The sequence below is a fragment of the Mesoplodon bidens genome (assembly GCF_964165515.1).
Source record: "Mesoplodon bidens genome assembly, chromosome: 15".
In the NCBI taxonomy this organism is placed as follows: Eukaryota; Metazoa; Chordata; class Mammalia; order Artiodactyla; family Ziphiidae; genus Mesoplodon; species Mesoplodon bidens.
This window is the reverse complement of record NC_138171.1, coordinates 4,880,488-4,951,147: the sequence shown is the minus strand read 5'-3', so window position 1 is coordinate 4,951,147 and position 70,660 is coordinate 4,880,488. Positions and strand designations below refer to the sequence as shown.

The following is a 70,660-nucleotide window of genomic DNA, read 5'->3' as shown; positions in this document are numbered from 1 at the left end:
GCGGGGCTGTGTGCCCAGTGCCCAGTGTGTGCTTGTGTTTGTTGTGAAATGGGAGATGCAGACACCCCACCCCCACCTGGTGGTTGTGTGCCCACCTCGGCCGTGTGCCACCTGTCACACTGAGTGTCCTCTGGGTGCTGGGCGCTGGGTGAAGCTGCTTTGCACAGCTTTTTTCCCCGTGAGCTCACAACAGCTGTCCTCATTTCACAGATGAGGAAACGGAGGCTCAGAGTGGTCCCAGCAGTCACCCAACATCTCACAGCCAGCTAGTGTTCCCAGAGTGTCTCCTTCCCACCACCGCTGCCCCTTGCCCCATGCCAGTGCAGGGGTGTTTGCCTGGAGGTCATGGACCCCGCACACGTCTCCCCGCCTGGCGGTGCCCCTGTCTGCAGGATGCAGGCAGTTCCTATGCCCCACAGGCCACAGACATCACCAGGGCTGGGCTGGGTTCGAGGGACGTGTTTGCTGGAAGTACAGGAAACAGTAATCAAGAGCTGTCCACACGCTTTTCCTCTGCTTTACGCGTTTCCTCTGACAAAGATCAGCAAGGCAAGGTGGGCGCCAGGGCGCAGCCATGACACCATTCTCAGAGGGACGGGCCTGAGACCATCTCCATGACCCACGGAACCAGGAGGCTGGAGAGGCAGACAGCCCCACAGAAGAGACGCCATGGCTGTACCATGAAGGACTCCAGGCTCAGACACGGGCAACGCGAAAGTGGCCGAGGCAACGTATGAACCCACGTCCATTGTTTTTTACCAGCTTTACCGGGATGTAATTCACAAACCACACAGTTCGCCCACGTGCAGTGTACAATTCCATGGCTTATGGTGTGTCTACAGAGTCATGCGACCGTTACCACAACCTAAATTTTAGAACATGACCCCCAAAGCCCGTATCCATTGGCATTCACCCCCTTCCCACGCCCCCTCCAGCCCTAAGCAAACACAAATCAATTTTCTGTCTCTATAGACTGACTGTTCTGCCCATTTTATATAAATGGAATCATAGAATATGTGGTCTTTTGTGCCTGGCTTCTTTCATTTAGCATCGTTTTCAAGGTTCACCTACGTCATAACATGGACCAAAACTTCATTTCCAGTTGTGGCTGAATAATATTATAGATACACCACATTTTATTTATCACTTCATCAACTGAAGGGTGTTTGGGTTGTTTCCACATTTTGGCTCTTGTGAATAATGCTGCTATGAACATTTGTGTGCGAGTTTTGGTGTGGACACGTGTTTTCATTTCTCTTGGGACCATGCCTAGGTGTGGACTCACTGGATCGTATGGCAATTCTATGTTTAACTTTTTGAGGAACTGCCAAACTATTTTCCAAAGCAGATGCACTGTCTTACCCTCCCACCAGCAACATATGGGGGTTCCGATTTCTCTGCAGCCTCGTCAACACTTGTTATTGTCTGTCTTTTTGATTCTAGCCATCCTAGAGGGTGTGATGTGGTATCTCACTGTGGTTTAGGTTTGCATTTATTTAGCACTTTTAGCATACTGCTTCCTCCTCTACCAAACGAAAGAAGTCTTCCTTTCCCTCCTGCTGCAAATCCCCTCTCCCTGCATCAGCTTCACAAGACACCCTACTAAGCAGAACTCGCGAGGTTTCAGTGGAATCTCCAAGCAGGTCAGACTGAGTCTCCTTCTTCGCTGGTAATAGTCAGTCGACAGGTCTGGACTGCGTGTGCCTGGTCCTGCCTCGGGTAGCGGGGGTGGCAGGTAAGAGCAGGTGCTGTGGTCTCTGATGACGCAGGGTGTGCGGGGAGAGACACAAACATTCTGTGGGGTCATGTCTTTTGAGGTGGGCCCTGAAGAACAAGAAGACTTTTATAGGAAGGGGGTGAGGAATACAAGACTCAGCACTTTTTCCTTTCATCTTTTAATAACTATTTATTGATCACCGATTGTGTGCTGGGCATCGTACACAGAAGCTAAAGGCACAGAGGTGGGACCATGCATGCTCTCTGCCCCTCCCCTTAGGAAGTTGGGACCTGGGGAAGGCAAGCGTATTTTCCATCTTGATGCAATCCTTCCAGCTATGTGAGCAGTCCCTAAGTTGCAGGCTAGCTTGTGTCTGCAACAATTGCATGCAAATCACAGTGATGAGAACAGCTGACATTTGTGACCAACAGGACACACTTAAGCAGCCACCAGCACCTTTGTAACCATTAAACACAATGGCCCATGCAGTGGGCTTCTAATTGCTCCTGCACTAATATGGAAAGTTCCCTTTGGACCCAGCTAGGTCTGCCCAAGCGTCACCAAGCTCTGTAGTATGTTAAGATCCTGATGATTTCCATCTCGGTAATATAAGCTCCCCAGCCGTTGAGAGAAGAGTTCCATGTACAGAAGTCCCTCCCCCAGTTTTAGATTTTTATTTGATGGTGTTTCCAGGTTCCTTACGACAAACTGTCTTGGATGCAGCAGTTATTTTGTTCAAGGTCTCAATTCTTCACTCCAGTTTAGGGCCGGGGCATAGAACTCTGGGGTGCAATTCCTGCCCTTCGGTGGGGAGCTCAGGGCTCTGGACAAAGCACGTCCCCCATCCGAGGTCGCCCTTTGGTTTCCTGGCGAGGGCCCGAGCTTCACATAAAGTCTGACTGTAATAACTGCACAAATATCTCCAGTCATCTGCTTACTGTCTTTCAGGCCTTAGCTCATGATTTATATGTTTTCCGGATATTCAACATACCCTATTGCTGTCAGGACTTTTCAATGAAAAGTGGGTTTGTTTACTTTGTGTTAGGGATGTGAGAAACCCTTTCTTTTTTTCCTTTTCACTTAAATTACAACGGCTGTGTTTTAGAAAATGGTGCCTTGAACAAGTCAGCAAGGGAAAGGGCCCTGACCGTGACCATCAGGAAATGTGAAAATAAAGGCCATCTTGGGGGGCTCTGCAGCCACGCAGCTGGTCCAAAGGCCTCGGGAGGAGAGAAGCGTGGGCTCAGCTTGCTAATTATATTTCAAGATCTACCGTACCTTCGACAAGCTGGCTGTGTAAGTTGAGACAATGCCTGGGGGTCCCCAAGCTGAGGGATGCTTTCCCTCTGCCCCTGGTTGCTGGGGTGTTGACTGAGCAGTTCTTTCTCCTCGAGCCCTGCTTGCAGTGTCCACTCTGGGCTTCAGACAAGTTTCCCCAAGTTCAGGCTTCTACCACGGCTGGGGTTCACAGCCATAGTAGCCGAGGGGCCCATCTACCTGCCCAGGCTCCAGGGTAGCACTGGGGGAGAAGCAGAAGCAGAGGAAATGAGGGAGAGATGCCCTGAAAGGTATAAGTTTCCAGGGCAAGGACTGGGGTGCCTCCCAGAGGTCAGCAGCCTCCCAGGGCAGAAGCAGCTTTGGAAATCACCGGGCCCAACCCCCAGCTCCCAGATGAGCTCACACTCCCTGGTCTCCGCTCGGAGAGCAGACAGGAGGGAACACGAGGCTGTGCAGCCTCCTTGGCGCCCAGAGCCTGGCTCCGTCCTGAGCATCCGAAGCACACGTGGTCGGCCCTGAGCCCTCTCAGCCTCTCGGCCAGGGCCCTTCCTGCAGCCCCCGGAGCTCTGGCTCTGCTACACCTCAGCTGAGGGGCTGGCTGGGTAATGATGCTCACAGCTCCCTGCCTGGGCCTCCCTCTGAGGGTCAGACATGTAGCAGGTGGCCGGGGGCCATCCTGTGTGATGAGCCAGAGCCGGCTTGGCACCCTGCCCCTCACTTACTAAACTGAATCTGCTGTTCAGTCATCCAGTGATGATTTTCAGTCAATGTTTATTGACTCCTGTCACTCACTTGGGCTGTGCTGGACCCCCGATGTGCAGCGGGGAGCAAAGCTCAGCCCCGCCCCATCAAGGCTCCCAGTCTGGTGGAAGAAACAAAGGAAGCAAAAGAACCACGCACATAAACATATAATTACAAATGTGCAATGTGCCACGAAGGAGAAGAAAAGAACGTGATGAGAGATAATAACAAAGGCTACACGTTTTAGACAAGGTGGTGGAAGACGGCCACATGTTTTCCGAGCTCTAAGGGATAAGTAACAACGACAACAATAATAATAATGCTAATGGTAATCGGTAATTTTTTGAGTGATTAATGGGTAGTGTGGTAAGCATTCTATTGTATTGTCTTTGTATGTATTGACTCATTTAACCATGGCAGTAATTGTATGAATAAGTACTATTGTGATCTCCATTTTGCAGATGAGCAAAATGAGGCATGGAAAGGACCAGAGACTTGCCCCTGGTCTCAGGCTTGGTACACATGGCTGGGATCAGAGTGGAAGTAGGGTTAGCATTTTCTCAAGCAGAGGCCATGCCTGAGTCGGTGCTTTTCAGCTGGGAAATGAAGGCACAGAGATGCCACCTCTTCCCTGAGGGCAGAGACCAAGCCTCAGGCCCCTCAGAGCCTGACCTACAGGACCCTCCAAAGGAGCCTCAGCTCCAATCCTGTTCACGCCCATATTACTGCCCAGGGTGAGGTTGGGGCAGGAGAAGCCTCGCTTTCCAGGCCAGTCCCTGGTGAGGCCCATGCATTCCTGACTTGGTGGCAGAGGTGGGGTTCTCTGCCTGGCTCCCCTATGCCAGAACAGCCGGTGGCACAGGACCTGGTGCAGTGGGCAGGCTCCGTACTGAAGCTGAGACATTTTCAGGGGACCCTAGGACAGCTGTGCTCCCAAAACAACTGGGATGGCAGTGCGTGGGTCCCTGGGGTTGGGAACGATGAGATAGATCAGGGCTGCTGCCCGCGAGCAAGTGTGGACGCCTCAAATCCCAGAGCCCAGGCCTGCATCCCCGGAGAGAAATCGTGCTCCCGGGCGGGCGAGCTGGGAGGGGGTGGCTGGACGGGCGGGGACCAGTGTGCGCTTGGCAGCCGAGATTAGATAAGAGCCTGGGAGGAGCGAGGATGGGTGGGAGCCCGCCGTCCGCTTCCCTCAGCGGGAAGTCCGCTGGGTTCGGGTGTCTGATTTGGGGGCGAATTCCTCCCCCCCAGCCCCCCACTCAGAGGATTAAACAGATTGGAGGAAGTGGGGTAATAGCGTCTTGGTGACAGCCCAGTTTGCTTCCTTTCGGAGGGGATCTCACGCCTCCTCCGCCCGAGCTGCCTCTTTCCCAGAGCTCCTTGTCTCTGTGCCTCCCTTTCCAGGCAAAGGCTGGTCGAAGGTCATCCCATTTTCCCCCAGGCAGCCTGGCAAACTGCCGTGGCCAGCGAAGGCTCTACAAGACAGTGAACGGAGACATGAGTCCACAGGCTACCCAGGGACACACAGGCCCCGGGTCACCCCCGTCCCAGCTCTGCCCAGGGAGGCCTGGTTGTGGCCCCCATGCTGGTCTTGGGGACCAGAACTTAACTCTCGGTTCTGCTGGTGTTCCTGGTTCTCACCGCCACTTTGTTTCTGTTTCTCCATTGGGACAATGGGCCGAGCAGTAAGCAGTGCCTCTCCACTTCACCCCGTAGTGCGAGGGCCTGCTTTCCAGGCCCACGAGGGCCCTCTAAGAACCTCCTCTTGGACTCAGAGTCAGGTTGAGTTTGAGTTTGGCAGGGCTTGGAGTGCAGTTAGGGTTAGGGTTAGGAATAGAGTTTGCATTAGAGTTCGGCTGGGTTGAGTTGCGGTTCACGTTCTGCTGGGTTGGGTTCAAGCCTGGGTTTAGAGTTAGGAGTAAAGCTGAGTTGCGTCGGGTTGGGTTACGTTGGGTTTAGGGCTGGGGTAGGGTTGGGGCTGAGGCTGAGTTGGCTGGTTGGACTCACAGTGAGGTTTCCACTGGGCTCGAGATCACAGTCAGCGTTCGTTCGGGGCTCAGGCTGCGTTAGGGTCCGTTTGGGGAACAAAATATCTATCCTTCTGGCCTTTCCCCCTTCTTCTCTGACTCCTTCCTAGGAATGACTGGGCGTGACTGGGACACTGCGTGACATTCGAGCCAAGGCCAGAGGACGTTGTCACCTAGCAGAGCACGAAAGCGAGTGAGGTTTCAGAACGTAGTTATAGGGTGTGTCCTCTTAACGCGCCTCCCACGGACGCAGCCCAGAGAGCGAGGAAGGGATGACCCAACAAACGAGGAACCGCTTCCCCAGACCCAGTTCTGGGAGCCAAGGTGCTGGTTTGGCTTGTCTGGAGGACCGGGGCCAGCAGAGTTGCACCTCACTGTCTTACAAAAGGGAGAAGCATTCATTCTATCCCGAAATCAGTGTTTGTTTGGGCAGCTCCCACCTAAGTCCTTGACCTCTCTCTCCCAGACCATGCTCCCACGTGATTCATCACCGAGCCCCGTCCATTCTCCCTCCCTGTAGCTCTTGAATGCATTCATCCATCTCCACCCCTACCGTTACCGCGTACATGTGGCCACCGTCCCCTCTCAACTACCCAACAGGAGTCCTAGCTCCCAGGTTTGCACTCTCCCATCTCAGCCTTGCAAGGCTTCTGGGACATGGCTGGGAACCCACCTCTCCCTGCTGAGCTCTCTGCAGGCAGGCGTGGTCCAGCCTCTACTGACCTCGCCACCCCCTCTCACCTACCTCTCAACTCCACATCCTACTCCTCAGCCATCTTGATCTCCCTGCTCCCCAGAACACGTTTGAAGCCTCTTTACCAGCTTCATCCCTGCTCCTGCTCAACCTGGCCCACCTGCCCCCAGAGCCTTGCTGGGAGGGTGTCAGTGGCACCGTTGGGTCCATTCATGGCAATTCCACCTGGATCTTTAGGCAAAGGCGCCTGCCAACAGAGCTGGGCTCTGCAGGGAGCTTCCCAGAGGCCCTGGCTGGTGGGGGAGCAGCTCAGAGCACTTGTGTGATGGGCAGAATCCACGTCCTAATTCCTGGAAACTGTGGAAAGGGATGTTGCAGACGTGATTAAGTTATGGACCTTGAGATGGGGAGAGTTTCCGGGACGATCAGCTTACGTCCAACCTAATCACAATGGGTCTTAAACACAGGGGACATTTCCGGGCTGGAGGCAGACAGAAATGTGACAACAGAAGCAGGGTCAGGGATGCACATGGGTGGCTTTGAAGCTGGGGAAAGGGGGCCATGAACTGAGGAATATGGGAGGCGGCTAGAATCTGGAAAGACAAGGAAATGGATTGTCCGCTGAAGCCTCCGGAAGGAACCAGCTCTGCCCACACCTTGACTTTCGCCCCGTGAGGCCCACCTTGGTCTTCCGACCTCCAGGACCATGAGACCGCAGATTCGTGTTGCTTAAGCGACCAAGTTCGTGGTAGTTTTTCTACAGCAGCAACAGGAAACTCACACCACTGGCTTTGGAGCTAACAGAACTGGGTCCGTATCTTGGCTGCAGCGCGGAGTATCTGCATGCCCCTAGCCGAGGAGCTCGCTCTCACCTTGATTTCCTCATTTGTAAAACATGTATCTACCTCATCAGGTGGTTCATCCACTCAAGTCCTATTTCTTGAGCATCAACTACGTGCAGGCACTTCTGTGTCCCCTGTCTGACATAGAGGACGAGCTCAGCCCACGGCACCACCCGGACCCTGGTCCCGGCCCACGGCGGGCCCTGGCAGGAATCTGCTCCTTTGGTCTTGCTGTGGAGTTGGGGGCTGAGCAGAGGGTGTTCTGTGGACTCTGACCCCGGACGAGGGACACAGATGGATGCACGTGGGCACGTGGACGCTCCATTTGTTGGGCGTGGATGGACCCACGTGCTCCAGGACTCTTGAAGGCAGCCTCCTTGTCATCAGGGGATGGGGAGGGCTGAGCTGGGTCAGTGGCAGAGGTGAACAGTGGGATCCCGAGAAGAGCAGGAAGCCCACGTGGAGGGGCGGGCTCTTTGTGACCTTGAAGGTTTGGCAACTTCTCCCTCCCCTCTCCTCTCCTTCTTTCTTTTCTCTTTTTCTCCTTTCCTTCCTCTCTCTTCCCTTCTCCTTCTGCTTCTCTCTCACTGTCTTTCTTCCACGAGTAGCAATTATGCTTAGTGAGTGTGTGTGTCTGTGTGTGTGTTGTTTTATTTAATAAATCTAGTATCTAAACCTGGCCCGCTCCTGGGTGGTCCCAGCAGCCATCCCCTCCAAGCCCCAGAGTATACACGAGCGAGAACAATCTGACAACACAAACATGCTTTGAGGAGCCATCTCCCAGGGGCAGATTTGGGGCTCTGAACCCCCTTGCCGGGCGCCTCTCCTCCTGGTTGGGGTCCCCTTCCCGCCTCCCTCCCTCGTCCTGGGGAGACCAGCTGGGTGGTGCTTGGGGCAGAGGCCCCGGGCTTCTGAGGACCCTGCAGGAAGCCTCTGTCACGCCTCCTGGTTTCATGAGGTGGTCTTGGACGGCTGACTAGACCCACCAGATTGGAGCCCAAGAAAATGAAGAATGGGGCCCCGCGAGGGTCTGACCCGGTGTAGAGTTTCATTCTGTTGGCTCAGATGCACCATGGTGAACACTTTCTGAAACTCTGGGGGCCCCTGCCATAGCCTGGAACTAAGCACAATGCTCCCAGCTGCCACGGAAATCACAGCCCCGGCCGCCAGCCTCCAGCCTCCCCATCTAGGCTCTCCCTCCACCTCCTCCAAAAGCCCACCCATCACCGTCTGAACTCCACCCCACACGAGGGACTCATTGTCTCCTGCAGACCTGCTCACGCCCCCCTGTTCTCAGGGAGCATCACCACCATCCCCTCTCCCGGTCACCCAACTTCAAATCCACGCACCAGCCTATCCTCTCTCCCTTGCTCCACAGCTGACCCTGGCCACGCCACCTCCTCCGAGGACTCTGCTGGCCGCGCCAGGGAAGGTGTGCCCGTGCGTGGCATTGGCTCTGTTGCGGTCCCTCCGTCAGCCCCCAGCCAGTGGGCAGCACTGGGATGCGGACCTTGTCGAGTTCACGGCTGCATCCGTCCCTGGGCTGAGCACTGGGTCGGTGCCTGATGACATCAGGATAGATCAGCAAGGCAACAAGTGCGTTCCTCTGACTTGATCACAGCACTCCAGTCTCTTGAAGAATTTCGTAAATTCCCTCTCAAAAATAAGCCTCGCTGCCACTACACACGGTTGAATTGTGTCCCCTACAAAGAGATGCCTACCCAGAGCTTCAGAATATGACCTCATTGGGCATAAGGGTTTTGGCAGGTGTAATTAAGGTAAAACCTGGAGATGAGATCATCCTAAATTAGGGAGGACCCTAACTCTAATGACAGGTGTCCTTATAAGAGACAAAAGAGGATGAGACACAGACATGGAGGGGAAGGTCATGTGCAGACGGAGGCGTCTACAAGCCAGGGATTGCGGGAAGCCCTCAGCAGCTGGGAGAGTCCTGGGGCAGATCCTTCTCCCCAATCTTCAGAGGGAACAGGGCTGCCAACACACCTTGACTTTGGACTCCTGGCCTCCAGAACCAAGAGAGCATACATTTCTCTTGCTTGAATCCTCCCAGCTTGGGGTAGTCTATGGCAGCCCTAGCAGACCAAGGCACCCTCCTTACTGGATCTAATAACCCACCCCAAGGAGCTCCATCAGCCCACCATAGATCCCAATCTCTCATCTCCCTTGAAACCCGGTCTCTAGCTGGGGATGTGGCCTGTTCCTGTCTCCCCAGTGCCCCCCACTTGTGAATCCAGCCCATCTCCTGGGCCCCCAGCCACCACCTCTCTGCCCCCTATTCTCTAGAGAGCAGACTTCCTTGCTCTGCTGCTGGAGAAGATGGACATTGTTGCCTCTGATGGCCTGGCATCTATTCCCCCCTCTTCTGGTAATGGCGCATTGGCTTTCCTTTAGGGGTGGGAGGCTATCCTTCCCCTATTTTCAACCCATGAGGTCTTCGTGGGGTCCATGACCCAGGGCGACTTAATCAGAGCAGTCCACTCTCTGTCCACCATGGCTCGCTTAGAGATGGACACATGACTGGTGGGTCAAGGAGATGCCCTCATGGGCTTTGGGTGGGACTGTAGGGAAGCCAGCCTCTCCTATGGGATGGCTGAGGTGGGAAGCTGTAAACTGGGATCCACCATGAGCCACTGTGTGGGGAGAAACTGCCTAAGAAAGAAGCCAACAGGGAGGAAACCAGAGCTCAGAGTAGAGCAGGATACTTACAGCACCTTTAATGTGCCTGGGTCTCACCATGTCTGCAATCCACCCTATCCCTCCAGATAGGCACTTTCATGAGACAGTGAAGCCCCACGGTTTTCCTTGAGCCACACTGAACTGAGTTTCTGCTCTTGTCAACCAAAAGAGCATTGTTGACCCAAGAAGACAAACTGTACCTCCTCCCAGAGATGAACAAAAACGAGGGGCACAGGGAGAGTGTTTTCTTCTCACACAGCCCTGATCATCTTCGGGTCCCTCTGGCCAGAGGCCACTTCCGTGGCTCCTGAGTCCCCACTGACCCTCGCCGCCCCCTGTAACTAAAACGAGCCGCACTGATCTGGGAGCGTCTCCCTGTTTTCAGTCCCGCCTGCAAATCACTGCTATGCTTTTCTTCCTACAAACCCAGGCCTCCTGTCCCCCTCACCTCCACCCCACTTAGTTCCCAGCTCTGTAACTCCCTTGCTGCTCTGGGGGTAATTGTGAGGACGCACAAGCTTATGTCTGAGTTGTTTCCCTGCTGTCGTCTCTGCTCCAGACCTTGGGCTGCGGAGACGGGGATGGTGCGACACCCGGGGTGCCCGTCTGCTCGCTGGGTGCTTGTGAGATGCACGAGTCAACGACCGGTCCCAGCTCCGGGGGCCCAAACCCACCCAGAGCACCTGTGATGTGCCAGGCCTCATTCTAAGCACATCCCACGGACTTTGACGCTGGGAAGTGGTGTTAATCGTCTCCATGTCTTGTAGATGAGGACACGGGGGATGGGGCTGTGGAGTGATGCATCTGTGGCCGCATGCACCCGGTATGTGATGGGTGGGGGATGGAGGTCCCTGGTTCCAAAGCCCAGTCTTACCAGGAAGGAGGGGGTGAGGGAGGGAGGGAAGGTGGGAGGGAAGGGGCTGTGGGTGTGTGCACGCGGGTGTGTGTGCTGTGAGTTGTATAAGTGAGGGTGCATGAGTGTGTGGGTCTGTGTGCAAGGGTGTGTGTGAATGTGGCTGTGAGTCGGAGTGAGGTGGGGATGTTTGTGCTAGTGTGTACAGGTGGGTGTGAGTGTGTGTATCCGAGAGAGAGAGTGTGTGTGTGTGTGTGTGTGTGTGTGTGTGTGTGTGTGGCGTCCCCGCTGCTATCCGCCGGCTGCCCATTACCATGTGCGTTTTGATGCTGGGCCTCATCAATGTGCGCAGCGCGTCTCTGGCCGAGCTGACTCACGCCAGCAGCTCGCCACGCCTGCCGGGTGAGTCACTCACTCCCCAGCAGAGCTGCAGGGGTGCGGGCCGTTCGGCACCCCAATCTCCACCCACCTCCTGTTCTCAGCCTGAGCCGCGTCAGTCCGCCCACACGGCGCCTCTGGCCCTCATTGTCTTGAAAATGCCACTTCGTGAGCTGGGATGGGAGGGTGACGCCCCCAGAGACTGAGGACGCTCTTCCCAGCCAGACACAGAGGGCACAGGGCAGGCAGATGCGCTGTCCAAACTGCCCGCTCAGCAGCCCCTCGGGTGCCTCTCACGTGCAGGCAGGGGGCACCGCCGAGGTCATAGCAGCCCCTGCCCATCAGGAGAGATGGACAGCACACAGACAGACAGATAAATAAGAAGGAGCAGACCGCACAGCGAGAGGGCTGCTCGGTGCTCCTTCATCGGTGTTAGGACCACCTGAGACGTCATCCACGTTTATTTGTGTCCTGAGCACACACCCCTCAGTCAGGGCTGGACCCTGTGCCTGCCCCAGCCTTGCCCACCCAGAAGGGGAGGAGGTGGGGGTGGAGGACGGCCAGGCAGCCCCCGAGGGATGCCCCCCACTGGGCTCTCCACTCACCCCGTTCCTGGCGGTGCCCACCCAGCACTGGGCGCTGCCTGGGAGAGCTCAGTCTACGAACCACATCCAAACACCCAGATTTGCAGAGAGCAATGCCATCAGCTTGACTTTCCCCAATGAGCTTGACTTTGGGGACTGGAGAAGTCACGTGTAGCACTTTTCAAACCATTTATAGATCAGTTTGTCACCACTGATGACAGAAAGCATGGTATAGTGGCGGGAGATTTCAAGATTTGGGTTTTGGCTATTTCTTATTGCATTGTGGTCCTGGCGGGGCTGTAGGCTGAAGCCACACACAGCCTTGGGCCTTCCTGCCACGCATACTTCCCTTTGCCTGGCACCACCCTTGACTGGGATCCTTAGCAATTTTCTCCTCTGCAGCCAGTCCTAGGCCTCCCAAGTGCCCAGCTCGGGGATGGCTCAAGTTTGGGGTTAGAGACAGGTTTCTTGGGTGAACTGGCAAGATGGTGGAGGTCAAATCTGTTGAAGTTGGTTCCATGTCTGTTTGTGTCTCAAACTTTTCCTTCCGACACTCTCTCCGGTTCTCTCCTCTCCTTCTGTGTCTTTGCCTTTGCTTTCTCCTCTCCCCACCTTCTTTCTCGTCCTCTTCTTCCTCTATTTCACTCTCTCTCCTCCTTCTTACAGCTTCCCTGTTCCTCTCTGAGTAGAATCCAAGGAACTTTAGGACAGGACAAGAGTGGGATCAGCAGGGTTCCTTGCCTTGATGACCCACCTCATACTGAGAATTGGGTTCCTTGTTGTATCTGCTGAAGTCCTTTTCTAGAAGAGTCTGTGGGATACACACACCTGACGGCATAGTGGTGCCCTCCAAAGTCACAAGACTAATTCGATTCCCAGTTCCCCCGTAGTTGGGTGCTAACTATGTGCCAGGGGCTCACTTTCATGGAAGGAAGCCAGGCACAGTCCCAGCTGGCCTGAGTGCGAGGCAGAGGGTGGCAAAGCCAGCAGAAGAGCCGAGGAGAGGAGCGCAGGTCCAGGCAGGGAACCGATATGGCGCTGGGTGGAAGTGGCAATGGGGTGGCCCTGGGTGCGTCTCCATGTGGTCTTGGTCAAGCCCCTTCCCCTCTTGGATCCTGTTTCCTGACCAATTAAAGGGAGACCCATTCCCTTGCACGGGGATGACATGAGACATTTATTGAGTGCCCGGCACACGAGAGGGTTCTGTCCTCATGCGAGGGCTAGATGGAGGTGTCCTCCACCGTGATTCCCACTGGGCAGAAGAAGAAACAAACATGTTCTTTCCGCATGTTTCCCGCCTCTCTCTTGAGGGCTTCGGAGGCCAAGCTGCGGGTTTGGACTCCCCTGGTGGGATGGCGGGGAGGGACCAGCCCCGGAAGTCTGTGCTGGGCAAGGCGCAGTCTCATCCCTCATGGCCTGTGGGGGCAAAGGACCTCGGGGGCTCTGGAGTAGCTGGTATTGTTCCGGTTTCTGAGAATGTCCCTCTCAGCAACCTTGTTGCTGGGGAGCATCCCGTCTAGGGTCTCTGGAAGGCTCGCCTCCTTGTATTTCCTTCCAGAATGATGTCCTGACAGCATTGTGTGCTGGGGTGGGGGTTGGAGGTGGCTCTCAGAATATTGTTTCCCTCGAGTAGCTCACACAACTGCTGAGATATTTGGTGACATGCCCTCTGTAAGACCTGTCCCCAGAGACCCTGTCTTCCAGTGACTGCCAGGGCTTTCCATGCCAGGGTCACCTTTCTGGGGACCATCAATATATGGAACTTATTTTTAATTTAAGAGAACAACAGACTCCTCCCTTCCCTCCCTCCCCCACCTCCTGCCACTGCCCCTGGCTGTCCCGAAAACACAGGGTTGTTGCTACCTCTGGGGGTTTGCTACTGTGTCCAGCCTGGAAAATCTTCTCCACCCCCCACTTGGCTTGGCCAAACTTTCCCAGGCTTTGGGGGCCACGCCAAGGCCCTGGAAGGACCAGGAAAGCCCCACAGACACCCTTGACCCTTCCCACCTCCCCATCACCCCCTGACTTCTGGGCTAGCAAACTGCGTTGCTCTCTCCCTGAGCATCTCCTCTCCCTACCCTTGAGAGAGTGTCAGAAGGATAACAGAGCCTTGGGAAGGTCTGGATGAAAAGTCCGAGGGGACTTAGCCTCGCGGAGCTGGGCCCTCCACAGAAAGTCCTGGTGCTGCCTGCGCCAGGCACGCCTGCCTGGACTCTTTGCTCCACGCCGGCTACTTTCTAACCGCCGAGATGCATTACTTGATATTGTTCTCATTGAAAGCCCATTTTGTAGGTGAGAAAGCCCAGTCTCAGGGAAGCTGAGTGGCCTGCCCAAAAGAGAGTGGTCCAGTGGGGACTTGACCCGGACTCTGACCCCAAAGCCGGGGCCTCCTACCTCCTCTGTGGACCGGCCCCCGTGTTGAGTCCATCATGGCCACCTTTTAAGACCCAGCTGGGGGAGGGCCCCTCCGATGACTTAACATCAGTGACAAAGATGGGTTTTTGCTGAGATTCCTTTTGTCATGAGGGATTTAAGTCAGTTAGGTTTGGGGTGGGGGAAGAGAGAAGGAGAGAGACAGAGAAGGGTGGGGTCATTGTGGCTAATTCAGTGCCTAGCACACCTCCCTCTGGGCCTCTCCTGGCTCCAGAAGCCCCCTCCCCAGCGGTCACGTCACCAGCTGCCCCTGCAGATGACAGCCTGTGATTCATCATCAGCCATCTGCTTTCTCACTGCAGGGGCCCAGAGTGGGACCCATGGGGCTGGGGGGCAGCTGCAGGTTGACCCGACACAGCTCCTGGATGGTTTGCATTTTGGGAGATGCTGGGAGAGGCTTGGTCTCACCCAAGTCTGCAGATAGCAGCATCTCACCATCCTGGGTTGGAGTTTCTAAACAGTCAGATAACCTCGCTCCCAGAGAAACAGCCTGAATGCCATTTACAGAGAGTGACACGATTTAATGAGATAAAGCCTTGGGCATCCATGAACCAATGTATGGTACTAGCCATGATGAAATGGCTGTTTTCTTAAGAGATACCCAAACTGAACGTCATCCAGCGCTCTGAGAGCTTCAGAGAAACTCCTCAGCTCTAGCCTATTGAAATTTCAGGCAAAATCCAAACATTTGTCAGTCTTATCACTACCGTGAAAGTGATGTGTTTTTCTAATGTTATGTGGAACCCATTTGCCAAGGGAGAGATGCCCCAGCTGCTTTGGGGGCTTAAAGCCAGCATCTTCACCCTTGTTTCACATAATGCACACACAAAATTCCAACACCAGTTTCTAGAGAAAAAAATTTAGATGGGTGGCTTGTCCTCGAGAAGTTTCAACAGATAGAAGGGAGATAAATATCAAGCTTTCATTAGCTCTCAGTTTCCTTGAACTAGCTGGTTTTCTAAAGACTCTGGCGTGGGGAAACTAGAGCAAGTGGACAGCTAAATATCAGACCTACTCCTTTAAAAAAAAAAGACAGACTATCCCCCCAAACCCCACCATTGTGGATCCCTGAGACAATGACCCCCTCAGACAGTAGCCCTACAGGCCCCCTTTGAAAGGGCACTGTCCTCCCCGCAGCCCCACGGTGTCTATCTCTTCTGCCAGCCCTGGACAAATGGCTCCCTCCCCTGAGCTCCTAAAACATTTATCGTCCCTACGATTCATGGGGCAATTAATCATGTGCTGCCTTGAATATGTCTTCTGTTGTTGTATTGAACAGCTGTTTAACCCTTATCAGAGGTGAAGTTTTCGATATCTGGTCTTTCTAACCAGACGTGGGCTTCCAGAGGGCTGGGCAGGCGTCCACCTCTCTCTCCCCTGCCCGTAGCCAGAATGTGCCTAGTTTGTCACCATCAGGGGAGGGGCTGTGTCTCCCATTAAGAGTCAAGCACTTAGCACAGAGAATGGTTACTCGTAAGTGCCCAAGAGCTTTTGGATCAACATTATTTGTGGTATTACTGCTATTTGGTTTACTCAGACATGCATCCAGCACCTACCATAGGCCAGGTGCTTCTGAAACCACCTGAAAACGGTGCCCATGGATTTCCCTGAGGCCTTCTGGAATCCAGTTGGAAACTCTGGGCACTGTTCCCTACTGAGTGGATGCATTTATCCCCTGGGTGAGAACTTGTCTTTCCTCCAAGGCCCTCGGTTGGTGTCAAGGACCCTTCAAGTCTGGGCAAAGTTGGTTGTTTTGGTCTCAAGAGCTGTGTGTGATTTTCAAAGATTAGACGGTTTGTAGGCAGATCCTCATCAACTTCTTCCCCAGAGAAGTCAGGAAACGGCCAGAAGGGGGGAAGTGCTGCATAGGGGGCATCGCTGGTGTGGCAGGGGCTCAGAGAGGCCCGTGCTCACTGTGGCCGGAGATACTCATCCGTGTCCCAGCAACAACCCTTCCTGGACAAGGGAGAGGGTAAAAAAGCACAGGAGGCTGTGGGAATGTGTGTGTATAGAGCAGTGGTCCCCAACCTTTTTGGCTCCAGGGACCGGTTTCGTGGAAGACAATTTTTCCACGGACGGGGGGCTGGGTGGCAGGGAATGGCTCAGGCGGTGATGCGAGCGAGGGGGGGCGATGGGGATCGGCAGATGAAGCCTCGCTCGCTTATCTCCTGCTGTGCGGCCCGGCTCCTAACAGGCCGTGGCCCAGGGGCTGGGGACCCCTGGTACATATAGAAACTACTTCCTTGTCATTTTCAATAAAATGGTGATCGTTGGACCATCCAGTAGCACTCTACCTACCTCTGCCTACGCCAGCTCCCTCATCTGATGTTTAAAAGTCCCTCTGGTTCCTGTGTGCAAACCTGGGAGCCCAGCGAGGGGGCCTGTCATGATGTCATGGAGCAGGGAGGCAGCGGGGGGACCAGGCGGGACCAGATGGAGAGAAGCCGGGGTGTTCCAAAGCCCGCCTTCCTGAACCCCACACCTGGGTTTCCTCCCCCTTCCCCCAGCACCCTGCCTGTGTGTTGGTCTCCCCCGTGAACAGGGGGCCCCCTGAGGGCAGTCACTCTGGCTTGACTGCCTCTGAACACTGGAAGGCAGGCAGGCCAGTCCTTAGGTCTCTTTTGCTGGTTCAGATCTTCCCAGGAATCCATCTGTGGGCTTTGTTACAGCACCCGGGCCCTGGAATAAGAGGAGGCTTAGCTCCCAGGCTGTATATTATTCCATTCGAAGCCTAGCCTTTTCAGCCATGCTTCATTCCTGCCTGGGGTTTATGACTCTCACGGGGTCCATTCTACCACCCACTTTCCAGCAAAAGCGGGATTCAGGGACAGCTGCGACCAGCCTCAGGCCCAGGAGGAGAGAGACCTACATCTCCCCAGAGGGCACCTGGCCCTGGGGACAATGGGCCCTCTGTTAGCCTGTGGTGATGTTACAAGGACTTAAAGCCTCTTCCGTGGCCCTGGCTTGCTTTTTAAGAAACAAAACAAGTTAAAAACATACCACTCCAGAAAACAAAGTAAAAGTCAATGATGATGGAATCCAAGGGGCAGGATGACCTGAGCTCCATCCTGCCCCTAAAGAAAGAAGGCAATGCAGGCCTTTCCTGAAGTCATCCTGGCAAACGGGGCTGCCTAGACCCCACTGAGGGAGCTTGGTGCTGAGGAGGGGTGGGAGGTGGGAGGTGGTACCCACCAGGGCAACAAGCCAGCCAGGCAGCTCTGGCTGTTAATGTTGCCTTCAGCTCTGGGGCGTCTGGATCTGAGGACAGCTCTGGATGCTCAGGGGCTGCTGTCCACATCCAGCTGCTGTCCTGATCACCCCTGGCCTGGACTGAATTGTGTCTCCCCCAGATTTCACATCTATCCAGAACCTCAGTGGCCTTATTTGGAAGTAAGATCTTCACAGATGTACCTAGTTAAGGATCTTGAGGTGAAGTTACTGGTGGGCCCTAAATTATTATTCAGGTGGGCCCTAAATCCAATGACTGGTGTCCTTATAAGAAGAGGAGAGGGCACTTCCCTGGTGGAACAGTGGCTAAGAATCCGCCTACCAATGCAGGGGAGACAGGTTCGATCCCTGGTCCGGGAAGATGCCACATGCCGTGGAGCAACTGAGCCCATTCGCCACATCTATGAGCCTGTGCTCCAGAGCCCATTCGCCACAACTACTGAGCCCGCATGCCTCAACTACTGAGCCCACCCGCCACAACTACTGAAGCCCACTCGCCTAGAGCCCGTGCTGTGCAACAAGAGAAGCCACCGCAATGAGAAGCCCGCGCACCGCAACGAAGAGTAGCCCCCGCTCGCCACAACTAAAGAAAGCCTGCGCGCAGCAACAGAGACCCAATGCAGCCAAAAAAAAAAGAAGAGGAGAGGAGAAGACAGAGACAGAGGGGAGATGATGACGTGAAGACAGAGGCAGAGATTGGAGGGATGCAGCCACAAGTCAACCACCAGAAGCTGGAAGAGGCCAGGAAAGGATCCTCCCCTAGAGCCTGCAGAGGGAGTGCGGCCTTGCCCACACCTTGATTTCAGATGTCTGGCCTCCAGAACTGGGAGAGATTAGATTCCTGTTGTTTTAAGTCCCCCAGTTTGTGACACTTTGTTTCAGCAGCCCCAAGACACTGATACAACCCAAAGGAGGTTGAACTGAAGCCTGGGTGGGAAGACAGTTGCAGAAATCAAAGACACCTGGATGGGAAGCTGCACAAAAGACAGGGGACTGGGCTGTGGAGGGCTGTTCCAGGCTGCGTGGGGCTCTGATAGCCAGAAAGGTGGCGAAGAAATGGGTAGCCTAGAGACCATCCAAGATGGTGGGCCACGGCCCTCGGGCCTTCTCCAGACGTGGGCTGGGCTCCAGGTCTGTGTCTGACATGGCTTCCCACTTCAGACCAGAGGCCCTGTGATGGCTGTGGCCAGGGGCAGCAGCAGACCTTCTCGGGGGTCCTCCCAACCAAGGGAGAGCCCTTCAGCCCTGAGCCCATGTGGGGAGCCAACGCCTTGACTCTGGCCAGGCCCCACCTGCCTCCCCTTCTGAGACCCTTTGCTGTAGGGTCTCTGAATAAAGAGTACCAGGGCCTGAGAGGGATATAGCCGTCCAGGTTTGAGCCCTGGGTCTCTGGCTTACTAGCTGTGCAGCCTTGAACAAGCAACTTCACTTCTCTGAGCTCCTCTCTCCCCTTCTTTAAAATGTTGGCCAAGCCTCTCTGAGCCTCAGTTTCTTCATCTGTAAAATGGAGGTACTAGGTTGTTAGAAGGACTAAAAGGAACTTGGCTGGGGGACTCTTAGCACAGGGCCTGGGCCAGGTGCATGGGCATTAGGGCTATTGTTCATCTTATCCCGTGCTAAGGGGACAACTTCTCCATTGTTTTCCATCAGCCAATCGGTTGGCCGCACCATTGCTTGCTCCCAATGCTCACCCCACCCGCAATTCATGTGGGAAAGATGTGCAGAAGCCAGCTTCACGGAGGACCAGTGAGCTCACTTCAGGGGACAGGGTTGCTGTACGGGTTTCCTCAGCAGAAGAGTTAACGGCAACTTCAGGGTAGTGACCAGGGTTCCATGAAACGTGCAGTGTGGCTTGTTGCTTTCTGGACAGGCTTTGCAAAGGCCTCCTTGTCCCCTGCACCTTCCAAGAAACCTTTTGAGCTTCATTCCTTCTTCCTTCTTTGGACAAATATTTATTGAGCACCTATAATATGCCTGACCATCTGTGTTAGGGCCAGAGTCATGAGCTGCCCAGGCCAAGTCAGATCCATTTTTTTTTTTTTTTTTACCATTTTCATAGCATTTATTTTTATTTTTTTTAACCATTAAAAAATTTTTATTCATTCATGCAGGCATTCAATGCAGTCATTCATTTATTTTTGTTTTGTTGAAGTACAGTTGATGTACAATATTATATGTTATAGGTGTACAAGTGTGACTCACAATTTTTAAAGGTTATACTCCATTTATAGCTACTATAGAATATTGGCTATGGTCCCTGTGTTGTACAATATATTCTTTTTTTTTTTTTTTTTTTTTTCTTTTTGCGGTATGCGGGCCTCTCACTGTTGTGGCCTCTCCCGCTGCGGAGCACAGGCTCCGGACGCGCAGGCCCAGCGGCCATGGCTCACGGGCCCAGCCGCTCCGCGGCATATGGGATCCTCCCAGACCGGGGCACGAACCCGTATCCCCTGCATCGGCAGGCGGACTCTCAACCACTGCGCCACCAGGGAGGCCCTGTACAATATATTCTTGTAGCTTATTTTATACATAATAATTTGTACCTCTCAATCCCCTCCCCCTATACTGCCCCTCCCCCTTCCCTCTCCCCACTGGTAACCACTAGTTTGTTCTCTGTATCTGTGAGTCGGCTTCTTTTTTGTTATGTTCACTAGTTTGTTGTATTTTTTAGATTCCACATATAAGTGACATCATACAGTATTTGGCTTTCTCTGTCTGACTTATTTCACTTAGCATATACCCTCTGAGTCTATCCATGTTATTGCAAATGGCAAAATTTCCTTCTTTATGATGGCTGAGTAGTATTCCATTGTGTGTGTGTGTATATATATATATATATATATATATATATATATATATATATATATATATACACCACATCTTCTTTATCCATTCATCTGTTGATGGACACTTGGGTTGCTTCTATATCCTGCAGGCCAGCTCACATCTAGTGGACAACACAAGGTGCTGAGATAGAGACTTATGGGAAGACCCAGCAGGAGGGTGCAGCCAGAGGACTTCTCTGAGGGGGAGTCATCTGAGCTGGGACTTGGAGGTGAGGAAGGAGCCAGCCATGGGAGGAGCTAGGACAAGAGCAGTTTAGGCAGAGACAACAGCAGGTGCAAAGGCCCTGGGGAGGGGAAGGTTTGGCCAGTTCTAAGAATGTATCCAAGGCTCCCAGGGCCGGATAGCAGTGGGTCCCACTGAGGAGCAGGGATGCAGGATTGCCATGTGATCAGAGACAAATGCCCTAGTGAGACAGCCAGCACACTGGCATGCCACCTCCCCTAGGAAGCCTTTCAGGCTGGCCATGGTGGAGGCGAGCAGTAGCCCCTCAGAAAGCCTCGGCCTCCTGCCATGGCCTCATCTGGCCATCGGCACTCATGGCTCCGCCTCCTAAGGCTCTTTGTTTTATGACGGGTGGGTGTCTAATCCTCCCAAGATACACAGAATAGGGTGACGAGACGTCTGTTACTCCACTGATCACCAGGATAAATGTGACACATCTGGCTGGCCAAGTGGGTGACCCCTTATCTCCCAGAGCTACAAACTGAGAGACCTTCCCAAGGAGAAGCAGCCCAGAGCTCTACGTCAAACAGAAATCTGGAACTACGTGTGCAGTGACTGATCAGCAATGTCTGCTGAGATCACGGGGTGGCAGACGAGTGGGGCAGGCATTGCATGGATTTGCCGTCCTTCATCACTGAGAGGCTCACTCCCCCTCCCCAAAGCCCCGTATATTTTCTAGGTCTTAACCCAGTGGCATATACATGATAGATGTTAAAAATCTTTGTTATCTGATCGATAGTTTATTCAACAGTCATTATATAGCCAAGTGACTACAAGCTAGATTAAGCGAGGGGGAGAAGAGTGTGAGGGGGCGGGGGGATCTGTGTGCTGGAGGGGAGGCTGGGGGGAGGGGGATGTGCCAAAGACCAAGATCTCGCCAATCTGGGTGTAAAGGAGTCATTTTTCTACGCCTACTAAGTACAGACGACGTGCCTGGCGCTGTCCTGGATGCTGGACGTGCCGTGGTACCCCGCTCAGGAAGGCACCTTCCTGTCTCTAGTTTCATGAACTCAATACCGGGGAAACCCTGCTTGCCTCTCCCAAGGCCAGGCCCTCAGGGCTGAGATGCTGGGCCGGGGTGGGAGTCTCCACACTCCCTACGGAGGGGGAGTGGGGATCTGTGCTGTTTGACAAACGCTCTTATGAAAGCAGCCCTCCCGCAGGCAGGCGGGAGAAAGGCCCTATTTAATGGGGCCGTGTCAGAGTCTGGAGCTTAAATTTTCTTCTTGAGAAAGGAAAAATGCCATCGAGACCCACACCCGCAAATGCATAAATGTGGGCGTGATTTATTAACCCACACATCAGCCAGTGTTTTCTCTGAGTAACTGAAATCTTTCCTCCTCTCCTTTCTGAACAAGACATCAACAGTATGGTCACTGTATACATTTCTCCACTTTTTCCAGAGCCAAGAACCATGGGAAAAAAATTAAAAATGGAAGTGTAAGAAAAGTAAAGCTTAGGCCATAGCCACCCCAGTTTGGGGAGCCGTGTAAGGGAGGTTCTCAAAGAAACGCCAGGCCCCAACTGGCCTTCCTTGTTGGGATCTGATGTGCTGGAGGTCTGCAGACCCCTCTCCCCCTGCAACTCGGGAACACATCTCCCACCGAAAGGGGCTGATGTTCCTGTAGGTCACAGAGCAGCAGGACCACGGGGGCTTTGGGAGGATTCTCTGCATCCTGCGGGCCTTTCTGAGCGCTCAGAGGAGGGGACATCTTCTCCCAAGACAGGGGCCTCCTAGGCGATGATGTGTCCCGGTCCAAGTGAGGGGTTGCCTCGCACCAGCTTGGGGCCCAAGTCTTTCCTGGTTCCCCACAGTGTCAATGTGCCCCAGCCCTGGAGGCACCAAGAGCCTTCCCCTTGAAGGCCGCCCAGTCCTGACAGCTACCGGCCTCGGGGACACCATCCTGGGCCTTGGGACCTAAAGTGCAGTGGATCTCAACTGGGGGTGTCTGACAGTGCCTGGAGACATTTTTGGTTGTTACAGTTCAGGTTTTACACTGGCCTCTCATGGATGTGGACCAGGAAAGCTGTTACACATCCATCCTAAAACGCACAGGACAGCCTCCCGGCAGAGAACCATCCAGCCCCCAGGTTGGGGACCTGATCTAGAGCGATTTCTCTCCAGCTTCCTTTCTTCCAAACGCTTGCGGCCTCGTGGAAATTCCTCCTTCTGTCTCTCAGGATGCTCCTGTGGGTCAAGAATGTATGTGCCCACTTGAGGAGCGGACACACTGAGGAGTCCGGTGGGGACGTGACCTCCTTGAAGGCCAGGCACAGTCATCGGACAGCTGTTCCCGCCCCTCCCCACCTCCCTCCCTCTGTCCTATTAGGTTCTTTGATGGTGGCCTGTTGCACCTTTCAAATCAAGTGAGAGAGAGAGAGCGCCAGAGACATTCCTGCAACCTTTTCCACCAGAGAAAAGAACGTGAAGCCAGCTGGAGATCCGCGGTTGTTAAAAGACAAAAACAAATCAGAAAGAAAGAAAATGTTCTTAATGGTGAATCTCCCTGGAGCAGAGAAGAAAGTGCTGGCCAGCCCTTGGGTCACATGGAGACGTTCTGGAGAAGTTTGGGGAGAAGGGCCTCGGAATCCTTCTATTTCAGGTGACGGCCAGGGCAGGCGACCACACGGATGGGGGAATGAGACCACCCAGCCGGTGGAAGCCCGCCAGACCCAACGTTGAAAGGAGAGGCGGACTCAGAACCTCCTCTGTGGCTGTAGCTTGCAGGGACTGGATGGAGGCTTCCAGGCCAGAGGAACTGCTGCTCTCAGACCACAGCCCTCAGGGGCACAAGGTGTTTCAGAACTGGAGAGGGAGACGCGGAGGTGGCCCACAAGTCAAGACTCGAGGAATGGGCAACAGCCTGATTTGATTCAGCCAAACCCCAAGTCCTTCGGGCAACATCACAGATGCTGCTGTTCCCTCTCCCTGAGACACTCTTCCCCAGACAGTTTCTCTGCGCCAGTGTCACCTCCTCCTAGAGGCCTTCCCGGATCATCCTTCATGTGATTCTGCTGTCTGCCATGAGGCAGGGACCTTGCGTCTTGCTGGCCACGGCATCCACAGCAGCCGGCTCTGTGCCTGGCACACTCGCGGTATCTGTCCCACTCCTGTTCCTGGGGGCTCTGCTACGGTTGTCTTTGGAGGACTTGCTTACAAGGTGCCCTTGGCTGAGTGTACTTAACCAAGGTCATCGTGGGTGGCAGTGGTAGATTCCCTGAAAATGTACAAGATGATTGAGGGGTTGGGTGTGGGCCCTGGAGCCAGCCGGACCTGAGTTCCATCTTGGCACTGCCTCTCCATGACCTCAGGAACGCTGGCCCCTGGGACCGTTTGGAGGGTTATTTGAGATGACTCGTATCGGGTGCTGAGCACAGATGTAGCACAGCACCTCCTCCCCGCAAGGAGAAGCATGGTTCGGCAGAGTTTCTTGCAGAATGGGATGCTTTTTCTTCGTGAGCCGAGGGCCTGGGGCTGTTCCTTTCCCAGTAGGTCCTCCGGGGGCTATAGCAGATCTTTGCAGCCTCCGTGTGCCTCTCATTTTAAGAACAAGGAGCTGTGAAAAAAGTGCTCCCACACATGGGAAACTCAGTCATGGGATTTGCATGAAAAGCATCCCAAAGCAGCCTTGTTTAGCATTCAGACATGCATGGCCCGTTCCCACTACCCTTTCCAGGTGTTCAAGATGGCCCATCAGAGCCTCCTGCACTGGAAACAAAGGAGTTGTCTGTTCAGTCACCGTTGCCCGTGCCCAGCATGACTGTCAGGGGCCCAGGGAGCCCTGCTCCAGCCAGGCCAGCCTCTGGGGAAAGGATGCTGCCCCACCATCTCTCCTGGATGTTGTCCAGGTCCCCCCCAGCCATCCACCCCCCAACTCAGGAGACAAGCCTATCAACGATTCTTCATTCTGGGCTGGTGACGCCTCGGCTTCCCAGGAGCGAGGAAATCATCACGCCTTGGGGCTCCGTCCTATCACTCTGGATCCATCTGTTGCCTGGAAAGTTCCTCCAGGACCAGGGCCATTGGCCAAGGCTGACACAGGGGGAAGAACAGCCCTCATTTCACACGGAGCTGCACTCTGAGCCCGTAGCACCCCGCCACCAGCACGCCAGCTCACGCAGCCTCCGGCTTAGCTTCAAGCCCAAGCGCCTTTGGCAGGGGTGCAGTCAGCCTGCTGGGGCCTCGTGCCCTCTCCACGAGCCAAGCATGGGGTCCGGGGCCGTCCCCTGCTCTATTCCCACGGTGGGGACTGCCTCCCACTCCCAGGAGGTCCGCCCTTCACTTACTATTCATTTATTCTTTCATTCACTCCACAGATGTTTACAAAGCCCTCACTCTGCCTGAGCATAACACAGAAATGAATATGTGGCCCCGCAGCTCTTTGTGGCTCTGAAATGGACATAAGGAAATCCTTGTTTTCGGGCTTTGGGGCTCGCTGTTCTTTCTGCCGGCCCAGCATCGACTCTCCCTGCTTCCACTCACAACACCCTGATTTTCCTTGGGAAGGCCTCCCCACACCTGCCTCAGCCCTTGTGAGTGAACCAGGCCAGGCCAGACAGACCCTCCCTCCCCCAGGGTTAAAGATTGATTGGTTCTGGGATGAAGAGGCAGGTGACCTAAATCTGGCCAATGAGGCTCAGTTCTGGGACCTTTACTGGAATGACCAGTGAGTCCAGAAACGCTGGTCGAGGCCAAAGAATCCATTCATCTTCCATCAATCCAGGAAGGCTTTTTGAAGGTAGAGCTTCGGGTCTTAAATGATGGGAGAGAAGTGAGCGCAGCCAGCCCTCCCACGAGGTGACCAGTCATCTTCCGACCCAGGAGAAGCTGGCTGTGTTCTAAGCCTGTGTATGGCTTGGCTGAAGGGTCCGAGTCCTTTCCCCAGCGTGTAAATGGTTCCCTGCTTCCGTCCTCTCTGACCTGCACACCCAGCCAACTTCCTGCTCGGGAACAGGCCATGATCTAAGTGATTTAGTGAGAAGTGAGATCCACTCTCCCAGAGACCCACACACAGGAGGTGCTGGTGTTCGTCGGGGACCCAGGGAAGGTACTAATTCTTCTCAGAGGGACACTAGTGTGCTGAAGGCCACGGTGGGAGTCGAGCTGGGTTCAAGGCCAAATCCTGCCACCGGGCAGCATGTGACCTTGGCCAAATGGCTTCCCTCCACCGGCCTCCGTGGTCTCTAAGCATCTATCTAATAAATTCGTTATTTCTAAATCAATTAAATAGAAATGCTGAGGTCAGGAGACTTGGAACAGGAGCCAGAGGCGTGGAGCAATGACCCTTGGGAAGGTGGCTGCCATCTGTTGTGTTCTGAGAGGTCCTGCCTCTGCTGAAAGGGGGCCCAACTCCCCGAGACCATTTCTCCCCTTTCGTTTTTCTTCTGCTCCAGGAAGAACAGGGTAGGAAATTCTGTTGAAAAAAGGCAGAAGGGCTCTGCGTTGCTAATGGCATCCTGGGGAAATGAAACGTAAAACCGTGTGAGTTATTCAGCTTCACATAATGCTTTTATCAGGGGCCTGGAAAGAACTCCTTAGCAGGAGGAAGTCTGATTTCCTTGGAAAGATGGAATTCTGGTGAGACCAGCGGGGCGCCGGGCCCTCCCAGCACAGACGCAGGGTGGAAAGATCTGCAAGTCAGCCCGAGGCAAAGACCAAGACATGAGATTTCTCTCCCTCCCTCTCTGACACACACGCATGCACACACACAGCAAGACCATGGTTTATCCCCACTTTTTAAAGGAAAAGCTTTGTGTGGCCTCTCACGTGGCCAACTTTGAAAGATACCTTGACTCCAGGATGCTTCTAGAATAAAATCCAAACGCCCAACTTCCAAGGCCAACGAGTCCCTCGGCTCCGACCTCACCCCTCACGCTCTCCCCTCCGCTCCTTCCTCTTCTTCAAAGGCTCTGGCTTGGCCCACTTCGGAGCCCTTGACCTCGACCTTCAGTCTGAGCCTCTACGACTGGCCTTCCCCGCTGTCCTTCAGATCAAGGTCGCTTGTTCTGAGAGGCCTTCCCTGAAACATCCCTGGTCTAAAGCAGGCCACTTTTTTTTAGGTTTCTGCTGGCAAATCCTTACTTTCTGAGATCGCATTATTTATTTGTTGTTTATTTTCTGATTCTTCCTCCTGGCAAGGGAACTGTCGGAGGACAGGCGGCACACTGGTTTGTCCATCCTGTGTCCCAGGTCAGGAACGATGCCTCCAGAAGCTTGCAAGACTCTCCTTGTGGCCCATCCCGACTACAAACATGGAAGAAAGGGGATTCTAGGAAATGTCATTCAGCCTGGCCAAGTGCTATGGTCTGAATGCTTATTTTCCTCCCACTGCCCCCCGAAACTCCTGTGTTGAAATCCTAACCCCCAAGGTGATGGTATTAGGAGGTGGGGCCTCTGGGAGGTGACTGGGTCACGAGGGTGGAGCCCTCATGAATGGGATTAGTGCCTTATAAAGGAGGACCCGCCGAGCTCCCTCACCCCCTTCCACCGGGTGAGAGGACACCAGTTATTCACCAGGAAGAGGGCCCTCACCGGTGGTCGACCCTGCTGGCACCTTGACCTTGGATCTTCCCAGCCTCCAGGTCTGTGAGAAGTACATTTCTGTTGTTTATAAGCCACCCAGTCTGTGGCATTTTGTTCTAGCAGCCTGTCTGGATGGAACCGGGCCACCGAGATACCAAGTTAGCATATTGGAGAGCCATCCTGAATCAGTATTGAGTGACGCAGTGAGTGAGTGGTTTTGGATTAAGGTGTGAACTCCTTAGGCTGGAACATCATTCTCATTAGGGTGCATTATGCTGCATCTTCTACCTGTCCATCTTCCTCCCAGACATCTTTAAGGGTCTAGGAACACCGAGGCTCGTTTGAGCATCCCGTCTCCCAGAATACTGCTCTTCACCCATCCATTGGCTGGCCCTCAGCACCTTTTAAGATTCAAGCTTCAAGCGACGGCTCTTTTTGGAGTCATTTTACACCAAGCCTGAGTCACAGCCTTCCTCTGTGCTCCCCTGCTGGCTCTCCTCCCTGAAGCCACCATTATTCCATGTTTCTTGCATCTCTTTCTAGAGATGTCTAGTCATTTGCCAGCAAAACACATATATAATTTTTCCTCATGTGAAATAGAGCATACAGTATTTTTTTTCTGGATCTTGCCTTTTTTTTTTCTCTTAACACTGTATCTTGGAGACCTTTCCAAATCAATATATACTGAGCTGCTTTATCCTTTTTAACTGCTCTACAGGATCCCATTGGATGGACCATAACCTATTGCATCCGTGGCTTTTTGCTGGGAATTCAGATTGTCTGCGCATTTTCACTCTGATAAACAACACTGCAGGGGACATGACCACATCAGGCGTCTGCCCCTCCCCACCTGGACAACTTCTGATGCTCAGTGAGCTTCCTTCTGAGAAGCCCCCATTAACCTTCATTAAGTGAGGCCAGCTGCCCCTCTCTGGCTTCCAGGCAGCTGGTGGGTATGTCCCCTGTAACACTTACTGGAAGATATTTATTGAAGTGTCTGACTTTCCTTGTGTCTGGTTCATCTCTGAACCTCCAGCACAATCCACAGTGCCCGACACAGAGGAGGCACGAGATAAGTGCTTATGAATGGAATGAATGTCACATTTAAACCCCTGACCTTCAGGGGACTCCAGATCTCGCTCCCTCTGCATCGTCACCTCCCCAGTGTTTACGGGGCTCAGTGGGGCTCTCTCCTGGTCCCTCGCCCACCTTCTTCTGAGCCCTGCTTCTTCAGCTTCGCCCATGCTGCTTCCCCCTCTCTGGAATGCCCTCCCCTTTCTGAAGCCCTTTCCCATCCTGCAAGGAACGGGTCCTCCTCTGTTTCCTTCATGAGGAAGCTTTTGCTGAAATATCAATCTCTCCCTTTTCTGAACCACTGCTGCCTTTATAGTCACTTTGGCATATTTTTTCAAGCTCCAATGCTCACTAATTGTTTCCCGTCTGTTGGTTTTGTGTCCCCAGCTAGACTGTGAGTTCTTTGAGAGCAGAGCGTCTTACGTGACTCCAGAGGCTCCATGATGCTGTGTCCATGGTAGCTGTTCAATACTTCTGTATTGGTAAAGCAATCGGCGCCTTCATTGGTTGAGTGGGATCTTAATGCCGATGGCTGGAAATGGTGCTCAGGGCACTGAGGAGGTGCTAGACATCTCAGTCCTGGTAACCTTTGAAGTAGGAGATGTGACCCATGCAGAAAAGTCTGTGAGAGCTTGGCCCCTCCCTAGACCTCTACCCCACCCTGCTTAGACTGGGTCTTCGGCAAGAGTGAGTCCCCGTTACATCAAGTCGTGTCACTCTGTGGTCCCCAGGGGCCTGCACACAACTCTCCACTGAATGTTGCAAGTGGCACATGCCCTGCTTCCCCGGCTCCTTGGGGGAAACAGGGCACCTAGAGAGAATTGAATGAGTTTCACTCAGACTCATGCCCAGGCATACTTCCATAGATAATTTGACTCCAGTCTGACTCACTCAGCCTCTATTTCCACCAAAAAGACATGAAGCACACCATTGATCCCATCAGGGGAGAATAGTTGACTCACAACTAATAGAGCCAAAGGAAACACTTAACTAGGTTTGTAACTGAACTTTGGAAGCAAAAAAAGAGAAAGAGTGTGGGTACCAGAGACGTGTGTTTACCCCCGACGATCCAACCTTGAGGCTCAAATTGGTTTAGACTGTGGCTAAGGATGAGCTGGCCTCTCAGAGGAGATCTGCCAATTGGAGATGCAGAATTCAGCTGGATTTTTCCCCCTCTGTCCTCAGTTTATACAAACTTCTCATTAGCCCCAGTACATCTCGAGCCATTTGGGCTTATGGATGCCTCCTGATCACAGGTAGCTGGCCCTAAAGACATCTAGCTGGACTTCGCTTGGTCCGGCCTGGCCTCACAAACCTCACATCCCAAGGGCTTCCCTGGTGGCGCAGTGGTTGAGAGTCCGCCTGCCGATGCAGGGGACACGGGTTCGTGCCCCGGTCTGAGAAGATCCTACATACTGCGGAGCGGCTAGGCCCGTGAGCCATGGCTGCTGAGCCTGCACGTCCGGAGCCTGTGCTCCGCAATGGGAGAGGCCGCAACTGTGAGAGGCCCGCGTGCCGCAAAAAAAACAAAAACAAAACACAAACTTCACATCCCAAACCCTGGGCTTTGGTTGTAAAACAAGGATCCATCTTCCCACGTGATGTGCTGTAACCTGCCTCATTCCACATCCCCCATCAGCAGTGCTCAAATGTCATTCATCCAGTCACGCTCAATGAGCAAGTGCTTCCCCGGGCAGTGCCTGCCCTCCCCACGGCCCCCGACGAGTGGAGAAGGCAGATGTGGAAACAGACCAACACAAGACAGCGTGGCGTGTCCTCCAGGCCATGAATGGACGTGGTGCTTTGTGCTCCAAGAAGGGGAAGTGACTGATGTTGCCTGTGGGGCTGGGGACAGGCTCACTGGTGACATTGGAACCTGATCTTGAAAGGTGAGTGAGTCTTCCAGGAGGAGGGGGTGGGAGTGAAGGAAAAAATTCAAGGCAGAAGCTATCAGATGTCAAAAGGCACAGAAATGGTAAACACGGAGGGTGCGGAGAATGTTCCACAAGGCATAGGATTCCCTGTGGGTGTGGCTCGAGAAGCATGGGCACTAAAGGCATTTAGAGGCAAAGTTAGGGAGTTCATTTTTTCTCCATATGCAGTAGGATGACAGAGCAGGCATCTAATCAGGAGAGCAGCACGACCAGGTTGATCTTTTGGGGAAGGTGATGGTTTAGAGAACATCCTGCATCAGGGACCAGCATCAGAAGCGTGGAGACAAGGCTGAGAGGCCGCTGTTGTGATTTTCCAGGCAAAAGGGCCGAGACCAGTGGAGTGGCCGTGGGCACGGAGGGGCGGAAGGACCGCCCACACGTAGGAGGAGGAATCTTTTGCATTCTGGTTGTGGATGGTACGTTGACTCAGACAAGGAGGATCTAGGATGGTGGATGATGCCAAAGGCTCTGCTTAGGGGCTCGGCTGACTGGTGGTACCACTGATGAAGATCAGGAATCCAGGAGGAGGAGTATACCTAGGTGCGAAGCCAGGGGTTCACTGTGGGACGGGGAGGACATCCAGGAGGCTCTGTGCTGTTGGACACGGTGGAGTCTGTGGAGAGAACCTCTCGCTAGGTGGTCCCTGAAACCACGGGTAGGTAAAGGGTAAGATAAGAAAAGCAAGAACCAAACATCTGGGGACTGGGCCACAGACCGACTACGAAGGAGTGAGTTTCAAGGAGAGGCAGATGGCCATGTGTGAAGGGCACAGAGTAAGGATTGGAAACTGGCTTGAGGCAGAAACCTGCTGCATTGGAGTACCCAATGTCCCTTTTCTTGGGTCCAACACACTGATTTCAAAAAGGGCGAACTTGCAGTGCATTTTGTTTGGGTGGCTCAGACCCAGCCGCCCTCACCTTCCTGAGTCCAGAAGTGGTCACATGACCTAAGCCCAGCCAATCAGATGACCACTACTTTCTGGCCACAGTTTGGTATTTAGGGTCCAGGGATGAGGATGGGACTACGACAGGCCAGTGAGAGTCGGTTCTAGCCTTTTGTTGAAGTTATTGAGAAAGAGAAGCGTCCTTTCTACTGGGGTTGCTATGCCATGAGACACCAGGGCTGGGTTTCCAGATATCAATTTGCCACCTCCTGGGGAGAGCTAGCCCGAGCATGAAACACATGCAGAGGAAGGAAGAGCTGAGAGACTCTTGTGGATAGCATTTCCCCTCTGGATCCAGCTCTGCCTAGATTTTTCTTTCCTTTCTTTTTTTTTTTTTTTAGTTATTTGGGCCAATACATTTGCTTTTAAGCTGAAACCAATTTGATTTGGGTTCTGTCCCTTGCAGCCCAAGGAGTCTTGACTCTTACTAGGCCACGTGGCTAATGAGAGGCTGCTGGTCACCAGAGTGGCATCTGGAGAAGACTGGGTCCAGGTCTGTACTTGACAACACTCAGAATACCACGGACAGGCCAGTGGTTACCACCATGGGAAAAACAATATATAGAAATAGATGAGCTGGCTGTGTCTCAGTGCCTGCTAACGTGAAAACACAATGGTTTCCTTTATATTTTTCAAGGGCTGAGTCATCCAGGTCAGCCCCGGCTTGGCACTTCGACTAATTGATCTTGCCAAGGAAGATGGTTAAGATATGAAGGTTGATTTATTTGAGGACACATGTGTCAACATCATCCCACAGAAGAAAACAGAATGTATGCTTTGCTGGCATGACCTGTTACTTAAGAGGTTTCTTTGGGGACCTCAAAGATCAAAAGCCATGAGGTTAGATGTTGTTTCAGTCTTGAAGTTGATCAAACACAGCCCCATGGTGTGATGGCCCAGGGCCCCAGGAGAGGACGTTCCTTTCCCAATGGCACAGACAAGGTCGGGGGACTATTTTACATGGGGTGATCTGAGACCTGAGTCTTGAGAAGGAGCCAGTCGTGTGAATAGACTAAGTAGGCAGGAGCAGCGAGTTCTAAGGCGGTCTGAGAACTAGCAAGAGGGCCAGTGTAGCTGGAGCGCAGGGAGGAGGAAGTGGGGAAAAGGACCAGAGGTCTTGACCTTCTGGCATATGCTGGTCTTTAATATATTTCCTCTCATCTTTCCATCTGTCTGTCCAACCATTCATCTATTCCATAAACATTTATGACATGTAGACAATGGGTGGCACTAAGAATTGAAGGAAGAGTTCACAAAGCAAAAGGGGAAAGACCCACAATCGAGGCAGACAAAACCACATGAGCCAAGGCCTGGAAAGGAAAGAGCTCACTGTTTGGGGTGGAGGGCTGTTGGGAAGGGTCTTGAATGCCTGGCCTCCCTCCCAGCAGACCCCCCACCATACAGAACACCCATGTGCAGAACGCCAGGAAATGTTGATAGGTGAAAAAAATCTGTCAGTGAAATTCATGATTCTGGGATAAATCAGATATAATCTTACACTATATTCAGCCAAGGGGTAGCAGTGAACAAAGGCTTAAGAAACAGTGAGGGGAGAAACACTTAAAAGGGAGACTATTCCATCAATTAGCTTCATTTTTTTCTGCCAACCAAGAAAAGACCATCATTAGTTACTATTAGTGATGGCCTGGCTTGGAGAACACCTGTTGTCTGCCGAGCGTCGCTGGTGTGGGCCAGAGGGAGCTGTTTCAGAGCCTCAATCAGGCAGTAACATGATGAGAGTCGCGCTTTGGAAAGGTCACCACGGCTGCAGGGTAGAGGATGGATGGAGGGAAAGAGAGAGTGTGCGTTAGGCTGTTGGAGAAACACACATGATGAGAACCAGCATTTGTGCGGAATAGTGGAGGCTGCATTCCTTGAAGGCCAGAGTTTTGCTCTGGTTCAGCCGTTTTAGCAGTGCCTGGCAAGAGCTAGGCAGAGCCACTGCTAGATTGTTTAGAAATGCTTCCTGAATTGAACTGTCTGCTATAAAAACCTAATGGAGTCTGGACAAAACAGAACTTGCCTCTCTCTGGCATCTCTCTGCTCACGAGAGGCATCGTGGCTGAAGGCAGACAGAGCTAGGGAGTTTCCAGAGGTTGGAAATGCTCAAGGTTTTGAGGAGCTATTTGGGGAGATAGAGCACAAAGCTCCTGTTTCCTAAATCTGGTCAGAATCTGCCTGTTCTGTCAAGTCTGTGCAAATGAGACATTCATTCGGCTCAGGGGCTTCTGCTGCTCATCCTGATAAAAGAATGACCATCTGTCTTCCAGAAGGCGCTAGGAAGGCCCAAGGTAAAAGGTGTCCATTTGAGACTGTGTAAACCCCTTTTCCACCTGTTTAGACACATCTGGATTCCTAAGCCACAGAATAAGAATTTTGAAATGTATTCAGGGAGTACCCAGTTCCCACCACCATGACCTACTATTTGGAGTTTGCTGTGAGGCCTTCCAGGGAGAGTCCAGGCTACGTGAGCTTTGTGTCAGCAAGACGGCTCCTGAAATAAAACACGTGGCCACGTTCGGAACACTTAGTACGCGCTGGCCCCAAATGAGGGCTCCGTGAGCCCTATCTCATCTAAACTTCTTCCCTGAAGGGTGTGGGTCTGGAGCTGCTGACCCATTTTGTCTAACCACTGACCTATCTGCACTTGAAAACCTTCTCCTGCCCCTGCCATTGTCTGGCTTCAGCCAGGAAAGTCCATGTTTATGGTTCCCTTCCGCACTGATTAAGATGACAAGAAGACAATGAAACACTTGTCTCCCAAAGTGACTTCTTGGATCCACTGGCAAAATGTTAGAAAGTGGGTACAAAGCCCAAGAAACAGGACACCCAGGCTCTTTGAGCTTGGGGAGTATTACAGAATCCTATCCCAGGCCAAGAATGAGTCACAATGAAAGCTTTTAAAATATAAAACCATCAACCTAGATTTCAATTCCAAGGAAACACATACTTGGCCATGAGGGAATGCTTGGAAAAAAAAGTCAGTCTTGAGCCACTTGACAGGAAAATAAAACAGCCAAGGAACATTCAAATGTAATGATTTACAACCTCCCTCTCCCCCCAACCCACCTCCCTTCCAGTATGGGTCAGGGCGTACACGGACTGGACAAGGTCTCCACCAGTGTGCATGTCCTGGCCAGGGCTTCCATTTCACTTAACACTATTTCACGCACATGATCTTGTGCCTGGACACAGCCAGGTTATAACTGCACGCTGCCGCCTTTGGGTTGCTATGCCAGTCTCACGGATTCTTCATGATTTCCTTGCTCTCGGGCTCTTGGGTTGCTTGAGGTGGCTGTTTGGGGAATACAGGGATTTTTCTTCCATTATTTATGTGGGCAAGCGCCCGTTCATCTCTCTCAAAGAAATGGAAGCTTGATTGATTTCCTAAATGTAAGAACGAGATTGTCCCGCAATAAATATTTAAGACTGACCAGGAAGGGCGACCACCATCTGCTGAAACACAAGCCCAGGAATTACTTTGTTAAGCTTTCCCAGTGAAGGGAATGAATGAATAACCATCCTATATAATATTTGCTCAGCACCTGATAGTTGACAAAGGTTTTCACTTATCTCATTGGATCTTCGCAATAGCCCCGAGAGGTAGACAGGGCACGGATTATATGGATTATTAAAACCCCACATTTTCCCCTTCCTAACCGATAAGGGCTCTAAAGGCTTAAAGTCACTTGACGGAGGTCAGAGAGTTTGTGGAGGGTATCGCGGGTCTCTAATTCATTCATGCACATAAAAACAAAACAAAACAAAACATTTATCTGGAGCCTAGTCCCAAATAGATGAAATGGCTGAGGGTACAAAGATGAATAAAACACGGTGCTTGCACAGGAAGATCACGTTCTGGCCTGGGGGAGAAAGCCAGAGATAAACATGTCCCTGCTTTGCAAGGTGATGAGTGCTCAAAAGAAAGGAACAGGGTGCGGACCACGTTTCTAATCTGATGTCTTGCCGAACACCGGCTCGGTTGTTATTTACAACATCTGTCCCCCGATGTGGGGAGCAGGGGGCTTAGCCGTGCGCCCCGGGTCAGGTCTCACTGCGGGGATCGCACGCGGTGTGGGGACAGTTCTCTCCCTCTTTCGGCAAACAGGCACATATCTCCTGGGGTGCCGAGCTCGCCGGGGGTCCGCACACAGGCTCCCCGAATTTCCCTCCACGAGATAACCGGGGTCCCTGCCTTTGGAGCAGCGGCTTTCTCCCGCCGCAGCCTCCCGCTCGGAGAGGCAGGCAGCTCGCTGTCCGCGGAGACGCGCGGCGGCGAGACGGCTGCGAGGTTTTGTTTCGCCCGAGCATCGTCCACCGCCCGCGAAAGCCCGCGAACGAGCGCCGCTTCCCCGCGCATCTCGCTCTCCCGCAGCCCGGCTCCGGAAACCACAGCCCCTTCCTCGAAACGAAAGCGCCAGCCCTGCTCGCTGGCTCTCCCGGTTCTTTTTCTTTTATGCATTTTGATATATCCCTACCAAAGATATGTTTCACAACAATTTTTAGTTACACAACCGATGCACAGAAACATTCTCCTTTAGGAAAGAAAAATGACATATTTCTATCTAGCGGGTCGCCAGCTGCCCGGCGGATCCCCGGCGGGACTCCGCCGGGCGCCCCGCGGGTGCAGCTGAGAGCCGCGCGCGGGTCTGCGGGCCGCCCTTTGTGAGCGCCGACACCGTCTTTGTGTTTCCCATTTTGCTTTTTCCTTCTTTTTTGCAAACCCGGAGCTTAGCACGCGGGAAACGCTCGGAAAATACACACGTGTGTGTAAAGTTTGTTTAATGCAGGACCAATTGCGGGGATGGGGGCCGTTCCCGAGTGCCGGGGCGATTTTCCTTTGTTAAGACCTCAGTCGCGAGCGCGGCACGGCGGCCCCGGCTCGCCCGGGGAGGGGGAGCCCGCACAGCCCCGGGCCCGGGCCCGGGGGAGGCGCGGCCGCCTGGCTCCGTGACCCCGACCCGCTCGGGCCCGCGCGCCCGGCCCAGGCCGTTTCTGGCTCGGGCTTCGGCCTCGGGGCGCCCGGGGGGTGACCTCGTGCCGCCGGTGGTGTGGCCCCGGGCTGGACACCTCTCGGGGCGACCGCCTAGTCCCTGCTCGCGCGCTCGGGCTCGGGTGGCTCGATCCCAACGCGCCCTGGCGGAGCCCCTGCCCGAATCCCGGCCACCCGGGTCCCCAACCTCCAGCCGCGGTCGCGAGGGGCTCCCCGACCCGACTCCAGCGCTGGAAAGCGGGCCGGGGTCGCGGGGGGCGCAGGGCCAGGCTTGGCACGCCGGCGCGCGGGCCCACTAGGCAGGGAAAAGTTGTTGGGGGCGGGGGGGACTGTCAAAGTTTCGGGGAACTTTTCCACTTGAGATTCTACAACCCTGCAGTGCCCCCTACAGAAAGCGGCAGCCGGGGAGGGCGGGCACCCCCCACGACCCCCGACCGCAAGCGGCGGCGCGGCCCAGGCGGCCTGGAGCTCTAGCTGCAGCTTTTGCTTTTTTTTTTTTTTTTTTTTTCCTCCCTCCTGGTTGTTTTTCTGATACATCTTTTTTTTTCAGAATTGGAAAAAAAAAAAAAAGAAGAAAGAAAGAAAAAAAAAAAAGCGAGCGTGAGCCTCCGCCTGCAGTGAAGCGTGCTCGGCCTCCAGAGGCAGTCGTCTCCAACTTTTCCTCTCCCGCCCCAACTCCGCGCGCCTCAAACTACGGCTCTGCAGGAGCCCAAATTTGCCTGCCGCTCGACTCCACTCTAATAAGCGCGCCAAGGCCCCTGGCGGTTGTTTGCAACGTGGGGGCCACGCTCTCGAGGCTCGGGCCCGCCCGGCGGCCCGCTCCCGGTGCCTGGGCCCAGTTGGGAAGGGGTAACCGAGCGTCGCAGGAGCACCCCGGGAGAGGGCGGAGCGCTCCCGTGCCCCGGGGCAGTGGGGTGGGGATCTCCCGCGCCCGGAACGTTGCGAGCAAGGCTTATGAACGTCGCAGGGGGGCACTCGCGAGAGACGGACAGGAAGAGGGCCAGGGGGGACGCCAGAACCCGGGACCGTAGCACGGAAACGGCCCGGGGCTGAGCAGCAGTCAGATCCCGGGATGGAGGGAGCCGGACAAGAGGAGTGAGGAGGCCGGGGAGGCAGGCCCTGCTGCCCTCCTGGAGGCCGGCTGCCTGCTGTGGCAGTGGAGGACCAGGCCACCCACAAAGGGAAGGGGTCAGGAGGTCGGGCCTCGGCCTTAGCAGGCTCAGACCAGGCCCCAGAAGGCAGCAGCAGCAGTTCAGGGCCCAGGCCTGGCTCGGGTTGTCCAAAGGGGACCTCAAGCAGGCCTCCCAAGCCTCTGGTGGGGAAACTGAGCCGGAGACAGGCCTGAGGGCCCGGCCCAGACGCCTATGAGCCAAGTTAGAGCCGGCTAAGGCCCTAGGGGGTGTCAGAGACTAATGTGGTAGGGGGCTTCAGGGCCTCCCAGTCCAGAGCCGGATTGGCGAGTTAGACGCTTGTAGATCCAAGGTTGGATTGGGGAGGGGGTCTCTGGGAAGTTGGCTAGCAACGCAAGGATTGGGGGGATTTAAGTGCTTAGAGATCGAAGGCAGGTCTTGGGTAGGGGGAGTCAGACAATCGGAAAGCCTAGGTGGTTATTTGGGGAGGGGTCTTTGGGCTTAGACGAAGCGCAAAGCAGCGGCTGCTCGGCTGAAGGCCTGAGGCCTTGTCAAGAGAAGCTCCTGTGAAGGGTGGGCTAGACTAGGCCACGCCAAGAGAAAGAAAGTGAATAAATCTGGACTCGAAGTGGGCGGGGGGCCCCTGAGCGGGGTGTCACAAAGGGTGAGACATGGCCACCAGGCGTTTAACGGACGCTTTCTTGTTGTTGCGGAATAATTCCATCCAAAACCGGCAGCTGTTAGCCGAGCAAGTGAGTAGTCACACCACCTGCAGCCCTCTGCATTCACGTAGTATTGCTGCGGTGAGTCTCCCGGCGGCCTCTCCGACACACGCACCGTGTGCACTGCAGCTCTGCCTGTTTGTCTGTCTCTGTCTGTCTGTCTGTTTAAAAAAGAAGATAAGACTAGTACGGAAGTGCAGGGTCTCTTGGCTGGGGTCCGAGAGCATCGATCACCCTGGCTGGGAAGAACCAGTGCTAGGCCCCTGCTCCACCTCTGCCTTGCACTCTCCTCACTTCCGCATCCCTCCCAGTCCCCCCCCCCCACCCCCGCCTCCCCCCGGCCGTCCCTGCGCGACCCGCAGCCTCCAATTTACATATGTTTTAGCACTAAGGTTTGGAAGCTTTGGGCCTTTCTGAAGCCTTTTCGTTCCGTTTTGTTTTAAGCTCCCCTCCCCCACTCCGCCCCCGCAGACTGAGCCTCACTTCGGTTCTGCTGGTCGGGTTGCAGGCTCGCAGACCCAAATCCTTGCAAATGCACGATGCCCTTCCCCCAAAGAGGAAGGAGTTGTTGTTTTGGGTTTTTTTCGTCCGTTTGCTTTTAATGGCCTCGCAGCCCTCTGTTTCGTGTTCCCTGTGAATAATTGCTTCGCTGTTTTTCCTGGGGGCTCTCGTTTGTGAGGCTGTAAGGTGCTAGCTTCTTCGTTTTCCATTTCCCAGACAGGAAATTAAGCTTTTCCCTCCATTCGAACTTTTTAAAAAAAAAACATGGTGTGTACGTGAAAATCAACCCCCCGAATAGCCCACGGTTTTTGATTTAATTAACCTGAAACTTTCTTTAGCCCAGCAGTAGAATCTTTTACTGGGAGGCCCTGGAAAGATTGCTTGCTATTGCTTTTCTGTTTGTTTAAGGGGCTCCTTTCTCTTCCTGAGCCTCAGTTTCCTGCTCTGTTGAAAAAGGGGGTGTGTGTGCATGATCTAAACAGGAGGATGAAGATGAGCTCTGTGGTAGCCTAAATGGCAAAGTGAAGTTATGAAACTAGTTTGTAGTGGTGGTGGTGGTGGGGGTCCTTGCTGTAGACGGGCTGGGTTTGAATAGAAGCAGCATTGGAGGAGGAGAGAATAAAGTCACCCCAAGACCAAGTTCTTGGGGGTTATACTTGACATACACAGTTTGGGGAATCTCACATTTATTTCACCTGTTAGGGACTGTATTCCCTTTACATTTTTTCTGTATGACTTGATCTAAATGCTTCACAAAAATCAGGCCATCTGTCTTGATTATTGACAGACAGTCTACAAAGACAGTTTTTCCTTTTTGTAAATCACAAGAGGAAAATGTATTTGGCCAGCTTGCTTATATAGAAAAGATATTGTAAACTGTGTGAGCAGTTTTAGGAATAAAATCACGGTAAACTTAGGTCAAAAAGCATAGAAAACAGAGGGACAGAGTGTGTTTAGCTTTTCATTTACTTAAGAATTTGAAGGTTTTTTACGTTTGTAAACTGAAAGAAGTCGTATTATACTGAAGTAAGTGCAAAATGGGAACGGGCTAATTCCAGCGCTAATTTTGAAAAGTATGTTCTGAAATAAGCCAAGAAATAGAGAGTAGAAGTGAGTGAAAAAAAAAAAAATCCTCAATGGAACTTTAGTTTCGCTAAATAAGATGTAAAAATTGCATGTTCCTTAAATGACTTGATTTTATGCTACCTCGTGGGGAGAAAAAAACAGAACTAAAACTCCCGTTAATGTTTTCTAAGGTATCAGTCTTTAACTGATTTTAAAACATAATGTTTGCTTTAAAATTTTTAATCATTTAAGGTTCAGAATACACTGAACCGTAGGATAACATGAGACTTTTTTTTTTTTTTTTAATCATTTGGTCAGACGGTTTAAAAACCTGGTGTCTGGGATAGGCAGCTTTTTAAAAGTGCATCTCTAAGTCAAATCTATTTTTAAAATGGTTTTCGATGTTAGGCAATATTAAATATATATATAAACTAAGTCAGATATTTAAAAATATATAGCTAAACTGTACAATTTGGAAAAATAGGTATGTCAGAAAATGTACAGGTATATTTAGCTAGTTCAGACATTTTCTTGAAAATAGATTTCTAAGTCAGACTAAAAATACATGCCTAAGTCAGAGCACTAAAAAGTATTTTTTACATATTATACCATTTAAAATGTTACATATATTGGTTTGACTATTTAAAACCTTTCTCAGATCATTATGAGCAATTAGATCATTTAAAAGATCCTTGTAGTCAATTAAGACTATGTAAAAAATAGATTTTTGCAATTAAACAAAGATGGTTTGCCTAAGTTAGAATTAAATAGAAGTCACACATTTATATATTTTAATTGTGTGCATTAAAAAACATGGCATGTCATAAATTTCCGAAGTGTTTAGGGGTGAATTATTATATTTTCAGCTTGCTTACAGTTGATTCTACAGAAACCATTTCTACACACACTCACAGACACACAATATTAAATATGTCAAGATGTTAGCATGACTACATAGAGGGTACAATATTTTCAATTTTTCTGCAAGTTGGAAAAATGTTATAAACATTTTGGGGAAAACTATGTCTAACACAATTTTTAAAACTTTATTAAATAACTGATGTAATACTTTTCACTGCATATCTAGCCATAAAAATTTTTAAACCTCATTTCTGAGTTGTAAATTTCAAAATCATGTAGCAAATCAAACAAAATTAATGCTATAAAATTTGAATATGGACTGGGTTTTAGGTGGTATTAAGAAATTATTAGTTAATTAAACTAATTAAATAAATTTGTTAGCTTTATTAGAGGGGTCTACTGAAATGTTTAGTATTGAAATGTCAAGACATCACCTAGTTTATATACTTAACCCCCCCCATAAAGGAAACAAATAAGGCAGAGTGTTACTAATTGTTAAGTCTACTGATGAATATGTGGGGGGAGGCTATGCCATTTTACATAGTTTTCTCTATGAAAAATCATAAATTAAAACTTAACAAATACCTGGCATGTTAAAAACACAAGTAAAACAATTAAAAGCCAATTTGTATAAATTTATCTAAAACTCAGGTAATTAAAAAAGGAAGTAACTAAATTCTAGAGTGTAACTTAATTAAAAAATCATAAACTGAAATTTCTACTTCCTAGTTAGAAGAAAAAGCTGTAGACCTTGATTTTGGGGTGTGCAAATTATCTCACAATTAGAAATAAATCACATCTGAAATAATTTTTTTTTTTTTAGTTTTAAATCTGAATTTGCACATCCTTATTTTAGGTGAAAGCTGTGGAAATTGATTGTAAAGTGGTGTTTGTGCGTGCGTGTATGTATTACACACCTCAAAACAAAGGGCACATAAAGCCATATCATTCAAAAAATTTAAACAGGCATTTTTTTGCATCCTAGTTGGAGGAAAAAAGTAGAAGTTGGTGGTTGGTGGTGGTGGGGTTAGTGTGTGTACCTATACACGCATATAAGACAGGTTTGTGCCGCATTCAGGCAGATATGTCACAGCTAAGCAGGAATTTAAGGAGGATGTGCGGTGACAAAACAAACAAAACGTCCCAAGGGCCAGAAGGGACCTAAAGGTCGTTTGACCCAACATCCCCTCTGTGATAACCCCTCTGCCTGCCTTCCTTGACCGCATTATGTGATGGGGATAGGAAATTCCAGCAGCCGTCACCCCTACCTCTTTCACTGCGAAAAAAGTCCTTGCCTCTATTAACCCCATCTCTGTCTGTGTCTTGCATCCTGTGATCCTAGCTCTGCTTCTGGCCCCCGGGTCTCTGACACAGGAAGCCTCTTCCTTCTCCTGCAGGAGAGATAACCCTGCAGCTTGCTGGTGCCCCGGAGCTTTCTCTAGCTCAGCAGTCCCGGCTCAGGCAGGGAGGTTAAGTTTTCTTGCCTATGAATGAAGTCTAGTTTTTCTGTGTGCTTTTTAAAGTTCAGCACCCAGAACTGAACAAAATTCTACTTAATTGTGTTCTCGGTTGTGTTGATATTAGTAAAACTAATTGTTAAAAATAGACCAGGGGTTTAATTTTTAGACTGTCAGCAAGATGCAGCTGTTGGCATTTCCCATTCATTCTGTTTTGGCCTCAGTTTTGGATGCCCCATCACGGTTATGCCTCAGGGCAGTGTGAAATAAAGGGAAGAGCCCTGGCGTTTAAACCTGGGAATTTAGGGCTAAGTCTCACTCTGTGGCTGATGCAGAATGTAGGTCTTCCTGCAAGCTTTTAATCTCTTCAGACATCTTTTGCCTTAATTGTAAATGGAGGGTTTGAGTTAGGTGATTTCTAGTGGCCCTGTGGATTCAGCAGTGCTTTCTCAGATTCTGTTTTAATACATTGTTTCTCCTGACCAAGGCTTGCTGCCTTAGTTTTAACTTGAAAAGGAGGAAATCACAGTCAACAGCATTGCCCTGCCCATCAGCCCGATGTTACCTCAAAAATCCTCAAAAGTAGCTCCAATACTGTGGAGAAGAAGCTTTAACATTCTGTCTGCCAAGTGCAGGTTTTAAGGCAGCACCTCATTCAGGCAGTTACAGGCAGCTTAGCTTTAAGGAGCTAGAATGAATTTACAGCATTAAATAATCATTCAAAAAAACATGTAAAGTCTTGAATGAATGATAAGTACATGTTGAGTTGCTGTTCTGATCTGATGAGGTGATGTGTGACTTGTGTGATTTCCTTTGGTCTCCTGAGACAGATCTTATAGAGGGATTTGAGCTACTTTGTTAGTGTTTACTGCTTAATCTATTCTCTGTTTCAGAATAATGCACTATCTATAAATGGAAGCTAGAGTTAATTGGTCTTAGATTAGTTTGAAAGTAGCACATTATTTTTAATAAAACATGGTGTGCTTTGGGGGGAAAAAAAACAACTGAGGATTAACTGTGGTTTTAAGAAAACTGAGGTCCTTCTTCAGTCTTGACTGTAATATTAGCCAAGATTTATTGAGAGCTTACTATGTGCCTGGCACTGGGCTTAGCCCTCTCCATGTGTAACCCTACTTCATCCTCACAGAGCTCCATCAGATAGGTGGTGTTGTTTTCTCATGATACAGATCTGGAAACTGAGGCTTAGAGGAGTTAGGAAACTTGCTCAGTATTGCCCACCTAGTGAGCCAGGGAACTGGAATGGGAACTCAGGCAGACCTGGCCCGGGAGCCCTGTATTACCTGCTGGGCCACAGGAGTGCTGCCTGCTTTTCCCGGACTTGTGCTGCAGGTCCCGGAGAATGGAAGAACCCATTAAAAAAAAATCTTTTTTTTCTTACGATGGGATTGCATCTTTATCTCATTTTACAACCACGCAAGTCCATCTTGACTTGCATATTGAAAGTTCTATGTTTTAGTCCATGCTGAGTCTGTTGGAAAGTTAGTTCTCTGTCTTTAGAATCCAAGTATGAAATCATTGTATATTTCTCTTTAGATCTATTTGCTTTTCTGCTTCTAAAGATTCCATTTGAGCAGAGAGGCTTACTTGAGAATAAGGGTACTTTGTTGGATAAAAGTGAAGCAAACTTTTACTTTGGTAGTAACGGAAATAAAGTAAATATCACTATAGCATAGACCTGTATTTCCAACTCATTTTGCTCAACTTTTCCAGACTTCCTGAGTAAACACAGATGGGTTTCCACTTATTTTTCAGTTTTATGTAGAAAGTTCTTTAGACAATAAATTCCACATGCTACTTGGAGTTTTCAATATTTGCTTGATTGTATGCCATTGGCAGGTCACAAACCTAGATGTAGACGTTATAAAGATTTAGAAGGTGATGATGTGTAGTACCATGTTTTCATTTGGCTATATTTTGGGTTTTCCTGATGGTAATTCTAAATGTTTTAATTCAGGTCTTGACAAAATTTTCTGGTAAATTGGTGGCAGGGGGAGTTTTGAAAGGCCTTCTGTTTTTTTTTTTTTTTTTTTTTTTTTTTTTTTTTTTTTTTTCTTTTTGCGGTATGCGGGCCTCTCACTGTTGTGGCCTCTCCCGTTGCGGAGCACAGGCTCCGGACGCGCAGGCCCAGCGGCCATGGCTCACGGGCCCAGCCGCTCCGCGGCATATGGGATCCTCCCAGACCGGGGCACGAACCCGTATCCCCTGCATCGGCAGGCGGACTCTCAACCACTGCGCCACCAGGGAGGCCCTGGCCTTCTGTTTTTAAGTAGCAATATGGGAGGGAATGATGCTCTTCAGAAAGATGACCTCCTGAATTTAATTCCCAGTGTGGTATGGTAGTAGCTGCCCACCACTAGTAACTCCCTGAATTGTTCATAAAATTAGAGAGACTGGAAGGTGGGGTGGAAAGAGGCCTGAACACCTGGGTCTGTCCCCATCTCAGCCCTGTGACTTTGGGGAAATGGATTTATATATTCTGAAGCTTGATTTTCCTATTTGTTAAAAAAAAAAAAAGAGTCATATCTAGCCCATGTTTCTGATTTCACCTCTTGTCAACTAATAATTGTAGAAACCAAAAGATCAGGGTGTGTGCTTGGTTGATAATCCAAGAGGCCAGGCTCATGTGCAGCAGAGATCTTAACCAGGGTTTGCAGTAATGCTTTATCCAAAGATTGGATGCCAAGGAGCCACTGCAGAACAGGCAGATGTGCAGACTGAGATACTGAATTAGGGGTTTTGCCTTGTGTCTTGTTTTATTATTAAAACCACTTCAGTGCTTTCTTGCTGAAAATGTTAAGCTTTTAAAAAATAAAGAGGTTTTCTTTTTAAAGTAAAAGGTAATTAAATCAGATTTCCATTTGACACTATCTCCTCTATTAATATCTTGTAGTACTACTGTTATGGCAGGGTGTGCATAGAAATATAGTTCTCTTACTCTCATGGCAAAGTGTAGAAGGAATGAAGAGGACTTTCAGCTTTCTATAATGTCAGCTGATTGAATTTTTACATGGAGGAATGTTGTATGCTTACACTGTTATTGCTGTCATTGTTTAATAATATTTTGGCCCTGATAGACCAGTTTCATTTGCACTAATAATTTTTAAAGAAGGAAGTTATGGTTTTTTATTTTCTAAATTGACTGCTCAGCATAAAAAAAAATTAACAGTTGATTATTGAAATTCACCACTAATTATTTCAGTGATCAATACTGTAAAAAAAAAATGAAAACTAGTTGTTCAGATTATCTGTCATTAGTAAATGTCTGTTCAGAAGATAGAGTTCCACTTTGATCGAAAAAGAACCTTTGGTTTTAAATTGAAACTTAATCTTCTGCCTGCCGGTGCTGCTTCCTTTCTACTCCCCGTTTAAAAAACAAAACAACAACAACAACAACAAAACCCCTCTCCTTACCTTTTGTTTTGTTTTACTTTCCTTTATAATAGCCTAATAAATAACTGTATGCCTTCTAGACTAATAATAATGCATGCCAAGCAAATGGGAAGAGTTTTTCTTTTCTTTTACCACCTGTGTCTCTCTCCGGGGAAGAGTGGTTTCTCGGCTTGCTTATTACCACGGAGAAAGCCGTGTCTTCGGGATTTAATTTGTAGAGCCCTTACATATGTGGTCACTCAAATATTATCTGAATTCGGCCATAGACAGTTTTGAGGGTTTTTCATTTTCTAATTTTGCTGCATTTGCAGGGCTGATTTACATGTTAAAATTTACATTTATTTGACATGGTAAAATTACATTTTAGCTTTGCTCTCTTGATTTTCTCTTCCTCAGGGAAATTTAGAATCTTGTGTATGATATTTGATATTTATGAAACAATACCATTATATTTTATTGAAACTAAAGCAAGTGTGTTTTATTTGTTTCTATTGTATTTTAATTTTTACAACTACTTATTGTTTGTATCCTATCTCATTTACCAAAACAACAATCATGGTAAATAAAAATAAGAAACAATAAGATAAATATTGATGTAGCTTTAAAAAAAAAAAGAGTCAGAAGGGGGAGATTTTTTTAAATGCTTTGGTTAGTGAATCTTTATTTTTAGTCAACTTTACAGTTGTGTAAAATCTCAGTGTTTTCTCAACTGACCATCCCTTATCTGTCTGTCTGTCCCCATCCTTCTTTTTTTTTTGCTATCCCTAACTGGATGGGCTGATGGGAACAACATATCTCTCAGGAGCTGGATGAGGTATTGTGTTTTGACTATTTTTGTATGTTAGTTTATAAAATTATGCCTGTTTTTCTGAAATCTTTGGTCATATGTAAAATGCTAAGAGTGTACACATATTTTAGCATTTGTTTTGATTACTTCTCATTGTCGTGTTTTACAATTTAATACTTAGGATTTATTTAATGTATTTTCACACCAGGTGAATTGATGATTTAGAGAAGGGCTTAGGAACATTATTTACTACTGTAGGGAAAGTGTCTCAACTTTGGAAGCAATAAAATTTCTTGCACTTAAAATAAGCCAGATTGTTTTTAGGATTATGCGTGCAGCTCCCTTGATTCCTGAGACTGTGCAGTGAGGTTGCTCAGAGGTGTAGAAGGACGTGATGTCTGGCAAAAGCCCTAAGGAAGCAGGACCTGGAGCCACCAGACCTGTTGAGATGTCTGCTGAGGTGTCACTGGCCCCGAGCGAGTGACCCTCCGGTGGTGCTGACTGACTAATCATTACGTGGCCCCCTTCCTAGCAGCACGATTTTGGCCTTTTCATCACTTATTAGCAATTCTCCCAGAAGATGGAGTGGGTATGTGTTCACAGCACTTTATTCTAGTCATGTGAATAAAAGCGTTGAGGAAAAAGGGGATTGAACTGTGATTGTTGGTTTTGTGTTTCTATTATCTTTTCCGCCATGAAGGGGATGAAAATATTTTTCCTAAAGGTAGACCTGTTTAAAAGAGTCCTTTTAAAATTGGGGGTGGGAGGGTGTCATTGGCTTTTGTTTTAATTTAGAAGTATGAACAGTGAGGTGGGGTTAGGGCCACTGTCTTCAAGACCAATGGGTCCCTTACTAGTTGATCGTAACAACAGATGGGAAACCACCTAAAGATCCTTCGTGGAGAACTGGTTAAATAAATTATATAGCAACTCTCATTCCCTGTACTGTACCTGTTAAAAAGAGTGCAGTCTGTCTCTGAGGGCTGCAGGGAATGAGCTCCCAGACACATGGCCAAGTGGGGAGAAGCCTGATGCAAGACACTGGACACCGCGATTCCTACTCTTTAAAAAAAAAAAAATTATTTTTTTTAAAAAAATAACTAACATTCAGGCTTGTGTGTACTTAGATTTCTGAAAAGAGACAGAAGAAACTATTAACAGCGGATACCTTCCAGGAAAAGTCTGGGATGGAAGGGAAACTGCCTTTCTGTTGCAAACCCTTTCCGTAGGTTGGATATATTTATTACTTGAGTCATTAAAAAACAATTCGTATTTAAAACCAAACCCATCCATCTAAGAATGGATGCTACCGCTTACTGAACGGTTTGGAAATGCGGGACTTGTGGCCCCAAAAAGGAAGTGGGCCGTGGGGAAAAAACAAACAGCAGAACAGCTTAAGTTTGAACACTTCTCCCGCCGGGCCTGTCAAGGGTCGTCTTTCCTGAGGGCTCCGCCGTCTGAACCTATTTCCAGTCTCTCCTACTTCCTCTTCAGGCAGCAAGTTCCAGACACTGGCTCCCCCCGCAGAAATGCTCTCTGCCACGATCTCTAGCAGAGACCCCGAGTGGAGAGCCCCTTCCCAGCCACACGCACCTCACGTGCCAAGAGGCCCTCCGGGCTCCAAGCCTTTCCATTCCGGGGCCACGTGGCCCTTCGGCCACCCGAGCCACTCCCTTCCCCTTCTTGTCCTTGGTCCAGAACCATTGTATCAGTGAAGAGAATTGTATATGACCTGTCTTTCATTTACTTCATTCATTCATTCCATTTATTGTTGACTCATGCAGCTAATTATAATTGCGTATTTATTACCACGAAGTGCCAGGTGCTGACCGAGGAGCTGGGGCTGTGTTAGGAACGGTGTCCAGAGCCTCACCTTGCCAAGGCTGCGGTAGGGCTTCGAATCGATCCTGGCGTGGGTCAGATGGAAGCCCACCCCTGGGTAGGTGAGGCCTGAGCACACTGTCCTGACTGCGTCACGAGTGGCCTCCTGCAGTGTGTCCACATTGGTTTGTCGTTTCTCCTACTCAGACCAACTCGAAAATCTGCTGCACCCTGGGGATAGCAGGCTGTGTTCTCCTCCAGGAATACTGAGTGAGGTGCGCCCAGGGAGAAAGCCCGCCCACCGTTCACCCTTCTGCCCAGTGCACGGCCCTGTCCTCTGCTCTCTGCTCTCATCTGCTCGCTGCCTGGGACAAAGTCATCTCCCAAGTTGTTGGGCTTTAAAATTCATAGGGGGAACTATTAAAAAATTACAAGATGTAAAATCAGGCTGCCAAACCATATAGCCTGGGAAGGGCAGGGTGAAGTCGCGGGGACGTGGGAGCCACAGGCTGGCTCACTGGTCCCCCTGCTGAGGGCAGCATTGAGAAGGAAAGTCTGTGAGCCCCTCGGTGTCTGTATTTGTAGAACAGGGAGCAGTCCCCTCAGCACTTGTGTTGTTGGGACTAAAATGACCAAGTCAATGGGGATCCAGTACCAACAGAGCGCAGGTAATTGTTGCTTCCTACTTTTTTTTTTTTTTTTTAGGATGTATATAAGAGTTGAGAAAAAAAGGAAAATCAGTGAAACTAGTAACATTGTATCTGGGTAGTGTGATTGTCAGATTTTTTAAATTTCTATATTTTTTGCACATTTAAAGAAGTGTCAGTTATGAACATTTATTGTTTCATAATCAGAGAAAGTAAACACTTTTAAAACTATCACAGGGCCTCCCTGGTGGCGCAGTGGTTGAGAGTCCGCCTGCCGATGCAGGGGATACGGGTTCGTGCCCCGGTCTGGGAGGATCCCATATGCCGTGGAGCGGCTGGGCCCGTGGGCCATGGCCGTTGAGCCTGCGCGTCCGGAGCCTGTGCTCCGCGACGGGAGAGGCCACAACAGTGAGAGGCCCGCGTACCGCAAAAAGAAAAAAAAAAAAACTATCACAGATTTTAAAAAAACAAAACCGTAGGGCTGACAGTCCCTGATTCTCTTTTCTACAACATGCTTATTCACTCCCTCAAAGAACTGAGATTTCTTCAGCCTAATTGTCTATTAGCCTTCCGAGCCCAGTGAGTTATGCTTGTGGTCTGACTGCATCATACACACTCCCACACTGTCTCAGGTGGAAACCAGAGCTGCCAAGCTGTAATTGTCAACGTCCCTTCTGGACTTTTTAAATGTTCGTTGCCACAGAACATTTAAAAAGTCCAGAATTGTCAGTACTGGTTCTTATTACCAGAGCATTATGGCTGAACTTGGTGTGTTTTTTTACATGGGTGTGTGGTGGGGGGGTGGGAGGGGCTGTGTTTGACTTTTCTAGTCCCTGCAGGGGCCCTGCCATTTCCTTAATCTTACAGTACGCCAAATCAGCCTTCTCGTAAAAGGAGGGTTCGCTAAGAGGAGGAAGGCTGTATATTTGGGACAGCAAGATTTACAAGACTGTGCTCGTGTGTGTGTGTGTGTGTGTGTGTGTGTGTTCTGTCCATAGATCAAGCACTCTTCCATACTGTCTGGTACTCTTTAAAGGGACAGTTGTCAATGTCTAAAGTGGACCAAGAGCAAAAGATAATTTTGATGAGCTGAACAAGAAGCCTTTGGGTGCGCCATTGTGAGCATCCGTTGGAATTTTCCTGCATTGATGCAGTTGAGCTGGATGACTCTGGGTTGTGGTCGTGCACCCTATAGTTCTTGGAGGACAAGAGTTACAAATCAAAGAGACAAGAATTCTTAATCCTCATAAATACAATTTTATTTAAAATTTTTTTCTTATTTAAAAAGTAAGAAAGGTTTGTTGTTTTGTTTTTTTTTTTACTTCAGAAGCACAAGTTCATTAAGAAAAGCTTTAACGACCAACACCATCTATTTGGTAGGGGGACACCAAATGGAGTAAGGACAAGTAAAGAGAATGAAAAATCTGGCAGCTTTTTAAGGTCTGAACTGACTTGGATGGCAGCTTGAAACCTGACATATTCTGGATCTTAAAGATGAGAAAACGTGTTGAGATGGGCAGTGAGGTTTCTGAAGTTGAAAGGGTGATTGTTTTTCATTTAAGATGTATTTTTTTAAAGTTCATATTTGTTCCCATTTTTAAGTGACATTTATCTTCAATTAGGTTTTCCCTTCCCAAAACAGTCTTAAAAATAATAGTACATACTGTGAAATATATTACAAATCCATACTGATAAAATAAATGCCACGTTTCTTCTGAGTAAGGCTGCATTTCTTTATCATGATGAGCTATTGCTACAGATTATACCATAAAGGGGACAAATTCTTCCCTGTTTAAAGCTTTCAGTCTCAAAGAACCAGCTCTTCTGTCTTATTGGCAACATCCTGATATAGCACGTGGGAAAGCTAGGGCCAGCTAGATGGGCTAGCATCTGTCCCCCTCACGTGGGGATCTCTCGATTAGCAAGCTTCCTTAGGACACTTGAAGAGGGTGTGTTCGCACACTCCTCTTTTACATACATTTTTTGGGGGAACACATCTATGGTGTAAAATCAAGTACTGCTTAAAAAAGAGTTGAATCCACTTCAACTGACTTTTCGTATGTGATTTACAATTTCTTATTTGTTTCAGAGAAGTTGATGCTAATTATTGTGCAGATAAACTTAGGTAAATACCATCTCTGTATCCTTTTTAGTTTAATGTATGTTAGTAAACCGTAACAACAGTTCAAAATCGTGAGTTTAAAAACTCTAAATAAAACAAATTACTATTATTACTTTATTGAGATACGGTGTAATAGTAAAATGTAGTGGGTTAGATGGTAAACTGGCGTAGTAGAAACTATGACCCATAGGTGTTGTTTTGTATGAACAGCTGGAGATTTAAGTTCAAGTTCTGCTCTCAGGCAACGCTATAGTGCCTGCTGTATAGCTGGCAGACGCTGGGTGCTGATTGTGTGATTTGTCCCTTCTGTTTTGGTCATCGTGCCCTCCACAAAGTTGCATAGCTCTTGGTGACTTTGGGGCAGGACTTTTGAGGAATACACAGCTCTGTGTGGAGTGAGGTCTGCACCTTGGGGCTGCATCTTCAGATGGTCCTCGAGAGAGGCTGCTTTGTGGATGCCTCTGTGCTCAGCCAGAGCCTGTCCTGTAGTCCCTGGTGTAGTTGGTAGGGAATGGATCCGAGGACCGTGTCTGGTGTTATTGTTTAAGTCTGAGGGCTTGTTGTCCTGGTGCATTTAGCAAGTTACAGTTATATTTCACGTGCCTGCCAATCCGGGTGGACGGTGCTTCTGGAGTAGCCGATCCAGGTTTTAATCTGTCACATAATACGCTGTGACCTTGGGCAAGCTAGTTAACTTTCCTGAGTTTCAATTTCCTCATTTATAGATTGGAATAATAGTTCCTAGCTCACCTAGCTTTTGTGAGGATTAAAATAGTAAAGAGAATGTAAAATTCCTGTTAGTGAACTCTTAAAAACAAACAAGGTGGCTCTGATTGAGAATTACCATGTCACAGACGCAGAGCCCCGGACAGTGCAGGTGGGATGACGCACCATTTATTTAAGACCTGAAATGACACCGGCCCTGCAGGGTCCACGCGGCGGCGGAATGTGCTGGCCCTGATCACGACTCAGACGCTCTGAGAGCACTTCTGAGGCTGCTGGTCCCCTGAGCCAGTGGGGGCAGCGCCACCCCAGGCATGACGGGTGGCAGACGCAAGACTCTCATTTGCTTTTAGGGATTTTGCTACAGTCTCTCTGCTCGGGATTTAGAGCTTATTACTTGAAGAATTCTTTTAATTTAAGCTTTTCCTTATGTGATTTATCTTCCCCCTTCGTCTGAGGATGTTAAACATTTTGCCTTGTTCCTTTATTGTTAGAAAAGCAAACAAGTATTTGCCGAATGAATGAAAAACAATAAATTTAGATAAATGCAAGGGTGGGGAGAAAAGCAATATAAATTCTTCACCCAATTCTGCAGTGTGATTTAGAAAATTTACAAAGTATTACCTGTAAAGGACTTTCATGTGCTGTTTTCCATTCTTTTTTGATCATCATTTGCATCTTTTGAAACTGGCATTTGTAAGTGCTGGGCTCCGGAGGGTACCTCGGGACCCTTTCAGCATTCACTGCCTCCAGGCCAGAGGGCAGCTTCAGCGTGCCGAACCCATGATTTCCCTCCCATTCTTAAAAGCTTCCTACAGCAGGCAGTGTATTATATAGGTAAAGTAAACAAGAACTATTGAGATCGTTTCAAAATAAGTGAAAATGTTGCCCGTGGACATTTAACCAAAGAAAGGAAAGGACAGTGTAAAAGTGCCTTGAAATTTTAAGGATTGCTTTTGCCAAATGGTGGATAATTTGCTGACTGTTTTAGGCAATTCTTTCGCACAGTTTAACACATGGTTAATGATCTTGTGACTAAGATAACTAGATCAGCCCTATTTACAAAATAAGCTAAGTGTATGTAAGTAAACCGTGACATTTTTGTGTTAGTTCCATTTACAGCCTAGAATTTTTTTTTAACTTGCATCTGTCTGATCAGATTAATTGCTGAGGTTCATGCCATCCCATCCTAGTATAGTACTAAGGTTTTTCTTGTTGACTTTTTCATTACGTTTCCATAGCCAGAGCAAGTCAAATGCATGTTCACAAGTATGTCCAAGGAAATTAAGAAGTGGTGCATGAAGAGACAGGAAAACCATTCCATACCCTAGCAGTATCAGAAGCAAGTTTGTGACACAGGGAAGTGCATTTATTCCTCCATTTCTGAATCTTCTTAGGGAGCAGCAGTAAAAGGGAATAAGACTGTGCTTATCTAAATTGAATTTGAATAATTTTTTTAATGTCCCTTTGTTTCCCTGTAGCTTGCTGATGATCGCATGGCTCTGGTGTCAGGCATTAGCTTAGACCCAGAAGCAGCAATTGGCGTGACAAAGCGGTTACCTCCTAAATGGGTGGATGGAGTGGATGAAGTAAGTTGAATGTTAGTTTCACACTCTCTTACTTATTGAGGTAATTATGACATTAACGTATTTTAAGATACCTGCCATAACGACTCAAATGAGTGTCCCTGGAAGTATGTTAGATTTAGGATTATTCTGTTCACATACCACACACAGGAAAGGGGTGTGTGTGTGTGTATATATATGTATGCGCACACGCTTGTGATTTTGGTTTTGGTACTAACTACCTGAATTACAGAAATAAACTGAAGGACTGTGTAACCAGAAGGAGTGCTATTTGAATGTTTGGTTGTTTGAATGAAAAGTTGCTCAGGCAGCTACAAGTTGGCTGAAGACTGAGCTCCATACTGTGAGTGTAGCCAGTTGTCTCAGAGGCAGACAGATACCTGGCAGGCAACAGTGATGTTCTTTGATTTCATTTGTTTAGATACAGTACGATGTTGGCCGGATTAAACAGAAGATGAAGGAGTTAGCCAGCCTTCATGACCAGCACTTAAACAGACCCACCCTGGATGAGAGCAGCGAGCAGGAGCACGCCATCGAAATAACCACCCAAGAGATCACGCAGGTGAGGACGGGAGGGGCCCGCAGGGGGCGCCTGCGCTTCCCAGCCTTGTCCCCCTCTCAAAGGCCGGAAGGCGGTCGGGCTGTAAATCAGATTGCAGATTAGTCCCAGAGTTCCACTTCCCAACCGGAGGTTCACAGAGGGACTCCAGGAGGCCCTGAGCTGCTCCAGGTGGCAGCATGTGCTCCCTGCCTTGGAGGCGTGGGGACTGTTTGTCATTTGTTCGTAGATACTACTGTGGATTGATTCGAAAATTAAATTCAGAACGTTATTGAGTTCAATCATTTGGTTTTAAGACGTGTAAGTTCTGTTGTATACTAGTGTGCAAAATTTTTTCATGTTAAAAAAAAATGGTGGTTGTAACTGAAAGGATGGAGAACTATTGCTCCAGACTGAGTATATTAGTATCCTAGAGCAACTCAGCATCCTAGAAATGTTTCTTGTAAAATGTTAAATGTGAATAATTTTAAGATAATGTGACTAGTGTGTAAACTAGCACTTACATTTTTCATTTGTTTAAATCTCCTGGGTTGCTGATGCACAGAGAAGCGGTGTGGTGGGTGGGAAAAGCCCTGGGGTGTTGGAGTGTTTGGATCCTGGCTTTTAGCGATGTAACAATGGCATGATTCTCATTTAATCCCTTGGACTCCAGTGTTCTCGTCTGTAAAATGGGAGTGATAATAATACCTGCCTCTGAGGGTGGTTGTCGGGACTAAATGAGAAGAAGGCCGTAAGAAGGGATGCACACAGCTTGCGCACACGCGCACACACATGCACACGCATACCCACGCACCCACGTACACATACACACACACGCGCGCGCACACACACACCCACGCACACGTACACGCACCCACACGCGCGCGCACACACATACACGCACCCACACGCGCGCGCACACCCCCCCACACACACGCACACGCACACACGCGCGCACACACACCACGCACGCGCACGCGCCCACACGCACACATACACACATGTACACACGCGTGCGCGCACACACACACACACACACACACCGTTTGTTCCGGTCCGGTTCAGCTTTGATCTCTTGGCCGTTCTCGGTGCCGGCCGGTCTGGACAGAGCGCTGTGTGTCTCGCTCTGGCCGGTGAGCGAAGAAGCCGAGGGGCACCTTGGGCCACCCCACCCCCCACCCGCCGGCCTGCTGTGAGCACCCCCTGTTCTCCCAGCTCTTCCACAGGTGCCAGCGTGCAGTGCAAGCACTGCCCAGCCAGGCCCGCAGGGCCTGCTCGGAGCAGGAAGAGCGGCTCCTTCGCAACGTGGTGGGCTCCCTGGCGCAGGCTCTGCAGGAGCTGTCCGCCAGCTTCCGGCGCGCGCAGTCGGGCTACCTCAAGCGTGAGTGTCCGCCCGTGCAGGGCCTCGTGAGTAATGGGGTTTCCGGCGTTAGAGCCGGCAACAGCTTGGTGTTTTTACCCTTCTCTTTTGCTGCTACTCTCCATTTTGTCCTGTGCCTTCCGTTGTTAGCTTGTGAGCACATTCCCACCTTACGGAACAGAAAGGAGCTCCCTTATGCCCCCAGTGGGAAACCATGCCCAGGTTGAAGCCACGGCGACAGGGTGTCAAATCTAAAAAAGAGGAAAACAGAAACATAGGCCATGTCAAGTTTAAAGTATTTGAAAATCAGTCTCGCACATTTTAAAAGCTCGTAGCTTTCTAGATGTTAGGGGTGGAGGAGCTGCTGCTAAGTAGGTAGAAAACAGTTGTAATCATGTTAAAGCTTCATATTTGCACAATAACAAGTATTTGAGAGAGTGTCTCAGCACCTTTCCTGGGAGTAGTTTAAACAAGCGCTTCCTCCCCAGGCACAGTGATTTACTGGCTCCCTTCCCTCCTCAATAGTGCCAAGTCAGGCTTCAGCTACACCCTCGTTCTCATCACCCTCTAAACTGGGTTTTCCTTCATTGCCATTGTAATCAATAGTATCCCCTCATGGTCCCCCAAAACTAGTTCTCCCTCCTCCTGACAACTGGCATATTTGTGTTTTAACTTTACTATTTCTAAAGTTTGACTAGGGCCGTTTGGAATTCTACTAGAGATGGTTTTAGGGAGAGACACTGATTTTTTTTTTTTTAATGTTTTGTAACAGCAGTTAGATTAAATATTTCTGCTTCTCTTAGAGATTCTCACATGGTTGTGTCATCTTGTCATTCGCTTGGCATCCAGTGAATTATACACATTTACGGGGTGATTTTTGTCTTCGATAACCCCAAGTGCTCACCTACTGTTGCATGTTTGTAGTCCTTTACGGTCCCCCCACCTCTGTTGGAGGTGAGATAGGGTTCTTCTAAAGCTGCTAAGAATGTCTCCATTTTGACTGTTGAGTTTTACTCTTAGATTTCCCCTCTTTAATGGTGGGACAGTAACCAGGATGGTTTACCTATTCAAGTAAAGTGAATTCCTATCCATGATAGGCCTGAAGAATCGAGAGGAAAGATCCCAGCATTTTTTTGATACATCAGTACCACTGATGGACGATGGAGACGATAATACTCTTTATGATCGGGTACGTGAGGGGCTGCAGAATTGACTGCCGTGCGTTTGCGCTCCGGTCTGTTTCCTTCTCCTCGTGGACCTTTAACTTCCATGCGATGCAAATGGATCAGCCCTGCGTGACGTGCACATCCATCAAGTGGCTTTTGCAGCCGGCGGAAGAACGGTCATGGGGGCCATACTGTTTCTTCCTTTCCAAAGGCTGCAGGGAGACCTTGTCATCTGCCTTCCAGAACCTTCCGGAAAGCAGTCTGCCCACCCCACTCCTGGGAAGAACCCAGAGGTGCGCAGGCTTCTCCCCGGTGGTTTTGCTACTTAGCCCTTGGGTGGCTGCAAACGCGGGGTTCTCTGTGTCCCCTGCTTTGGCCGATAGTGCTTTAGAGCCCGCTTGTTTGGGGAATTTGGATCTTTCCTGTTAGGGAAGAATAAGTGCTTATCTGTGGTTTATGTGCTTTATAGAAATAGTTTCAGAATTTATTTCCTTTCAGTTATATCTAAAATGGTGCACTGGAGCTTTCTTGAGGGGAATGAAGGCTAACGCACACCTTTCGTCCTTTGTGTTTTGCTAGGGTTTCACAGATGACCAGTTGGCGCTGGTGCGGCAGAGCACGCTGACGGTGGACGCGCGGGAGCGGGAGGTTGGCCGCATCGTGCAGTCTATTTCCGACCTAAACGAGATATTTAGGGACCTAGGGGCCATGATCGCAGAACAGGTACGTGAGCTTACCTGCCTCCTCAGCGGGCTTTCCTGCCATAGTGTCTAGTCCTTCTCCGGACGTTCTTGGTTCTGCACTTGCCGTCAGGAAAACGATTTGAACCTACTCCCCTAATGTACGTACGTGTGTGTACAGATTATATACATACACTGCCGTCATTCCCCATGAAAATACTAAGACACTTTTTTTTAGTTAAAAAAACAAATGTCAGTGACAGTTCTCCTATTCTCTGCCTGTACCCCAAGGGTGCTTATGGGAGCACCCCAGGGTGAGGGCCTGGTTGGTCTGCCCACGCTCAGCAGTGATTCTGCCAATAGATAAGGTTTCCCTTCTAATTTTGGCAGGTTATTGTGTAATGGCAACTGGAACCACTAGCTCTCGAGTAGAATTAAATTGTTTGTTCGCTGTTGCAATCTGATTAGGGTATTTTATTATCTTGCCAGCAGGGATCTGGGTCCTGATCCCCCTGAAACCAGCCTCAGAATGGAGTGGCGAGGCTGTGGAAGATCCAGTTACGTTAATTACTCCCGAGGCTCCTGCGGAGCTGCTCTTGCTGTAGTCTCTCCTAACACAGCACGTCTCCGTTCACAGCCCTGTCCTTTTGTGTAGCCCAGTGTCCCTTCTTCCTGTTTGAACCAAGAGATTAAACAATTAAAAACAAAATTCTCCCTGAGGCGAATGTGTAATTTTACATCTGGATTGGAGCTTACCGTGTTTGCTCTAACCCATGGAGCCACGTGGTGACTGACGTTTATAGACATGATAGTCAATCTCCAGACCTCATCGTAACCAGGCCTGGCTTAACTGGCCCTCTCTGCTTACTTGAATCCAAGTATTTAAGCAACAAACGGGCACAGACGCAAGCCCTTCACCACTCAGAGCCTATTTCCACTGAACCGTATATTTTTTAAAGCCCCAGTAAGTCTGAATATGGCATATCCTGCAGTGGCTAAATCCAAAAAAGAAACCTCAATTTGTCAGTATCTCTTTCTCCTGAGCTAGACTTTTACTGCAACTAGTGCAGCAGTCTGCCACTGAGAGCCTAATATGGCACGGTGACGGATTCCAGACCTGGCAGTGTGTACCTTTACATCACAGTTAAGTAAAACAGATAATTCTGTGGCTAATGATGTCTGCAATTTGCATCTCTTATTTTTGAAGTTCAGTTTTCCCAGTTGTGGTTGTTGATCGTCTGTAACTGTCATTTATTACTCAGGGTACCGTCCTTGATAGAATCGACTATAATGTTGAACAGTCCTGTATCAAAACTGAAGATGGCTTGAAACAGCTTCACAAGGTAATGCCATATCTTTCAGTGGTTGAGAATTTGAAGAACTGTTATCAGATATCAAGAATTCATGAGAGGCTTCTCTTCCATCATAACTGTCTTCGGCATTCTCGTCTGCCGTCGGCTCGAGATAGGACTGTAAAAATGCACCATGTCGTTTTATTCAGAGCCGACCACGTGCCCTGTTGCCGTTTTACTGCAGTTAATGATTCCGGGTGCACCTCACACGCGGGTCTGAAATTGCCGAGAATCCCCTTCTGTGACAGGGAATTCTGAAGGAATTGGGGTTTTCTCCCTTTTAGAAAATACTTTATTCCTTGTTTAGGTCTTCTTGTTTTAGGAAATCGATTTGAGTGGGTATTTGTTAAAATACATGTTGAGCATTCTGTCTGCTTGTTGCTGCTGACTCAGGCCTCTCTTTGTTGTGATACTTGTCTGATAAATTGCTGGTGGGGATTCATTCTGGAGGAGATAAAAATCTAGTTTTCCCTTTTAATTACCACAGTATATCTGTGTCCTACCTGGAGGAAAGGGTAGTTTGTTGAAGTGAGAGTATTAGCTCTCTTATCCTTTGCTAATAATAAAGTGGCTGTTTCAGGAATGGTTTTCACGATATTTGTTAAAAATAGATGGAAAACATCTTAAAAATCTTGTAATGAGTTATGAGAAACACACACATACGCTGCTGAGTGACCCTCATACATAATCGGGTGCATGTTTTCTTTAAAAGGAATGTAATACTTCACAAATAAAATAAATTGTGTCCGTTTCCTCATGTCTTTGAGACCCTAGCCGTATATAGTGGTCACTTTTCCGATTCACTAATGTACTTCTCTGTCACCTTTCTGAAACCAGCCACTTCCTGTGGCAGAGCTGGCCGTATCTGACACTAGTGTCAGGTTTACAGGAAGACCTCGCATAGGTCTGACCAGGAGCCCTTCGCTGCCTCTTCCACGTGCTTTTGTCACCACATGGCCGGGTGGGGATGGCGCTCCAGCATATACTGAGAAAGAAGAGGCTTGCCTTGTACATGCAGAGGGCTTTTTAAGCATCGGGTTCATTCGGTTGCCAAGCTTTGTGTATTAAAAGAGTGAAAATTAACTTTAGTTTGTCACTCTGTAATGCCCGGCCTTTCATATGCTGTTGAATTATGCATCGGTTTTGAAGCTTCTTAAATAAAAACTGGTGAAACTTGTTTTTTGATATAACACAGATAAAGGGAAAAAGCTTTCTCCGCGGGAGTGTACAAATCTAGTGGGAACTAAAAATTTTAAGGTTCTACTTTATAAACCATTTTGAGAGCTTTCAAAGTATATCACTTGGTGTCAGCTTCCGTGGTGTTGCAGGTTACTTATTAGAAAACTAAGCACGCGCCGTCCTCTTTCTCCAGGCACGGCTGGCCGTTGCCTTGGCGGTCAGCTCATCTGAGGCTGATGGAGCCTTGGGAGCTGCTTCACACGGGCCGGGCTCTCCAGACGGGTGAACCTGTCTGCGCTGAGGTTTCCTCGTGTGGCTGAGTGGCTCCTGGTGGGCGGGCAGGCTCGCTTAGGAAACAGACGTCCCGGTCAGAAGGTCGGTGGGGACGGGGAAGCAGGGCCGAGGAGGTTGCACGTTCGGAGCAGGTACAGCCCTCAGGCTGTCTCCTTGCTTTCACCTTCACTGTGAAGCAGCGCCGTCCACGGAAGGGCAGGACGTGCTCTCCCCGACGTGGACAGGGACACCCTCACGACCCTCTTCTCCCCTCTCCTTTCTGTGGGTCACATTCAGCACCACGGGCGTGTGTGTCACCAGACGCACAGAACTGGGCTCGGTGGGTTCTTTCTGCGCTTGACACCCCAGGGCCAACTTTCCTGTTTCTACTTCAAAGGTTGAATTTCTTCTTATTCCCAAATTCAGAGGAGGTAGAAAACAAGCTTCTCTGGGACCCTCGGTTCCATCCCTGCTGACTGTGGTAACTTTAGCCAGGTGTTCGATTTCTTAGTGAAGGAGCTGTGCGTTCATCCAGAGAACTGTGTCCGGAAGCGAGAGGCTTCTGTTGAAAGAGTGGGTCCTTGCGGTCAGTGGAAGGAGAAGGAAGGAGAAGCGGCCCACAGGGATCTGAAGGCAGAGCCTTCGGCCCCTCCGGCAGCCTCCGTGTGATGGCGGGTCCCCAGCGCGGGCGTTAGCGAAGCCGGGTAAATAGGGAGCTCCGGGGTCATGGGACTCGTGTGGATTGAACCCGCGGGAGCTGATGGCAGGGATCGTGATGATGGAGCCGGTGGCAGAGGCGTCGGGTGTGTGGGTGCAGCCAGAGGCCTAGGACTGGAAATGAGCGAGACGCGATTTGGGATTTGGGGGAAAATGACGGCCTTTTTTCCCTCCTCTTTCTGTAGGCAGAGCAGTATCAAAAGAAGAATCGGAAGATGCTTGTGATTTTAATATTATTTGTCATCATCATTGTCCTCATTGTTGTCCTCGTCGGCGTGAAGTCGCACTGAGCAGCGTGGGGTCGGTGTGTGAGGCCCGCGTGGACCCGGGTGCGCGGGCCCGGCGCCCGTGGGTTCCTGCAGAGGGGCGGCCCCGGGCCCGTCGGGGCCGCGAGCATTTCCACGGACTCCGCCGCACAGTCGTGCTCACGCGAGGGGCAGGGGCTTCTGGTTTTCCTTCACTGTCAACACTTGAAGGACCTTGGATACTGCTGCAGATTAGAGATGAGTTCTCTCTTCAGTTATAATATATTTTTTTTTAGACAGAGAAAACGAGTTGAAGGTTTACAGGCCTCCTCAAGCTGTTCAATATATTATATCTGTATATGCTATTTTTTTTAGCAGTCATGTCTGAGCAGCATGTTAAAATAATTTTTGGAAAAATTTTTTTTAAACCATCTGGTTTTTAAGAAATTTGGTACCAAAAATTTATGAGTAAAGGCAAAAATGCCTCTTCATTTTTCTCTATGTATTTTCCAGTTGAAAACAAACTGAGAAGTCCTTTAAGAATTTATAATCCATATTCCCCATTAACTTAATTTAGCTTTTCCATCACTGTTAATGACCAGAGTAACAAAGTGTGAAAAATAAGAAACCATCATTGATGTTAATTAACACATTTAGGTGGGCCAGTTAAAACAGCTTTATAAGTTTAAATTAACTGTAAATGGAGTATTCCTCATCTAAAGTTTGTGCACTGCGCGTTCTCCTGTAACCAAAAGGGGTTACTAAGCAAAACCACCTAAATTTAAAAGTTGGTGATTTGAAGTAGCCTCACATTGAGAGGAAGCTCAGTGGTGTTGTGAAAGTCACCAGAAGCAGCCGGTGTGTCCCTGTGCTCGTCCCCAGCCAGCCCTGCTCAATGCATTGCTTATGTACTCACTACTTAATGACCTGTTCAAACCAGACACCATTTAATGAACTGTGAATTTACACAGAGGCCATTCTAAATGGGTCACCCCATATAGGATTAGTGGGTCTCAAATTATTAACCAAACATCACTCCATTTCAAAGTAAAATATTCCACTGGTGGTTTGATTTATTGGCCCTTCCCTTGCCACTCACCATGCCCAGAAAGTAGGCATATTCTTGCAATTTGTGAAAATCTTGCCTAGAAAAGCCCCTCGTTTGTGTGAGAGTGAATCAGATCGCCAAAGTAGGACTTTGTTGTTTACTTACCTATTATCAATATGGTGCTTGAATATATTCCTGGACCTGTGGAATAATGTGGAAAGTGATGATAACTTTGAAAACTGAAGTTGTTCATGTTTTAATTGGTCTTGAGACACCAGTATTGTTTTAATGGTCTTTGCATCATTTTCAATGGCTTTCCATTATTTTTACCTTTCTCAGAATGTTTTAAAAGGAGCATGATCTCATTAAATGTGCTGCCGTTTATTTGGGCCAGTCACATAAAATGTCTCTCTAGGATTGGCTTTGAAGTTATTTCCAGAAATTTAAACTCAAGCCCCGAGATTCAAGTTGTCCAAACAGATCATGGGCTTAAAACCCAGAACCCTGCCCCAGCCTTCCCTTCCCAAGTGGTTTACGACGCCGGGCGGTCACTGGTTTTCTTATTACTGATGTGGCCGTAGGAGGATCTGAAGGTGCCCCTGGCATCTCAGGAACTAGCACGGCATTCCCTGACAGTTATTTATTGGGAAAGAAGGTCAGGGGATAAGAGGCCAGCCCCTCCTCGATCGCCCCTGAAATGGGGGGCTTCTGCGGTCCTCGAGAGCAGCTGTAGGCGTCTTTCGTCTCAACGGTTTTGACCTCATGGAGTCAAGCTGCTCCTAGGAGTGGGGCTGTCGAGATGAGGGGCTTCCCTCCCAGACAGTCTGCGATGGTGATATGGGTTACTGCTGAAGCGTTTCAAGTGCTGAGTCTTACTGACCTTTGAAGGAAGGTGACCCATTAAGAAAGGATCACTGTTCATTTGTATTTATTTTCAGTGAATAGGGTGACTAGAGTTGGGTTTTCTACCCAACTCATTTGGGTAAAACTATGAATCTGACTAGGAATGGTCTGAAGGATCCTGCGTGGGATCCGGGCAGCTGCCCCCCGCTGACCGGATCCAGTGCCAGCTAAAAGCCCAGCCGTCCGCTGCCACCACCGTGTCCCAAGGTGGGGAGGTGGCCCTGAGCCCATGCACCGCAAAACACTGTCCTGCTCTTTTGAGCCTTCACTTGCAGAAAGCGCAGCAGCGTTGCCAGGAGCAGGGTAGTACTCAGCGTCCTGGCACCTGTGGGTCCTTCTCGTCCTCCTTTTCCCGCCGGCAGCTCTGGTGGCGGCGGTGTCCTGCCCAGTTTCTCCCCTCGCCTGGAGTGCGCCCCGAGAAGAGGACCCACAGGGAGGGCTTCTCTGGGCGCAGCCCGGACCCCTGCCCCCTGTAACGCGCCCTGGGTGGCTCTGTTGACCAGGGCTGGAGAGGGGAGACGTAGACATTGACTGTCAGGTCCCCAGAGCTCCTGGTCTTTCCCGGGAGATCGTAACTGAAAGCTACTGTCCCTTGTTTTATTAATTTGGGGTTGGGGGGAGGTGCCGGCTCACCCACCATGGGTGTGAAGCCACGTACGTCTCTAATTTAACGAATTTACTGCGTCCTCTGCTAACTGAGAGAGCATTATTTATTTGTTTTGACACAAGCGCTTTCAGTGTTTTATCCTGGCTAATGGCTCCTTAAACGTAATAAAACCCTTCCAACCTAATTGGTCAGATAAGACTTTTTTTCTCGTGTGCTTAAATAAAGCAATTAGTGAAGCGCTTCTATCTAAAATGACTTTTTTTGTCCTTTTTTTAAAACTAATTTACTGTCACTGGAAAGTTTTTGTACAATAAAGCAGTCGTGCAGATTAAAGAACATCCTGCTATCCTAGTATTAATTTTAATGATGGGTGCATGTTTTCTTCATGTGCGTCTGTGTTTTCGGGAGAGCCTGGCCTGTTCTGTGATCGTTTGGGCTGATGACTGTTTGTTTTGTGCCGAGGCCTTTGCCTCAGTGTCTGAGAGTCCATCTGTCTGTCTAATGGATGCTTTCAAGGGGACCAATCGATTTGCTCTCCACTATACAAAAAGGCAGATAATTACTTTCCTTATGAAAATGTATGCTTTATATACATACCAAGAAACACTGGAGATCTTCAGATAAAACCGTAGTTATGTGTGCCTTGTTGAGAAGTAATTCGTACACATGGGCCCCGGGAGACTTGAACTTCTAAGTGACTTTGAACATTTCCCATCCTATTAATCCGAAAATTTCAGGGGTGGTGTTTGCCAGTCGAACTCAAAGCCAGGACTGTATTTCCCCTCGAACGTCCTGGGCATCCAAGGCCGGGATGGTTCTCTGTTAACTCATCGCTGACTCTCACCCGTGTATGCCTGGCGAGAGATGCCATCGGGGCGTGCTGGGCGTGTGTCTTCTTAGCTACACCCCAGGGTCCGCACACGTGGAAGCGGGAGCTGACTCTGCAGGTGGTCTCCTTGGGCGCCAGGCGTTCAGTCCTTGGAGGTCACTGGTGCCCCAGGCAACACGGTGTCTTCAGAGCCCGCTGATCCACACGGAAGAAGCAGCCTCCTCTTCCTGTGCGCTCACCTTGTCTTTGGACTACAACCACAGCCCCCCAGCTTGCTTATCAGCCATTGGCTCTGTCCACGATCAAGTCCACTCTCCGAGGATACACACCGAAGAAACGCTCCATCCCGATGGGGCCACGGGAGAAGCGACCACACGCGTGGGCTCTGCCGGACGCGTGTGTTCCTTGAGCGGTAGCCTTGTGGGTCGTGTTCCCACTGAGGTTTTGGTGGCCTCTTGAGGTGGTGCTCCAGGTATGTGCAGGTGCAGTGATTGGAAACACTGCTTGCTGGGCAGAGAGCTCCTTGGGTGCTGGCCCTCAGGCGTGACTGTGTCACGTGTGGACCGTTGGGCGGTTCCTCTCGGGGACACACGTTGACGGTAGGAGGATAGGCTGCGAGTAGTTGCCCCGTCAATGTCCTGAGCATCTTCTCCGAGCTGTGATCGTAACCAGGAGTTGGAGCAGCCTAGAATCCCTCCTGGTTTGTCTGTCATACCTGTGCAGCCACAGCAGAACGACTCACCTAGCCTGCCATCATCTGCTTCTACATTTATTGGATAGCGTGTTTCTCTGCCTTCTGGCGGAACTCTGGTCATCAGGACCCCCTGTTCTAGTCGAATGTGGGACCCATGCGGAGAAACTGGCTCGCTGTCTCCACAGATCGGACACTCATTAGTTGGGTGTAGGGAGGATGGGATGGTGCTAATTCACTGGCTGGTTATCCTGAGTGTCCTCTCCTCCTAAGACTTAGAGGGGCACGCTCGGTTTGTTTGATGTTAGCTACACTTTGAAACTCAGCGCTGTGCACCCGTGGACATGTGGGCCCGAGGTGTAGATCCCTGTGTGTGTGAGCCCTTTAAAAACTCCTGGTTTCCTCTCTCCAAGTTCCCTCGACCACCCAGATGCCACCTCTAACCTTGCTGCCTGATGTTTTTGTTTAGTTTTGTTTTTAAATTGGGAGACAACCACCCCCTTCGACATGATGGGTGTTAGAACTAATGAGGGTGCTGGTGCGGGCGCGTAGAGCCTCTGCCCGTCTGAAGGTGCCTCCGATTCAGGACTTGGAGTTGGACGGTGGGCGTCAGCCATGTGCCGTGCGTATCCCGTCCCCGACTCCACACCACCCCCACGGCGGTTTACCGGTCCGTGGCTGGGTCTTCTTCCAACACAAAGGGACATTCCACGGCATTCCACGGCATCAAATGGCAGGGATTTGTGTACAGTTATCTGGTCAGTTGAGGCAAAAGAAAAGAACCATTTGTCCAATTGTCCAAGTGAGCTCTCTGGCCTGTCCTGAATGTTCAAGATAATTGTGTGGGCCCCCGTTTCAGCTCTGTAATCTGGCTAAAATGGATCATTTAAGTGAGACTCCACTCAACGCAATGCACATTTAAATCGGGCTTAGTTAAGCTAGACCACTGGGTTTAGTGATTTGTGTTTGTCAACTGTTGTGCTAAAATTGCTTTTTAGCTAATTGTCCAAATTCCGCCGTTAGGAATTACTCTTTCTCTCATTTTGTAGTTGCTGTAATGGAAGCAGAAGGGCTCTGGTTTGCATCATTTGGTCTCTTTTTCTCAGAGGAAGTGCTGAGGGAATCAAATGGTTGTTTTTGGTTTTTTTTTTAACTTGGTGTTCTGCTTTGGCACCATAATAGACCTCCATTTTCATCAGCTGTTGGGGAAATAGAGCAGCCCCCCTTCTCCCTGCCAAACCTCCCCCTTTTCCAGATGGGGAAACTGAGAGCCGACAGAGGGCTTGCCAAGGTCACAGACTAGCGGAACCCACGGCGGGAACTAGAATCCGCGACGTCCCAATTTCCAGACCAGGACTCTTTCTGCTTATGCCTTTTTCATTGTTCATTTTTGTCCATAAAATTAAATGACCTTCTTCCAGAAAGACTTAATGGTCAAGATGTGATTTGGTAAAAGCTTCCTCAAGGATTTTTTTTTCTTATTACAAAGATTAGAGCAGACTGAGGCTAAGAGAGATTTGCAAACAGCGGTATGTCATTACCCTGAGCTCAGTTTTTCGTGTAATTGGTGTGAAGAGCTGGCTGCCGATGACTAAGGCTGCCGCCCAGCAGACAATAATGCTCCTTTTGTGACACGCCTCGGTGTGCATACGTGTCCATCTGCGGTTGTCCGTCTAAAAGGTGTACGTCTGCATAAAACGCCGACCAAGATGGATGGTGTCATGTTGACGTGGTAAATAATAAAAAATAGTCCGGAGCAGAACTGATTTCACAATTGCCTGTGAATGTAGCGCTTCATTTCCACGCTAGGCAGTGGCTAGAAATTGATTTTTTTAAATCCAATTAAGCCTCAAGGTTGGTTATCCATTTAAAAGGTCGGCTGAGTTAAACGATGACAGTACCTTCAGTTCGTGCTCATAATTAAATTTACACAGGACCTCAACACTTACGTCGTGCCTTGTGGAGGCACCCGTCGTGTGTTTGTGCACAACAGGGGCAGGTGAAAGTCCCTGGCAAAGGTGCAGACACACAGCAGGTCGTGCACCCTGACTTGCTCAGTCCCAGAGCTGGCTGCCATGCAGCCCTGTCACTCCTTCCCCTCAGACTGCCGCAGCCCCCCGCACCGGACACGGTACCCCGCCCACCTCTCCTCTCCCTGTTCTATGGCCCCAGGAGTACTGGAGGATGGAGAGTAGCCTCTCATTTTAAAGGAAAGGAAGAAAAAAGAGGGGAACTCTTGGTATATACACTACATGTGCTGCTGAATTTATAATGTAACAAATCAATCATGTTTTAAAAACAGTACTTTATAGTGCGTACTTACTACATGTTCCCAACGTTTTAAGAAAAAACCTTCAGAATGTCTTTTTATGGTTCTCATAGGTGATGTTTAAGTGTTACTGAATTTATGAAGATGTTAGGAGAACCACAGACCTGATTGGAATGCGTTTTACTCTGTTTGGGTTATAATGTCACTCAAGTTTCGTAAATCACCGAGAAGGGATAAGTGATCTGATTTCAGACCTAGCATTTTAACCTGCGTGGTGATACACGCAAGGTTGCTTCATCTTTGTGCTTCCCATCCGTGACTAGGAACCGGCCCAAAATATGGAGCCTTCCAGAATCAGTGAGAAAAAAATACTGAATTTCCTTCTCATGGGCCTTAAAAAAAAAAAAAAACCCAACAATTTCTGGTTAATTTTTCCCTCCCCCAGCCTTACCTCCACACTGCTCAGCTCTACCAAAAACATCAGCAACAGATTCAGGGTTCGTTTTCACTTTTTAAGAGATCCACATTTAGATACTAAGATAGACGTGTTGCTTTACACAAGAGTGTTTCTGGAAAAAATATGTGACTCAGGTTTTTGAAGACTGAGTCATTTTCAAGGCACTCGAGAAGCCTACGACTTCAGAGGATCCTGTAAGGGAAGCTTTTCCTAAAGAAACGATTTCTTGATCAAAACAAACACGGACCCCTCATTTCGCTTTCCTATACATCTCCATTTTATATGCTGAGTTTGCTTCAAGGAATGTAGAAGCACGTTTGGTCTGTTAATGATTTCTCTCTTACTTCCTTCAGCCACCCCATCCCCGGGCTCCGGATCTTCAATATGCCCTTGAAAACTTTTACAACCACAAAAATAATTTTGCTGGTGTTGAGAAGTAAATAGAAATTTAGTTCCCGGGACATGAGGGTCATTACTATCTGACACTCTCCCCTTCCTGGGAGAATAATTTAGGCTGCTAGCACGGCCAGGGAGCTCTGAGAGCAACTCATTCAGCCCTCATTTTATCGAGAAGCCCTGAAAACTGATGTTAAGAAGGCATGCTTTTTGTTGTTAATAAATGATTCCATTAGTAACGTTTTTATTAACACATTCTGTCATCCCACTGATCCTGGAAGGTAAAAACAAACACAGGACTTGAGATGAGACTACAAAATGTGTTTTTAAAGCAAAGCGCAAAAGATGACGTGCAATATGCTGTCTTTTGTGTAAGATCCATGAATATATATATAATCTTTTTTTTTTTCAAAAGGAAACAAGAAAGATAAACTAAAAAGTAATAAAAATGGCTACTGTGGGAGAATGTGGAAAGGCGTGGAAGGGACAGGAGATTTCTTTGAGCATTCATTTTTACAGCTTCATCTCCTGAACCATACGAATGTTTTATGTGTTCAAAAACTGAAAATGTGGGGCTTCCCTGGTGGCGCAGTGGTTGAGAGTCCGCCTGCTGATGCAGGGGATGCGCGTTCGTGCCCCGGTCTGGGAAGATCCCACATGCCGCAGAGCGGCTAGGCCCGTGAGCCATGGCTGCTGAGCCTGCGCGTCCGGAGCCTGTGCTCTGCAAGGGGAGAGGCCACAACAGTGAGAGGCCCGCCTACCGCAAAAAACAAAACAAACAAAAAAAAAAAAACTGAAAATGTAAAAAAAAAAAAAAAAAAAAACCAAAACCCTACAGAATGTTGCCCATCATCCACTTCTACCTACCGTACACCCTGAAAGGAATTCAGGGTGGAGATCAGGAATGAGGCCCTCTGTGCTCTGGGAAAACAAGGAGAACAGGCCCTCAGATAGTTGGATATTTTCAGGAGAAAATTTCGTGAACCTAGATTCTTGTATCTTCCCATACTTAGAAAAGTGCTGAAATCTTGAACTGAGATCTGTTCCTTGTGACCCATAGTAACCTTCTACCAAGACGTGTGCTTGATTGCACCTACTCCATCTCCAATATCACATATATACTGACACCTCCCCCCGCCCCACCTCTATGGAGCAGTTCCTCAGAGCTCCTGGGCTAGAGTCCTCAGTGAGTCCCCAAATAGAACTGAACTCACGGCTCTCACATTGTACATTTTTACTTCAGTTGACCCAGCAAATCCTTATGTTGAATACAAACAGAAACGTAGGAATCTAGATGGACATCAGATTAGACAGACCACACAAACACCAAGAAAAATTTGAAGATATCAGTGGGATACATTCTAAGAACATGAAGGAAGAAAGGAGGGAGGGAGGGAGGATGGAAGGAAGGAAGGAAGGAGGGGAGGAAGGAATCTTGATGCGGAGGTTTGTCGTCAGGAGTGGACGCTATTTGGTGAGCGTTGTAGGAAAAACCAATGAGTGTCCCTATAAAACGAATTCTACTGCTGTCCTCTAAAAGGATTGGGAGCAGTGACACTCAAGGAGCTGTGAGCACGCCTGGAATGCAGTTCTGGGTTTCTCAATAGGAAGCTCTTACTTTCTTACCAGCCATTCCCCCAACCAAAAGGAAAGAGGGTTCCTTGGAGAAGTGGCTGGCTGTAGATGTGGGGCAAGGAAGGGACACTGTGAGCCCCGGGGGTCATCTTATTGTTCCAGAAAGGATAGAAGTACACCAAAACCGATAGGGACATGGGAAAAAGACACAGGAGCCTGCCTGCTGGGCTCTCATCGGCCTAAGTGGAGACGCTTGGAGCAGAGATGCTGAAAGATACCCACTTACGTACGTCCCCAGTGGGGGAAAGGCCGGCATCCTGGGCTTGCAGCCACTGCAGTCGCCCAGGCCCTGTCTTGGGTTCAATGCTCTTCTGTCTCCATCTTGAAAAAGAGGCTCTGCATTTTCATTTTTGCCCTAGACCTCCACAGGTGATGGTCTTCTTTACTCAAGAATACCAGGCAGCAAGTGTAGAAGGGATGAGATACCTGGAAAATAACCATGCTGCAACCAGTGCTTGATGCAGGCAGAGATCATTATTGGATTTGAAAGCCATGGGGGAAAGGTTGTCAGGAAACAGAACATTCTCATAGTCTCAGAGTGTCACTCCATGCATTATAAAGAGGAAGCTGATTTCCATTCTATTCTGTATGAAGGGGGAAGTGTACCTTTACCACGAAGAGATCTGGCCGACCCCGCTTGACCCAAGTTACCAACCTTGGCCAGTGAGGCGAGACAACCTAGGTTATGTGGTTCCTGATGGGGCACAGTGGCAAACACAATGTGCATTGTTGCCAAAAACATCTAACCCGCATCTAATCATAAGGAAACCATCAGAGGAATCCAGACTGTGGGGACCTTCTGTGAGACGCGTCAATGTCAGAAAAGACAAAGGCAGGGATTGTTCTGGATTAAAGGAGACCAAAGAGCCTTGACAGCCAAGCAGAACACCTGATCCTTACTTGGATTCTGGATTTAAAAAGAAAAGGCCATGAAGGACATTTTGGGGACAATTAAAGAAGTTTCAATGGGAACTGCATATTAGATGATAGAATGGCTTCTATGTTAAATTTCCATGGCTGTTGTCATCATGGGGGCTGGTGTCCCTGTTCCTAAGAGAGATGCACAGAGGCATTTAGGGCTAAGCGTGTGCAGCTAACTTTACATGATGCAGAGAGAAATACCTATATATACACGCATACACATCCGTACACATATACATGAACCTAGGTGAAGGGCACACAAGCATTCATTGTACTGGTTTTTCAACTTTTCCATAAGTTCATGCATTTTTCAAAAAAGTGTTTAGGGAAATGTGATTTTTATGGCAATTAGTTAATTTTCAATCCTTGAGGGAACATAACAAATCTTCTAGTTGGCACGTCTGACGCAGTATTTACAAAATGTAACTGGGAGGCTCCCGGAGGTCCAGGCGTGGCGATGGAGGGCACACGCTGGACACAGGCAGCCTCCAGGGAGGTCATGCATGGGTCACCCACCACCTTTCTTGGATGGGGGCTCACTTCCAGGCCAGCT

General features: G+C 49.5%; 1 protein-coding gene across 3 annotated transcripts; it reads left to right on the top strand.

Annotated features, from left to right (window-relative positions):
• The first annotated feature begins 37,021 nt into the window (after positions 1 to 37,021).
• STX16 (syntaxin 16) lies at positions 37,022 to 63,245 on the top strand. Of its 3 annotated transcripts, none has more exons than XM_081257728.1 (8): positions 37,022 to 37,941; positions 52,737 to 52,844; positions 53,263 to 53,403; positions 54,595 to 54,760; positions 55,837 to 55,928; positions 56,485 to 56,628; positions 57,848 to 57,928; positions 60,292 to 63,245. In XM_081257728.1, exons 1-8 carry the CDS (start codon positions 37,810 to 37,812, stop codon positions 60,394 to 60,396), a joined length of 969 nt encoding a protein of 322 aa, XP_081113854.1. In that variant the 5' UTR covers positions 37,022 to 37,809; the 3' UTR covers positions 60,397 to 63,245. The 3 variants fall into 3 exon arrangements, with proteins under 3 accessions (XP_081113854.1, XP_081113856.1, XP_081113855.1); XM_081257730.1 differs by lacking the exon at positions 60,292 to 63,245 and adding an exon at positions 59,901 to 60,249; XM_081257729.1 differs by having other exon boundaries at positions 37,023 to 37,890.
• The last annotated feature ends 7,415 nt before the right edge of the window (positions 63,246 to 70,660 follow it).

Excerpts from the sequence above, each read along its gene's own strand:
- STX16 (XM_081257728.1), top strand. The coding sequence starts at position 37,810 with ATGGCCACCAGGCGTTTAACGGACGCTTTCTTGTTGTTGCGGAATAAT. Across the intron at positions 37,942-52,736 it reads ATTCACGTAGTATTGCTGCG|CTTGCTGATGATCGCATGGC; the intron begins GTGAGTCTCCCG and ends GTTTCCCTGTAG. Across the intron at positions 52,845-53,262 it reads GGGTGGATGGAGTGGATGAA|ATACAGTACGATGTTGGCCG; the intron begins GTAAGTTGAATG and ends TCATTTGTTTAG.